The following is a 72089-nucleotide window of genomic DNA, read 5'->3' on the forward strand; positions in this document are numbered from 1 at the left end:
TCAGTTCGGCGGCCATTCTTTCCACTTTCTCTCTGTCAACACCTAGCCCGATAATGCTGCTTTTGTCAAAATTAACCGCGAGACCTGAGAGTAATTGGAAGATACCCAGCACATACCGCATTGCCGGAGCGTTGCTTTCACTGTCATCAAGAATGAAAATAGTATCGTCCGCGTACTGCAGATGTGAGATCCTAATCTTTTCTTTCCCGATGATGGCCGGATGAACTAAATTTTTCTCCACTGCCTTTGTCATGAGGGAATGGAGACCTTCGGCAACAACCAGGAAGAGAAATGGGGAAAGCGGATCTCCCTGTCTTAGTCCCCTTTCGAGTTGAAACTCCCCCGCCGGCGAACCGTTGACCAGAACATTCGCCGATGCCGACTGAAGACATCCTGAAATCCACTTCCTCCAAACAGGATCGAAGTTAAAGCGATCCAACATAGTGTCGAGAAAATCCCATTCGACGGAGTCGTAAGCCTTCGCGAAGTCGATTTTAAACACAATTCTGCCCTTTTTATTCCTTTTTGCTTCTCCCACCACTTCGTTGAGAATCACGGCGCTATCCAAGATAAGTCTATCTGAAATGAAGGCACTCTGATTTTCGGCAATGATGGAGTTCATGATCTTTCTCATTCTTCCCGCGAGGATCTTGGCGATGATTTTGTAGATGCTACCGATGAAGGATATCGGCCGGTAGTCCTCAAGCGCCCCTGAGTCCTCCTTCTTGGGAATGAGTACAATAAAGGATGAGTTACCTCCCTTTGGAATTTTTCCATACCTGTGAAATTCTTGCAGAACCTTAAGTAGATCGCTCTTAACAGTTTCCCAGGAGGATTTCCAGAAATTGATGTTAAATCCGTCTGGCCCCGGGCTTTTGCAACCGTCACAACTCCAGATGGCTGCTTTGATCTCTTCTTCACTGAAATCCCAGATCATCCATCTCTTATTCTCCTCCGTCAGCTTCTTTGCAACAAAATCGTGTGATATTATTATTATACCTGCTCAAGTAATAAGGGTAAAAACAACATTTATTGTTGTGTATTTATTTTGAGAGGGAATTATTGTTGTATGTTTATGCCACGGTACTGTCACTATTATGCTGTTATCAACTTATCACTGCTTAAAATTATTTGCTTATCCTCTATACATATCTTTAAGATGTGTGTACAACGGACTACAAACTAATTCACAATTAATCTTTTAAATTATTTTTGCGAATGAATTCTTCGTGCTTGAATTAGTTGCCACACAGAAGAATGAATACTTATCCTTCTCTTTTGGGCAGTTGAAAATCCCCAACTAAAAATAATTAAAACATATAGCGAAGGAATGGAAAAAATAAAACAAAACCAAAAATATCAGATATTGCTCAAATTTTGAGGGTGTGTGTTTTTTGGAGATACAAAGAAGAGATAAAATTTATTTATCAATTTAAATATCGTTTGTTTTTTGTTTTGATTTAATAAAAAATTTAAAATATCGTACTCCATCTGTTCTATTATTTATGGCTTATAATTTTTGTGCACAAAGATTAATTAAGGAGAATAAAATTAGAAAAAATGTGTATGTGTTCTACGTACTTAGTATTGTGTTTAAGAATTTTTTATTATTCTTATTTTGTCCAAATAAAATGACTTTTAATTTTTCCTTTACGCTCACGTATTCTTTATCATTTCAGATTAATTTACCTATATATTTATGACAATATTGAATGGTAAAACCTGAACACGAACTGAACATAAATGTTTAGAAATTATCATTGCAGATTTATTTTCCTTTACTCTCCTTGCACGGTTGTATTAAAGAAAAAATGATGGAAATTAAAATTGAAATTATACCCCATAAAAATTGAACATAAAAAACGTGCTCAAAGTATTGTGAAATTATCACTTCAAATGGCGCCATTTTCTAACCTGCCAAACACCAAAATATTGGCACCCACTTCAACATATTATGCCAAAACCCAAATTACATTTCAATCCATGAAAAAATTCAAAATTTCATAATTTTTACATGAACAACCACCTATAAATATAAATACATGAGACTTAGCTAAATCAATTTCATTCACTTTCAGAAGCCCTCCCCTTCACCACAAAACAAATTACACAGTTACAAAATGAGAAGAAAATGTCTTTCTTCTCTAGAAAGAGCTTCCATTTATTCAGTTTGAAGACAATAAGAATGAGAAACCAACTAGCCGCAAAATACAACAAGCAAATACCAAATGGTCCAGTTCAAGAAGAACCATCAGTCATATATGGGCTGCAACAAGAAAGCAACAACAAAATGGTGAGGTAATTCAACAAGTCGTAAAATCTTAAAGCCAAGAAAAAAAAATCCACATTGATTTAGAGTTAATTGCTAACTTAGACATATCCAAAAGATCAACTATTAGAAGGCTTCCATGTGGGATTCATGCAGCAAAAATACAGAGGGGAGATGGACATGATAGGGCTTATCACAGTGTTGGATTTGTATACTGTAAAGCAAGAACGTTTTATGCTTGTATACAATGTTTCCTGTTACCACTATCTAATCTCCTATCTGATTGTGTTCATAATTGCACATGTATGTTCCTTATCTCTTTATAAGTAGATTATATGGTGTGTTGTAGATCACAGAAGATCATATAATTGGAATAATCTTAAGAGATATAAAATGATCACAGCCGAAATGACTTTAGGACGAGTCATTGGTTTAGGCTGCGGTATAGATGGAAGTGGTTTGTCTTGACTACTTGTCTATACTGGTACGTCATAACGTATTGATAGGATCACAGTGAGATGTATTCTTCTGTTTAACATAAGTGAAGAATCAAGATCTCGGTGACTTAATAGAATCTTAATACTAATAAGATTTCGAATATATGTGTTGATTCGTGTATCACTTTGATTTACTATGGGTGAGAGTTATATAGTAACTTGAGTACTCTGTATCTTGGGTGATAGCGGTCAATATATGATATTTGATTATCTGTATTAGTACCCGTATCCGGTAAAGGATAATGACATCCCCTTAAGGAGCTCAATAAGGTTTATTGCGTTAAACCCTGCAGGTTGATTAAGTTCAGGCGCAATAATAAAGTTTGAGTGGTACTGCTTAAGGATTACAAAGAGATTAATTAATTTAAGCTGTCAGAGCTCTAATTAATTAATGGATGTCGGATATTTTAAATACAGAGATTTAATAAGTCTAAATACAAGCCCCGACTCATCACCGGCAATAAAAGGGTAAGTCAATATTGGTTCTCTAGATGAATGAACTAATATTTATAAATTAATTATGGTCTGGGCTGACCATGGAGAATTAATTTATTTGAGGCCCATCTTTATTCCTTATATCTGGTCCCTGGACTGGCCCAAAGTCTCCTTGCCCTAGCAGAGGGAGAAATCGCCTAGCACTAAGAAACTGGCGGCCCACACGTGTATTTTATTTTAAATACAGTTGTCTGCTCTCAGGAAAAATGCACACTAAAATATTAGGATTTTGAGAGCAGTAGGGAGGCGTCAGACGTGTGAAGCAGAGTTCTCTCTTGGGACTTTCATAGCTCGTTGTCCATCCAACGGTGAAAGCTGAGCGGGACACAGTTCAGAAGATCAGAACTGGAGTCGTTCAATTCAATCATTGACAGCCTCTGCATACAGTTTACAAGTAAGTAATTCTAACTCCAACGTGCAACAATTAAATTCATAGGAGCATGTTAGGATTAATCGTTGTATGGTAAATTAAGATATCCAAGAAATGATCCCGTTGGGGCTAATAATCCTTCACAAAGCTCACTCAAATGTAATAAAGCCCGATCTTACAGCACCTAACAAGTTGCTTAGGTTAAGGTTTTCATTAGAAACCCTAGAATATGATAGAATTTTTAGAACATTGAAATTCTAAAGTATATACAACACTGTCCACATAGATGAAAAATGGTTCTACATCACAAAAAGTTCACACATGTTTTACTTAACCCCTGGAGAGACGAAGCTTCACAAGACATGCAAAAGCAAAATTTCATCACCAATGTGATGTTTATTTGTGCAGTGTATAGGCCAATCTTTAGCTCTGATGGAGACTGCTATAAGATCCCTCATAAGAAGGATGCTCTAATTAGGCAGGATATACTCTCGTTGAATTTCGAGGTTCCATACTTGTTTTTATACTTGTGAGGGAATGCATACTATATCTGATTGACAAAGGCATCCATTCTAATGAAGATCTATTTGCACAACTAGGAATAAATGCAGACACGATGGATGGAATTTAAGATATGATGCAACAACTTGGACTTCAAGAAGATGCAGGTGTTTAATTGAAGAATATGTTTTTTTTTTTTGGAGTTCTCCCTTGTAAGCATGTACGGGACCTATGAACACCATGTTTAAGGTTAACGACTAGTCTGAAATGAATTTTATGTTTAGTTTAGTTTATTTTATACTCTTATTTACATAGTGTTCATGCTTTAGCCACAAATAAACAAGGTTTAGCTACAAACCAACCAGAGAACACCCCAACCAACAATATTCAAGGGCAACCCAAGTGGTTTAGCGACAAATAAATAGGGTTCAGTCACCAAACCAACTTGAAGATACATCAACCAACAATATTCAGGGGCAAACCAAGTGGTTTAGCCACAAATAAAAAAGATTCAACCACAAATCCTATTATAAAATAAACCAAATCAACAAACTTGTTAAATTGTAAATATCATAAATTTATTCATCTCATACAAAATAAACTGAATCATAGATGTCATTTTCCGACCAACACTTCATAAGTGAGCATGTTTTTACCATTTCAGATCCAATGAACCACTCCCACATAATGCAATCGCATATATCCCACATATCACACACAAACACAAAGAAGTAAAATGGAATATCACATCCAATAAAAGGCAAGCACCAAGAACCCCACGCGTTAGAATGAATGTGCATGAAAATTTTCACAAGCGATGGGTTGTTTTTGATATTTTTAATTAATTTAAAATGACAAAAGCCCGGATCTAGCAATCATCGACATACATGAAATGATAAATCTATTCCGAAAACTTGATTGATCAAACAACCAAGAACACAAAACTCTTAAAGCCGACACCAACCATCAGCCTGACAATCACTTGGAGGCGCATGGCCACAATGATATTTTAGATCTATGGCCATGGAACTATATTTCCAAATCCTTACTTTAGGAAAATATGTTCTACATATTGAAATCTACAAAATGACTAGTTCAATTTGAGATAAATGAAAAAGAGCAAGAAAGACGACAATCTAGAGGCGGCAGCTAGGCAATGACGATGGGTAGGTCCCTAACTGCTTTATCATAATTACTGCATACCCAGCAGTCGCTTGCTCGACTCGAAACTTCAATAATTCTTTAGAGCGATTTAAAATTTAAAATGAATATTAAATTCTTATGAGAAAGTCCCCTATTTATAATTTTTTCAGAAGCCTATTTGTGTAATCAATGACGCAAATAAATTGCATCATCGTCTACACAAGCAGTAGAGTGCGCAAGCGTTTTAAGAATATATCGAGATTTAACTCACATTGTTCATTGGAGATCCGTTCTAAAAAATTCAAGAGCCAGTAGGCTCGCATTTGAAAACTCTTCACAATGACTAGAAATATGGAGACGTTCGAAATCATAATAAATGAAATTTATTTATTTAACTAAAAATCACGGATTGTTCCCGATTTCAATCTAGTCCGTTCAAAGTCCAAATGAGTCCCAATTTTTCTCAAATTTCATCAAATATTCTAGAAAATAATCTAATATTATTTAATGAGAAAATCGAAGTGTTAGAATATCATATACTCCATCCGTCTCAATTTAATAGGCTATATTTTTTTTTATTTGGGCGTCTCATTTTAATAGGCTATCTCATAAAATGTAAAGTCAATACATACTAATAAATATCATCATATAACTCATTATTTACATCATATGTCATTGTAGTTCATACACAATTATCTCTCTTTTCATTAAAAAAAATATTTTCATTTATCTCTCCTACTTTTTGGACAAATATATCATCACGAAAAGTTAATTTATCTCTCCTATTTTTATTATAAATCATTTGTTTCGTTATATTTGTGCCCATCACTTGTGACCTATTAAATTGAGACGAAAGAAGTAATATAATTATAAAAACGATGTAAAGTAATTATAAATTGCGATGTAAATTGACTCCCATCGAATTTCGATGTATTTTCTCTTATTTGAACCTTTTTAAATAATTTACTTCCTACGTGCCACGAATCTTGACACGTTTGGTTTCGGCACGGGAATTAAGGAGTTATAGATTATCGTTTTAAGTGTGTAGTTAGTAGGAGAGAGAATGTAATAAAAGTGATAAAATAAGAGATATAAGATAATAATTATATCTTATTTGAAAATGTGTCAAGATTTTTGGGACATAGGGAGTATTTTCTAAAATGGAAGATCTAAACATAAATCACGATGTAAAATAACAAACACCTAAAATAAGCTAACATAATCCATTACTTAATTATATTATTTATACTAAATATTTGGGACGGAATGAGTACTTTCTAAAATGGAAGATCTAAACATAAATCACGATGTAAAATAACAAACACCTAAAATAAGCTAACATAATTCATTACTTAATTATATTATTTATACTAAATATTTGGGACGGAATGAGTACTTTCTAAAATGGAAGATCTAAACATAAATCACGATGTAAAATAACAAACACCTAAAATAAGCTAACATAATTCATTACTTAATTATATTATTTATACTAAATGACACTATCACTTACAAATAATCATCTTTCATCTTTCTTTTCTTACTTATAAAAAAGAATATACATATATATATTTTTTTGCTCAATTTTTTAAATAAATTTATTTTACAAAAAAATACTTTAACTCTTTTATTTTATTATAAACTATTCAATTTTTAGCATCCAATGCAATGCTTTATACCAATTTAAATTGTGAGGAAGGAAGTATAAATTTTTCAAGTGGTTGGGTCTTCAATATTCATATTGGTCACAAGAAGTTGAGCCCTCAACATTATTTAGCACTAATTTTTAAAAAAAGAAAGCAAATTGATGGTGATCACAAAAATTTAAACATTAACATAAATGTCAGGTCCCCTTTTCTCTGACATAGACCCCAAATTAGTGAAAAGGGGAAGGTGTCAAGTACAGAAGGGTACATAGGTAATTTTGACGCAACAGAGAGGCGGGAAATAAGGAAGCAAAGCATTCCCGCACATAAACGCTGGGCCCCACTTGTACCAACCGAGCCTGTCTTTATCTACCATCACTCTTGTCCTTTTCAATATCAGACTACGTGTCCCCGCCAACAACTATTATACGTATTTTTGGGTAAAGTCCATGCTAGATCACCCCTAATGAGGATCACCCCTCTGATTGCGACACGTGGCGAAGGAATAAAACCCATGAACCACCCCTTTCAAACCGGTTCACATGTAAATTAACCCAGCCTACACCAAATCCCTATTAACCCAGCCTACACCACTAATAATAAATAAATTGTCATATCTGCCATTATTTATGTTAAGTCAATATTGTAAATACTAATGTGCTATTATGATTTTCTCCTTACCAGTTATTATTAGTATTATTATTCTAGTAAAGCTATTTGATCGCAATTAATACTGGGACATTTTTATGTCTTACCTCTTCATATAAGGTCACAATAGAAATTAAATTAGGATTTTAGTTATATTCGTGAAATTCAAAATATAAGCTATAAACCATACTTTATATTGTGTACTTTATGATCATTTCAAACAAAAACTTTGAACTATATAAAAATCTATTTTGGTACCTAGTATATTTTTCAAAATATACTATCAAATATACTATATTTTTAAAATATTAATGCAAATCATATACTCTTTGATAATTATTAAACAACAACTTTGAACTATAAACAACAAGCTATAAACTATATACTATAAAATGTATAACTACTATAGAACCTAAATGTAAACAACAAACTACAAACTATTCTCAAATTTAAACTATACATTATAAACTATTAATATATTGTCTTAATATTTCATACCATTAATATTTTCCACTAATATGAATCATTTATTAACATTATAAATATAAGTTTAAAACTTATACTTATAATTTGATATTAATGAAATAACAAGTGAATCATTTACTAACATTATGAATATAAGTTTTAAATTTATATTTATAATTTGATATTTATGAAATAACAAGTGAAGCATTTACTTACATCTCAAATATAAGTTTTATAAAACTTATACTTATAAGTTTAGAACTTAGAATTATAATATGAGAATCATAATTTAACGTAAGAACGATCAACACTATTAGTGATACCATTAATATTTTTCACCATTTTTTTATTAGGATATTATCTGAAAATATTTTCCATTATCGTTCTTTAGTAATATATTTTCTTAATATATCATACCATTAATATTTTTCACTATTTTTTTATTAAAATATTATTCAAAAATATTTTGTATTAATATATTGTCTTAATATTTTTTTACCTTTAATATTTTCCAATAATATTTTTTTATTAATATATTATGCAAAAATATTTTTCGTCAATATTTTTAATTGATATATTATTTTAATATATCATACCATTAATATTCTTCACTTATATTTTTTATTAATAAATTATCCAATCTTTTTTTACTATTATTATTAATATTTTATCTCAATAATGAGTATTTTCGATTAATATTTTATTAATATTATTAATATGCCGTCGGAGAGTCTATCCTACATCTACATGTAATGTAATACTTGAAATTACTACCCTTTGCCATTAATTATCACATCCCATTTTTTAACTCACTTAATTAAAGAAGTAATTCTACTCCTAATTTAAATTCAATTTTCGTCAATTAATAAACAGAATTTTTTTTATAAATGTAAGACATAAAAATTTCGTCATTTTTCGTCCATTAATAATTTAAGAACTGATTATTATCACAATTTTCGTCCATTAATAAACAAAAAAAAGTAAGACAAAATTTAATTGTAAAATGAAGAACGAAAATAAGGAAAATCAATTACAAATGTCAATATCAAAAATTAAAAAAGTAAAAGCAATCTCCTAATCAAAGATTAGTAAAAATAATATACTATCTTAATCACTATCCTTTTATTTCACCCACAACACATTTTTCAGCTTTCTTAGTTTCCGCGCCAACATTCAAATGGACTTTAATTCGTGGACGGAGGGAGTATTTAATAATTAGTAATGCTAAATAGCCACATTGTGGCCATCCACAATTCACTTAAATAGAAAAAAAATTAATTTATTTAACTTATTTTTTTAAATAAAAATAAGATTTAGTTATTTTATTGTATTCTCTACATTGTTGTTATTTTTTAATAATTTTTTTGAAACTTTTTATTTTTATTAAAAAATAAATTAAAAATAAAAATTGCAAAAAAATTACAAAAAAATAACTATAATGTAGAGAATACAATAAAATAACTAAATTCTATTTTTATTTTAAAAAATAAATTAAACAAATTAAAATTTTCTCAATTAAACTAAATTGTGGGTGGCCACAATGTGGCTGTATAGGCTTATTGATAATTTATATTGTATATAAATTTGGCATTTATAGTGTATATTAATAATTGATACACGAATATAGAGTAAATTAATATACTGCAAATGATAATACTTTATAGTTTAGCTTAAATACTTTAAACCTCTGACTTATATATATTGTACTACAAAAACACACTTCATTTCATTATTATTATTGTTCAATTTTATTAGCTATTTTATTTAAATACTTACTATTTTACGCAAATACTTTAAACCTCTGACACATGAGACTAAATGAGAATGATTAACTCAAATAGCTATTCTAGGAACCGGGTTTGAAGAGGGGTTCAGCGGGTTTATATATAAATAAAGCTATGCCACGTGTTTTAATCCTAAGGGGTGATACTCACTACATGTATCCTAGCATGGACTTTTCCGTATTTTTGTATTGTAAATCAATGGGGCCCACCCTTATTATTTACCTTTACTTTAAACTAAAATCACCTTCGATATCAAAACTTAAAATTAATTAAAAGCGTTTGAAATGTATTATGTAAATAATCTTGTTGTGTTATTAATTTTATTGACAGATTTGCGTTTAAATAGTGGAGCTTACCATTTACCAATGGTTCAAATTGAAAATTTAGACGTCCGGTAATGAAATCAATGGCATGGGAAGAGAAGGCAATCCAAACTATGGGCTTGAAAATTCGTACTTCAATTTTGATATCGAATAAACATATAAATTTTAAATCCAACTTGATACAAAAAATTAAAAAACAAAATCGCTACAAAGAAAAAGGTTAAAATATTATTGCAAAAATACTGAATATTTTTAATTAACTTGCAAGCTATCCTGTTACTCCCTTCATCCCGCGAAACTTGAGCAATTTTTTTTGGCACAGATTTTATGGAGTTAGTATTTTATATGTAAAGTGTGGTAAGTGAAAAAATATTGTTTGTGTTAAGTGTGGTATGTGTAAAAGAGAAAAAAAGAATAAAATGAATTTTTTTTGTCATATAAGGAAAGCGCTCAAATTTTGGTGAACAATCCAAAAAGAAATATTGCTCAAGCTTCACGGAGAAGTATTTATTACCAATGCCGATTATATTAGTTCATTGCCTTTAAAAAACATATTTCCCGATATATTGTGCTAAATATATATGATAAATTATCATTTATTCAAATGTTATCCAACCACATGAAGTATTGTTCAAACTTCAATTAATTTCATAAAAGAATAAAATACATGTATTCTTCACATTCTTAATTCTAACTTTATTACATTCGCTCGTTATAGTTCCATTATCTTTAACTATTCTAATGCTTTAATTTTTCACATTATATCTATTACCGTCCGTTCTATTTCCTAAAAATCATGGTCTTATTACTATATCGATATGTTTCTGATAATTATGATTTTTTTAATTTAAAAATGATTCAACAAACATCTTCACTCACTATTTGTAAAAAGGTGTGAGACTCAATTTCAATTCAAATACAATTATCACATTTTTTTTTTCTTTAAAACTCATGTCATTTATTGCACCATAATTTTTTAGAAATGGAGAGAGTATTTTTACTTTGACCATATATTGTATACTTAATTTCTTTAAGGTTTCTTGCCTTCTTCTAAGCCGGGAAGAAAATATATGGGATGGAAAAACAATCATATTTAAAGAATAATAATGCAAGTCAAAAATTGAAACTACAAAGAATTATGCAATCTTTTCATAAATTATAACTGAATTTCAACTGGATTTCCTTAGGCCAAAGTTTACATATTCAAATTCAATATAAGTTTATCGCAATTAAATTTTTAAATGCTATTCCTTCCGTTTCATTTCAAATGTGTCAAAATTATAGAATAATACTATAGTTTTGAGATATTTAAAATGAAATAAATTGAGTATAATTTACTTGTTACATATGATTTCTAAATTATTGCACAATAAAGTGATTTATTGAATGGTCACCCAATATTAATATTTTGGGTGCGAATTCCTATAAATAAATAAATAAATAAAAAATGAAGGAAATTTTCCCGCCACGGCGGAGCACGGTGGGCCGTTGATGAAGTTATCGTGATTGTGAGGCGTAGGATCATTTCGGCGCTGTTTCATTGGATATTTTGGAAAAAGTCATAGCAGCATGCATTGAAAAAAAACCAGTCATGTTCACATAGCATGTGCAATGATCAAAAGTGTGGAAACTCAGTTTGGTGTGTATCTTTAATGCACCAACTTGGTATAGGAATATAATAAAGCAATTTGACCACAATATCCAAATTACTTCATTTATAAAACAAACACAAACAAAAAACTACCTCCTCCTCCACTTTACTTGGCTATAGTGTAAATTATTGTATATTATGAATGAAATCACTATCATGATTGGAAAGTCCGGCTGAAAATTCTCTATGGTATATCTTATAAAAATCGAGAAAAAGATTTAGGAATTTACGGCAAGATTCGTACACGATAATCCCACGAGCACAAATTGGTCACTAGTGTGTTCATTTTCATTTCACATTGATTCATATTCATATAGTCTAGTTTATAGAAGGTTGGACGGGGTAAAACAAATTAATGATGCCTAATGTTGTAAACGAGTCGAGTCGAATACAGCAAGTTCGAGCTTGATCATTTTAATATGAGGGTGTTCGAGTTCGATTCGAACTTCTGTCTTATTGTCGAATTGGGCTCATCACTCATTTATCGAGTTAGAGCTTGGTTCAAGATCGGCTTGTGTGATACCCGATAATGTCGAATTTGAGTTTGAGCTTGAGCTCAGCTCGTCAGATGTTTGCATAAAATGATATTTGAGCACGAATTCGTTGAAAATTCATGAAAGACTTGAACAATGTTTAAAATGTGTTGTTGATCTTAATCACTATTCGAGCTCGAGCTCAACTCGTTTAGGACTCGTGTACTAGCTCGATTAAAGGTTTGTGGACAAGTTCACAAACATGTTCACGAACAAATAAATTTGAATATGTTCGCGAGTTCATCGAGTCAAGCGTTGTTAGGCTCGAGTTCGACTCGGTTTAATTATCGAGCTCGAAGTCAAGTTCAAGCTCGAGTCGTTTACTATCGAGCTTCGAACAAGCTTTCTTTTAATTGAATTTCGAATAGCTCTGTTCATTTACAGATTGATGTCTTATGTTTACTTTTACATATTAAAATAAGGAAGTGAAACGTAATCCAAATTTAATAACTTCAAACCAAGTTAGCGAAGTACCTTGGTTTTCAACTATTTTAAGAAAGAGACACATGAGAAAAGCTTAGACAAAAAGGCCCAAAGGTCTCCTCAAAAAAAGAAAAGGCCCAAAGGTTAGAGACATAAAACAAACTAGGCCCAAATAAATATGATAATTAGCCCACAAACAATATTTGATTTCTCCTTCAAATTCTTTTGTCAAATATTAGGGCGATTTATTCACTATATCCCCAATTTACTTATTAGTATTTACTTATTAGTACGACCTCCCGTGTGATGCACAAATTACGATATATTTATTTTTAAAATTTTAAATTATAAAATTATATTAATTTAAATATTAGTATTTGATTTAAAATAGTGTATAATAACAATATTATCAACTTAATGAGTATAATATGAAATTTATTGAGTATTATATAACAATAATTAAATACGTATAATAATATTAAATTTATAGATTGTAAAGTAAATACTTTAAGTCGATCTCATTTTGAGCAAATAACATTAATCATCAATAAAAAAATTAATAGATGTCACTTAATACAACAATTTTGGGTTCTTAAAAGACAAAATTGTATTATTACTATTAAAAATTCATATTTAAATAATACAAAATTAATAAAAAAATTAAAAATACAAATAATATAAAAAATGAAATATAAAAGCAAAAAGTTAGAGACATGAAACAAACCAGGCCCAAATAAATCTTATACTTAGGCCACATACAATATTTCATTTCTCTTTCAAATTCTTTTGTCAAACACAATTTCTTTTAGGGCGATTCTCTATATCCCCATAGTCCATCACAATAAATAAGTCATTCTATACGTTACTTGTTTTCTTCACTATAGCCGTTCATTTAAAAACAATATTATAAATACTAATAAACGTACTATATTATACCTGTAGTTCCAATTTTAAGAAACAAAAGATTGCCTGTGTATAAAATGACCAATATATCAAGTAATAATTTGGGAGTCATGAGCTACAAGGTAAAATAATAAATTCATAATTATTTTAAATAAAAAGTTAACTTGAATAAAATGAAGGCCATGGCCTAGTAAAAGCCTTCTTTCAATTGCATGAGCTGTCAATATGTAGATGATCAATTTTAACATTTCGTCAACCCAAATTTAGGCCCAATTTGTGAATTTTTTTTTTACTTAGAATTTATATTCGGACAATAATTGTTTAAATTATATATGTACTAGTGATGAAGAAACGTGGTACATGCTACTACAGTCAAAACAATCACTAATATGTTAAATTTTTTACACTATCACAAACCCTATATGAATTACAGCTTCAAGCAGATATTAATAACTACATAGTAAGTGTTGGTGTTGGTCCCTCTCTATCCCTATGAGCAATAGGGTTAATGTTGTTACTCGTATTCTGAATTTTGTTGAAGTTTTGTAGCTCCAAGAAGAAGAATTGTGGGATTTAGAATGTTGCAAAACAGAAATAGGTCCTCAACTTGTTGAAACCAGCCTTCTTTTCTTCCCTCGTCGAGCTTCCTGCACTGGTGCTCGGGGTCTCGGCACCTTTTACAGAATCGCACAATACAGAAGAACCTACGAGCAAGCAATAAATGATCAGTGTTTATTAGTGATGTTATTTAGAAAATGGACTTGTTTTTCTTGACATACCGGAAACAGCAGCCTGCAAAACTACGTCGCTTTGCATGCTAAATCTGTAACCCAAACTTGAAAATTGCTCCTGTCTGTAACTCTTCTCCACTTCCTCCTCAAGATCCCGCAGAAAATCCGTGGAGCCAAAATATTCTTCTGATAACTTGCTCGGACAGCTTGAATTCTGTGAGCTTGAAGAATGTGATTCCGGATCTTCTAAATCATTCAATTCCAAGAAGTCGCCTCTCGAGAAGCATTCTAGTTCGGACAAGTCTTGGGGAGGAGAGTTTGGTTTCGTATCAGATACGACTTCACATTCTCTCTTTGCCTACAAATGATTTAACCACGTTCAAGCACAAACGGAATAGACAACACAAACGGAATAGACAACTTCAGCATCAAACTTGGACATAAACATTTTACTAAAACTAAGTGAAATGATTCTTTCACAAGAACAAAGATGGCAAATCACACAACGTAGGCTTATAAACACCCTAAATTTGGCACCAGAAGTTTCTATAGTGCAAAAAAACAAAACAATTCATTTTTTTTTCTCATTTTGGTACATTCAGCAGAATAAGGTTTATGGCATTGCTAATATATGTTTTAAGTAACATATGACAAAAGCTAGGGATAAAGTCATAAACCAATCCTAGGCAATACTATAGCAATCGAGCTCGAGAAGTGAATACGCCATATAGGAGGCATCTTTGTATCTTAGATGAACAGCTAGAAAAAAGATCTAAAAGAAACAAACAGAAAAGATCCAATGAAAATGGTTTCGTGTGAGCAAAAGAAGTAATGGACGAGGAATAATCAGTATTAGTAGTAGATATCAAGATTCACTACACTAAGGAAATCTATTCAAAAGATAAACGGGATATGAACCACAAAACCTAAAAATCAAGCCACTGACCCTACCTGAGATTCACGCTCAGTGTCTTGGTGAGTGGTTATATTTGTGTCAGAATTAATTGACTTCACTGGATTGATGTTCTTTGACTCGATCACGTTTTTGCAATTTTGGGGGTTCATCTTGCTTCTGGATATTTGGTCACTACAGAGGAAGACTCTGCATAGCAATCTGGTGGCCTGCACAATCTCCAACCAAACCGGCAAATTTACTGGTAGGTTGGCTTTGATATAAATAAAAGAATATAAAAGAACCAAAGAAAATGCTAAATTGTTCCTTTGTGTACCTTTGGCCTACATTTGTCACTTAATTCCTTGGGCGTAATCATGTACTCTTGCATAAGCCAATTAGTTAGTTTTCCATCAGGAGGTAAGCCTTCAAAGTATTCGAGAGTGGTTCTCCAACCATTTATCACATTGTTTGAATAAACCTCACAAGCTTCTCCTTTGGCTTTCCAGAACCCATGAGCCGATTCTTTTTCCTCATTCGAGTGGACCAAGTACCACATTCCTTCTGCGAGGAGGACAACATTTGTAAGATTGGGAGCAAGCTTTAAAACCTCATGGTGACATCTGGTTTTATATTGTCCTTATTATTATGTTTACCCAAATCGCCTCAAAGCAATTATATATATGACAATTCTCGAGTAAGGGTGTGGTTCAAACAAATGTGAGAACTTTTGCACTGAACCTATAAGTAAGTCATGACATTTGCTGAGTGTAGAGTTCAATGCACTTACTTTATAGGTTCAGTGTAAGAATTCTCACAGTTATCTCGTAATGAGAAGTTTTTATTTGAACCACTCCCTCTCAAGATATCATACTCTAAAATTGGCTGTTGACATCTGAATCATGTGTTTGAGTATTGATGATGAGGGCCTCTGCCATTAAATCTGGATCTTTAACTATAAGTTGTTCACATAAACACAACAACTAAATGGATTGAGTAAATTTTCAACAATAAAACAATAAATAACCACATTATCAATACAATAAAATTAGGAAACTGACCATAATAAGACAGATTCAATCAGAAAAATGCCAAACACTCTTTCTGCCGTTGCTGGAAATTAATTTACATTGTTGCATTACAGTAAGAAAAACAAAAGCTTCAGGTAGTTAGATATCAACTGCCAATTAGGATCAAACAAGAATTATGAAACCAATGACAACATAATCGACACCATGTGAAGATCCCTGACCAAATTGAATCAATGGTGATTTAACCCTCAACTTGTTCTACAAGAGATGTTAAACAAGAAGATCTACAGCCCAAACTGAAAATTAACTGTTACTGTAGTTTTGGACCAAGTCAAGAATAATTCAAAATTCAACTTCTATAAATCCTTAACAGCAAGAATTAGAAGACTAACCAGGTAAATTATAGGGTGGGTACAGGAAAGGGCTTGAATCTTCTAGCACGTTATCGGGGAGGTAGGATCCTGGTGAGTAATCTGCAAGTAACGAAATGATTTGCTCATCACTCCAGTAAAAACCAATCTCACAAGGAGGGGGCTGCGCCGGGGGACACATCTCAACCTAAGTGAGTGGAGAGCAGCAAAAACACGGTGCTTTATCTGATCGAGTAAGAGAGAAAAATGAATTGAAGCGCAAGAATTTCCATCTAGACTAAACAAAAAGAATATGAGAGGAAAGGAAATGAATCTAAAATGATAATAACCATTAACCAATAACCACAACCCAATTTTAAGTAGATCTGAATGACTGCAGAAAGTCTAGTGCTATATACATTGTTGGCCAATTATGCAATGGCTAATATTCAAATTACAATGCAGAAAGCTTTGAGCAAAAATAGTCCCCTTTCGCACAAACTATGGCAGAGTTCACTAAATCTAAACCAAAACTCTGGAAAAAAGAAATGAAAAGGTGAACCACAACTTTTGCAAGAAATCTAATAAATTTTACTTGAAGGTGAACATAAATTATTGCAATATCCCAGTAAAATGTTTGTGCAAAAGGTTTCACACACACACACAGTGTGTGCACAGTTAATGTATACATATAAACTGACGACTTTTACCTTAAATGATTCAAGTTGGAGAAACTGTTGAATCCTACTATCATTCAATCATTAAGTTTTTGAGTCAAGAAACAGGGAAGAAATAAATGAAACAAACAATCATAAATCGATCGACCGGGACAAACGTAATAATTGCAACCAAAATGTCTACGATTTGGCTCAATTGGGAAAAAAAAATGAAATTAGACAGCATACTGCACATACGCAAGAACACATGAAATTACAAAGCTCCGATACTTCAAGAAGAAGAAGAAGAAGAAGAAGAAGACAATACACGATGAAATTTCAAATGATTGACAGAAAAACTCTCATCACAACATGACGAACCAACCCACAAAAACCAAATGAAAATATCAATCAAAAGACCAAGAAACAAAGAATCAAACAACAAGAGCAGCAAGATATGATAAATAAATTAGCACAGCAAAGAACACAAAAAGAGTTGAAAAGAAGACAAAATTGATCGACGTTTCTGAAGTGCAAGATTGTACCTTGAGCTGCCAGCTTGAGTGAGTGAAACCCTCTCTTCCAAAGTAATCCAAATCAGGAACGAAATATGATGAGCGAGGTCGGTATTTATAGGGGCAGCGAGTGTGAGGGAGTGGGGGGTTTTGCTAAGCTGACCGTGGGTTGGTTACTACTCGATCTCACAGTAAACTGCACTACAGTGGCTGCGGTTGCTTAACGAGAGAAGCCAATTACGTGGCGGCGTGGCAGTGGCGGGATTACGCTGCTGAGTCTGAGTCACCACCACCTCAGCCTCTTTCGAGGAAGATTCATTTTTGTTCATCGCTGCTGACACCATCTACTCCTTCCTCGCTGACGCCACAATATACCTCGGCTTTACCATATACTCCCACAGTCCCACTCCACCAAAACTATTTCGCACTACTTTTAATAAAACAATTTCTAGGGTGCTTTTAATAAATAAAAAAATTCACCATGTAAAAATAGATGATTGAATAGATGTAATAAGGTGACTTTTTTAGTAAATAGTAAAAGATTTTTTAAAATTAAATTATTTATAATCTTCATATTGTAATAAGGTGATTTTTTCAGTAAATAAAAGATTTTTTTAAATTAAATTATAAAGATGAAGTATGGAGTTCATATTCTAAAAATAAAATTGATATATTTTCTTCGTCCATTAAAAATTTATCACATTATGAACGACACAAATTTTAATAAAATTATTGGTAATATTGTATTTATGAATTGAGTAATTCCTCCATTTCTTCTCTCATGAAACAGCTTGAGACTACTCAGGGGAAGATTTCTGCTTCTGGATACACGAACGATCTCTTTGATGAGGAGGTTAGTCTTCAGGCAAAGCTAAATGTATCTTTGACACATAAGAACTGTTTGCTTCAGCAAAAAAGTCGTGCAAACTGGCTTCGGGATGGAGACAGGAATACTGAGTTTTTTCACCGTTTGACCAAGTTCAAGAAACGGAATGCTCCTTTCACTCGCCTCAAGATTGATGGTAGAGAGACTTATGATGCCACTATTATTGAGAATCATATTATTGACCACTTTACGTCTCTTTTCACTGATGATGGTCGACCTTCTGGAGATCAGTTAGAGATTGATGCGCTTTTTGAGTCGGGGGTGTCTGATGATCAGAATGCGCGGTTGGTAAGTATACCCGATGAGAGTGAAATTGCGGCGACGGTTTTTAATATGGATGCTTTAAGTGCTCCTGGCCCTGATGGTTTCTCTGGTAACTTCTTTCAAAGTTGCTGGGATGTGATTAAAGCGGATGTCATTGCGGCTGTTCAGAATTTCTTTCGCCATTCTTATTTACCTTCTGGGTGTAATTCCAGTACGATGATTTTGATTCCCAAGAAGGATTCTGTCGACACTGTTGCCGATCTTCGCCCGATTGTCCTTTCGAATTTCTTATTCAAGATTATCTCGAAGATTCTTGCCTCTCGTCTTGGCGTGGTGGCTGCGTCTCATGTTTCTGACAATCAATTCGGCTTTATTAGCGGGCGTAATATTCATGATTGCATCATGCTCAGCTCGGAAGGTTTCAACTGTATGAAACGCACGGACAGGGGACGTAATATGGCTTGTAAAGTTGACATCCGAAAAGCCTTTGATACTATTCGATGGGATTTTATCTTGCAAGTTTTGCGAGCTAATCACTATCATGAGAAATTCATTTACTGGATTTCTATTATTTTCAGCTCGGCGAGGCTTTCTATTCTCTATAATGGTCAGCTGCGGGGATATTTTGCTTGTTCTCGCGGAGTGCGTCAGGGAGATCCCCTTTCTCCGATTCTCTTTGGAATTGCGGAGGATATCTTGAGTCGGCTTTTTAGCAGCTGCGTTGATTCTGGGCATCTTGAACCGATGCGCTATAGTCGAACTTTTCAATGCGGATGACGTTATGATCTTTTGTAAAGTTACGGTTCGGAATGCTAGAAAAATTCATAAGATCTTTTCTTACTATGACTCTATATCGGGTCAGCAGTGTAGTCTGGAGAAGTCTTGCATTTACTTTGGTTCGGGAGTTCTCAATGACAGGAAAAATGCTATTCATCGTGAGCTCAGTTTCACTACCGGGAACCTCCCTTTCAATTACTTGGGAGTTCCAATTTTCGTTGGGCGTCCGAGAGCTTCTTTCTTTCAGGCAATTCATGATAGGATTGTCCAGAAGTTTGCTCGATGGAAAGGTCGTCATCTTTCTATGGCTGGGAGGCTTTGTTTAGTCAAGTCGGTTATTCAGAGTTCGATTGTTCACTCCATGATGGTTTACAAATGGCCAAAATCGTTACTGCACTCCCTTGACAGGAAATGTCGTAATTTCGTTTGGTCGGGAAATATTGATAAACGGCCCAGCTGTGCTGTTAGTTGGGGTAGAGTCTGCTCCCCCTTGAAAGAAGGCGGCCTCGGCATTAGATCTTTTACGTTAATGAACAAATCTTATTTGATGAAGCTGGCTTGGAAGTTAATTCAGGGAACTGTTTGGGCGCATTCAATTCTGAGATCGAGATATCTAAACAATTTTGGGGTTGCAAAGGATTCGGTGTCGAACTCTTCTGTTTGGATTGGGATGAAAGAAGAAGTCAATCAGTTGGTGGATGATTCTTATGTTTGTATTGACCGTGGTGAGCATACTTACTTTTGGCGGGATGATTGGCTTGGGTACAAGCTTGTGGATAAACTTAAAATTCCGATATATATGCATGATTTTCTGAGCTTCTCGGTTAGTGATTATTTTTATGATGGTGTTTGGCATTTCACGACATCCTTTGTTTCTCGTTATCCTGATATTGTGGATGATATTCTGCGTATTCCGATGGGCAGCCAGAGGGATACGAGATATTGGAAACAGTCGGTTAAGGGTGAGGTTTCGGCCTCTTTGGCTTTTTCTAATATTTGCCATCGTTTTCCTGCTGTTAGCTGGGGCAAATGGATCTGGGAGGACTTTATTCCGATGAGGAGATCTATTCTCTGTTGGCGTGTCCTCCATGGGCGCTTGCCTACTATTGATGTTCTGATCCGGCAAGGTTTAATTGCGCCCAATGCTTGTTCTTTGTGTCTCCGAGATAGTGAGACGATTTCGCATGTGCTTTGGGAGTGCTCGTGTGTTCACCCTCTTTGGACTGATTTTTTAGGTTGGTTTGGTAAAGAGAATCTCTTGGGGTGCATGGATATTCATTCCTTCTTAGTTCTGGCTTGGAATCTATCTTGGAGTTCCCAAATTGGTTCTTTTTGGAAGGCGGGAATTATCACTCTGATGTGGCGTATCTGGTCGGGACGCAATGCGCTTATTTTTGAGGATTTGTGCTTTGATAGACGTGCGGTTTTGGCCTTTGTCAAGGCTTACTTTATGGAGATTGATGGGGTTTTCCGGAAGTTGGGTAATATTTCTAATTCTTGGGCTGACTATTCGATCACTCGTGCGATTGGGGTGAGGAGCCGTGCTGCTCCTCCCCCCTGTATGGTGGAGGTTCACTGGTGGCCTCCCGTTGGTCAATGGATTAAAGTTAATACAGATGGCTCGGCGGCGGGAGCTCCTGGAGTTATTGCTGCGGGTGGGGTTTTTCGAGACAAGTGGTCTCATGTCCGAGGTTGTTTTCATTTTAAAGGCGGCAACGGCTTTGCTTTTGTAGTAGCCCGTTCTTTTAATTATGATTAAAACTAGTAAATGCAAAAATTTTTATAAATGAATCCAGTTTATGGTCCTAATTTTTTTTATCAGAAACGGAGTTATTATTTTAGCTTTATACTTTTATAACGTATAAAAAAAAACGCGACGGATTATTGAGCCATTCAATAATTATTATTTCCAAGTTGTAACTGACTTAGCAAAGTCATGTTATTTATTAATCGAAAAACAGAAGCAGTTATATTTATTAGTGCATAGAAGTCGAGGAATTATTTCGACTGCAACGCAGATTAAATCTACGGATTTAATCTAAGTTAAATTACAGTTTATTAAGTTAGCAGGAAAGGAAAAAGATATCAAGCAAGATACAGAAATGAAATGATTGAAAATCGAAGCCAATATTTTATTACAGTATTAGCATCACCAAGGCATGAGGATATACTTCATTTATTCATCAATCTCATTCTCATACTTTACAAACTCTTACAACCAATTTTCGTTCATACCTTCCAATTACACCACAATAAATTGGCATTTGCATAAAGAAGAAAAGAGAAAGAAGAATAAGAAAAGGGAAAAGGAAAAGGTGTGTCCACCAAGCTTTGCTCTCCACCAAGCTTTGCACTCCACCAACTCCCTTCCCCACCACCACACGCAAGAATGCATTAACATTCCCTTATACCTGCAGCAATGTTATAACAGAGAATTTCTTGCATAGTCGAACACCATCACAAACATCAATTTACAGCAACTCACTCCCATCCATCATCTGGAGAAATCAACAACTCTTCCCATATAATCTCATTATCAGCTAGCAACTCCCTCATATTTTCTTTCCGCGTGCGCTGTCATTCAAATGGGAGGAATTGATTCAGCTGCTATCAAGCTGGAAGAGTATTTCCCCCACTGCATTCAACAACGCCAACCAAAAGAACAAAACATTTCAAGGTATTGCTTAGCCTATATATTGTTTTCCGTCACACATTACTGCATTCAAGCATGATAGGCGACATAACCAAAGCATAATCAATTCCAGATGATATAAGACTCTCATAAGCATGATAACATAACAGACGCAGGCTTTATCATGTAGAACACCAACCACTGTTGTGAACAAGTGTTAATAGAATTCGAGTTTGAACGAGCATAGTACGAGTCACATGCGAATGAGAGTTTAGATTGCATCTGTTTATATTCTGTCGTTGCGGACCGTTATAACGAAAAGAAAAGAGGCGAGGATTGAAACTTAGCTTTAAGAAATGAGGCCGGCTGCCTGATCGGTCGAGCCAAGACGACGACGACGGCGGCAGGTCTTGCTGCCTCGGCGAAAATCGTGCGACAACAGCAGTAGTGTCGCGAATAGAGCAACGACGCTGAATCGCCGGCCTTCCACAGACGGTGGAGATGACGGCAGAACCATGGTGGCGGAGATGGAACAGAATCAGGGCTCGACTCCCTGCCTACTTTGACGTCTGAATCGGGACCGGAACGACTCAGAGGAGGAGGCGAGACGACGCCGGCTTCGCCGATTGATGGCCAGGGAACCGCGGCGGCGGCGATAGTTATAGGCCGAGATTAGGGCTCAGATCTTGGGGCGACCTCCCCTGATTTTGAGAGACGACAACAGAGGCAATTTCGGATGCAACAGTGCAACGAGAGAGACCGGAATACGGCAGCGTCGCCGGCGATTTCAGGCGAGAAAAGGGGCTGACAGGTCGCGTCCTATTTTAGAGAATTAGGGCTCGATGACGCCGTTGGCTGATATGGTGAACTAAGGAGGAAGTGAGATGAGGGCAGAAGGTTCGTCTGACCGTCGACCTCGCCGAATTCCGAAGCCGCGCCGGTGAACCCTTCCGTGAAGAGAAACCGCAACTGATCATTGAGAAAAAGGGGCCGGCTGTTTTTCGGAGATAAGGAGAGAGAAGCGGGAGCGACCACGCCGGGCCTAGGCTCGGCGGCAGCCGACGCCGGTCGGAGCAGAGACGGCGTCTGGAGCCTGGACTGATGTTGAGGGAGGCCGACTGTTCTGGGGTAGGAGTTCTCGACTGATTGTTGAGAGAGATGAGGGCCGACTGTTCTTGAAAGAGAGAGAGAGAGTAATTCTTTTGGGCTTCCCCCATTTAACTCATAGTTGGGCCTAACTTTTTATTTTTCAATTGGGCCGATTGATTTGAAAATGAGAAAGAGAGGGCTGAAATGAGGCAGAGCTGGGCCTTGTTTTTATTTTTATTGGTTTGGGCCATTGCATTTAATTATTTTGGGCTTGAGTTATTGATTGGGCCGAATTTGAGCTTCTTTATTTTAAGGAAATTGGGCTTTCCCTTTTAATTTATTGTGGGCCGAATTATTTTAAACTGGGCTTGATTTTAATTTAATTTCTTGGGCTTTCACAGTTAAATTCGAATTGGGCCAGTATTTTATTTAATTGGCCCTTCTCATTAATTCTATTGGGCTCGATTTAATTAAGGAGTTGGGCTGATGCATATTTTATGATGGGCTATTATTCTAGTCCCATTTATATTTCGTTGGGCCAGTTTAATTCATCATTTTGGCCGATTAAATTACCTTTTTGGGCTAAGATTAATTCTTTTCAGTCCACATTAATTATTATTTGGACCCCTATTTTAATTGTTTTGGGTCGAAGACTTTTTAAGTTGGGCTTTAATTCTTTTAAAGCTTGAGCTGAAGTTACTCCTTTGAGCTAAGCCTAGCAATATCAATTTTTGATGGAGCCCAATTATTTATCAGTGGGTGAGCCGATTCGTATTCAGTAATGAGCCGCCCAGTTTATTAATTAATGTTTTTGGACTTCGGACTTTAAAACGAGCTATTATCATTTATTTCTTTAAAGCCACTGGTTTATTTAATTAATTGACTACTCTCTTTTGAGCCTATTAATTATTTGAGGTTACGCTAGTAATGATGTTTCTATCGAAAAGCCCGATAATTTCTACAAGGTCACACCTCGTTTAAAGCCGAGTTAGTCATTTTTCAATCGAGTACAAATGCGAGATCTATTTTACAATTTGAATATTCCGATGGGAAAGGAAGAATCACAGCTCTATTCGACCGCGTTGGACGGAAGTTAGTTAAATCTATTAACAAGGATTAATAGTAGAATTCCCGATTATCGCTCAGAAGATTAGTTCATGCATAGTTAATTATGCTTTCTCATTATTTGAGAATTTTCCTCGAGGCAATGTCTTATTTTACATTCTCGTGATTAAGGTCAAGCGCGAGAGTAAGAACTATTCAAGAAGTCACAGTACTTAGCAAAACTTTGCGATCAGGTGGGCAATTTCTTACGCGTAAATAAAATGCTATGCATGTGTTATGCTTTAAAATGCAAATTGGATCTTCAAGTGTGGTATGCTTTATTATGCTTTACGCTAAATGATTTACGCTTGATTACGCTTATTTACGCTTGAATGCTTTACGCTGATAAGTTTATGCCTATGTTTGATGCTTGCGTCTGTTGGGGGAGGCCTCCCTCAACAGTACGATGCCGTGTCCGCTGAGGAGAGCCTTCCTCACGGCGCGATGCCCGTGTCCGCTGAGAGAGGCCTCTCTCGCGGCGCGATGCCAGTATGCCAGTGTTACAGCGTCTATTGGGGGAGGCCTCCCTCAATAGTACGATGCCGTGACCGCTGAGGGAGGCTCCCCCTCACGGTGCGATGCCCGTGTTCGTTGGGGAAGGCCTTCTCCACGACACGATGTTTGTTAATGAAGATTGATGATGAAGAATGCCCTTATGCTATTTAAGAATTTGGAAATGTTTAATGAGAAAAGAATATGAAAGAAACTCATGCCTCTTATGCGATATTGTGAAATTGTTAATAATGTTATGTTATATGCTTGGCAACTGCCCACTAAGTACTCTTGTACTTAGCCCTTCGATGTTTATGTTTGTGCAGGTTGAGCTGTGATGGGCGATGAAGTGTTGTTGCTGAGTGGAGTTTTTGTCGAACTTAAAGTAGGCTCAGAAAGGATACATGTCTTCATACATGTATCTCAGTTATGCATTCCGCTGTAAACACTGATTATTTCAGTTACGCCTTCCGTTGCAAACTCTGATAATGTTTTAGCCAAGCCTCTAACGATGCCTTTTTCCTTTTAAGGAATATAACGCGTATACAAGTTCTTTGAGTACCCTTTTTATGTGAACTATGCCTTTTTCCTTTTTAAGGAATATTTCACGCGTATTCAAACTCTTTGAGTATTCTTTTATGCGCCCCTTTCTAAACCCGCTTCTTAATTTCCCTTCCCCAGTCATGGTTTTCCCGGATTAATTATCCTTAATTAAGGCCGGTCGTGACAGCTTTCGAGGCGGAATTGTTGGCTGTGATCTATGCTATTCACATTGCTCATACCCGAGGCTGGCGGCATTTGTGGGTTGAGGCTGACTCTATGTCACGACCGCTCCTAATTAAGGATAATTAAGCCGGGAAATCGTGACTAATGGAGGGAGATTAGAAGCGGGGTAGAAAGGGGATAATCAAACAAGGAAGGATCGCATTTCCTCATTAAACAAAGGGATATTTATAATATAACAGAAGTTTAGTCGTATAGACTCAAATAACTAGTAAGTTCAGATATCTCTGACTTAGCCAAATAAACATAAAACTTCTGAGTACGCAGCGGAATATGATTCTAATTACATGTATGAAGACATGTAACCCTAGAGTTCATTAATACATAATAAGATAAAAGAATCCCGCTCGTCACTTCATCACCATCTGCAGCTGCTCAACCTGCACATTTAGAAATATATGCAGGGCTTGAGTACAAAAGTACTCAGTGGGCACGTATGCCTAAGTATAAAAAAAATACATGCTTTAAAACTGTAAATTGTCATGCCATCATAAACAGTATAGCAAGGGAGTTTTTCGCTAAAAGGCCCAAGCTTACTAAATTCATTTGTGATTCTTAAAGTTTGACTGCAGTCTAAGTTCTCTTGTAATCTATCATATCTGGAACTTTGTGCCGGAGAGGTGGCCACCTCTCACGGTCACTTGACCGGCCAACCCGCTAGATGACTCACGGTCACTGGTGTACACTAGTCCTGGCAGGATAGCTATCAACTGCTCAGGACCCGAATTCGATTGCATAATAAAAGTCACATCAGATAGATATCATACTGAAATTTAAACATTTTATGGCAAGACAATATTTGAAATAACTTCAATTAATTTAGTCATGAAATAACTTGCTTGAACGTAACATTTAAACTCATTTGGTATATATGAAAGTAATGCCCACCTGTTAGAAACTTTTTGTGGTACAGTAGCTCCTTGACTGATTATTAATCTCGTGCTTGACCTTTATTACGAGAATATAAATAAGATATTGCTCTAATAAAATCATCAAATGAGAATGTGTATTTAACTATGCATGATCCTTATGCATGATTTATTACTCCGAGATGATATTAGAGAATTACTACTATTAATCCTCACTATCGGATCAAATAAATACCAACTAGGTTTCATCTTGCGTGGTTGAGTAATTAACTAAAATAATCTGTTCGCTTCAGGTGTTCTAATCCGCCAATTAAATAAACCCCATTCCTCGTAGTCAATAGAAAATAAATAATACTTCAACTTATTCGCTTTATAACTTCATAATTAATCGGGCTTAATAAATAGGAACAAGTAATGTTATAAGATTAAATAATTAAAAGGCTCAACATAAGGTAGCTCAATAATTAATTAAGCAGAAATGGGCCTGGATAGCTAAAATGAAAGGTCCAATTAAAAATAATTCATTGGGCTTAGTAATTAAATCATTCTTGGCCCAAATGATTAAATAATAAATAGTTGGGCTCAAATAAATAAATCATGTAAGGTCCAACTAAATAAAATTTCAGTCCATAATTTAAAATTAGCCCAAGAATAGAATGAATTATTCTGAGCTTAAAATTAAATAAAACTCAGCCCAGCTGAAATATAAATGAGATTAGAATAATAGCCCATCGTAAAATAAGCATCAGCCCAATCTTTAAAATAATTCAAGCCCAATAGAAATAATGGGAATGGCCATTTAAATAAAAGACTGGCCCAATTCGAATTTAAGTGAAAGCCCAATCAATTAAATTGGAAGCTCATTTCCTTTAGAATAAAACAAACCCAAGCTCAAATAATTCGGCCCAAATAATATAGATAAAGGCCCAATTTATGAATTATAAGGGGAGCCCAAAACAATTAAAAGATGAGGCCCAAAACAATTAAATAAATAGAGTCCAACTCAATTAAATAAAGCCCATACAAATCAAAACAACAATTAAATCAAAGCCCATATAAATAAAATCAGAGGCCCAATCAGTAATTAAAATCGGTCCATATAAATAAATTCTGAAGCCCAATTCCTAATTTAAAATCGGCCCAAAATTAATAAATAACTCAGCCCAACTCAAGCCCACTGAAAATAAATAACAAAGCCCAAAAATAAATAGGAGGCCCAAATTTTTCGGCCCAACTAAATAAAAAATCGGCCCATCACTTGGCCCAAACTCAAATCCACTCCCCAATCCCTAGCCCTTTTCTTCCTTTCCTCCCTCAAATCTGCGCCTCTCACGCACACACACATAGCTTCAGCCCTCACTCTCCCTCTCTGCCTCTCGGCTCTCTCTTCACCTCTCTCACTCAGCCATCAGTCCCGCCGCCGCGGCTTCCTCCGGCGAGACAGCCGTCGACCGGCCTCCTTCCTTGGCAACGATGATAGGTATCGCCGCCGTCTCCCTCCATCTCTCTCTCTCTCTCAAAGCTTCGCCGCTGCGGAAGCTCGCCGGGGAGCAGCTGCGATAAGCCGTCGTCACCCACTGCTCTCCCTTCTCCGTCCGTTTCCGGCGACAGCAACGACAAAAGCCGCCGCCGACCAGTGAATCCGACTCCTTGACAGACGAACAGTAGCAGCCATCGGCCACCACAATCGTCGATCTCACCATCTCTGGACCACCGTCGATCCCTCCGCCGCTGTAACTGGAAGGCCGGGAGATTCGCCGCCTCTTGCTCCCATAAAATCAGTCGCGCCTCCGCTGCCCTGAAATTTCGGCGAGATATCGCCGCCTGGGAGCGGCGCCGTTCATCTCCCTCGTCCTCAGAATCTCCCTCCGTCGTCGAGCCCTAAGTTTTAGAAAAGGCAGAACGCCGTTGCCGAGCGTCCGCTGCTGCTGCGCTCGAGACTTCCGCCACTGTCGTCGCCACTGGACCGACGTGGTTCGTGTGTTGCCGTTTTGGGGAAGCCGCTGCTATCGTTTCGATCCACCACCGGCACTGTGCAGTCGGCGAGTAGCGCTGTCGTTGACGACTAGGGGCGTCGCTGCCGGCGTCTGCTTGATTCGTCGCACCGTTGCCGCTGTTCTTGAGGTCCAGCGGCCCGCAGTGCAGCCCAACGTTCTTCTCTTCTAAAGTTAAGTCTATTTCATTCTACTATTGTATCTTGATTCATTTGCTTATGAAGTTAAGAAATCTCATTGTGTTTATAAAGTATAGTGAAGTATGCCTACAATTCGTTCCATCTCCTTAAGCACTTCATAGATGATCGATTATGCTATGATATGATGACAATATATGTGGCTTGAATGAGTTGAGAAAATGAACTGAAACAGTAGTATATACCTAGAAAATGATTAGAGGTTTGCCGTTGTTGCTGAGTTAAATAAGTTGATTGGATCTTGTTGAAGTTTGGCAAAATTTGAACTGCTCTATCTCTCACTCTTTCAAGTGTTAACTGGTATCAAATGATTGAATCTGAAAATGGTAGTACTGGTTGTTGTTTAATGAATACAGGTAAAATCATGGAAGAAGATGGAAAAAAAAAAATGTAGCCAAAGTTTACCTAGAAGTGGCAGAGCACCGGATGAATGAAAGCCAAATCTCACCTTGGAGTTTCTGGCAGCATCTTAGACTAATTACTTCCCTTGGTTTGCTAGTGATTAAGGGAGTGTTTTGGCTGAACTTGTAGGCTAGGAAGGCAAAGGGGCGATGGAGTGCACTTGAGTGTTGAGTGGTGGTGTTGTATGAATGGGGAGAAAAGCATGGTGGAGCAAAAAGAAAATTTGTGTAATGATACTGATGACTTTGTATGTTATTATGAGTTGTGGACATCAATGTATCAATGTGATTGGAATATTGTATATTTACATAAATCTCGATTTCGACATGTGATAACTCGCTAAAATCGATAAGTTGTAAAATGAATCTAAATTAAATCCGTAGATTTAATTTGTTCGTTGTCTTGATATATAAATTAAATCCGCAGATTTAATTAACTCACGAGTCGGAAATAATCCACGACTTGAGTAAAAATAAATTCTAATTCCATCTCGCTTAAATAAATAACGTGACTTTGCTAAGTCAGTTATAACTCTGAAATAATATCATTGACTGCTTAAACAATATAAATTCAGGATCATAAGCTGAATTCATATCAGAATAATAACCGTTTTCATTCACTGATGAACATAAATAAACACTCATTACTGGATTTAATATTTATAAAAGAGCGGGTCACTACATACTACCCCTCTTAACAAAAATTTCGTCCCGAAATTTGCATATTTCTTCTAAAACAGTTCGGGGTATTTATCCTTCATTTTGTCTTCAAGCTCCCACGTGGCTTCCTCTTGTCCGTGGTGTTTCCATAAGACTTTCACTGATGTGATTGCCTTATTCCTGAGTTGTTGTACTTTTCGATCTAGAATGGCCTCTGGTCTCTCTTCATAACTCAAGTCTGGGCAAAGGATCATCTCTTCTTGGTGGATTATGTGCTTTGGATCGAAAACGTATTTTCTGAGTTGTGATACGTGGAAAACATTGTGAACGTTTCCAAAACTTGGCGGTAATGCCAACCTATAGGCTACTGGGCCTATTCTTTCCAAAATCTCATAAGGTCCTACGAATCGGGGCCTAAGTTTTCCCTTGACACCAAACCTAGTTATTCCCTTGGTAGGAGATACCTTTAGGAAGACCTTGTCTCCTATTTCAAACTGTAATTCGGTTCGGCGTGCATCAGCGTAAGATTTCTGTCTATCTTGCGCCTCCTTTATTCGCCCTCTGATTTGGCGGACTATCTCAACCATCTCATTGACCAAGTCTGGTCCTAAAACTTTTCTCTCACCCACTTCATCCCAATAAAGCGGTGATCTACATTTTCTTCCATATAATGCCTCATATGGTGCCATATCGATAGTTGCCTGGTAACTGTTATTATAGGCAAATTCAATCAACGGCAGCACTACTTCCCAACTTCCACCTCTATCTAACACCACTGTTCTCAACATATCTTCGAGGGTCTGAATTGTCCTTTCAGACTGCCCATCTGTCTGCGGGTGGAAGGCGGTGCTGAAATTTAACCTCGTGCCTAACTCCTTTTGTAAGCTCATCCAAAATCTAGAAGTAAATTTTGAGTCTCGGTCTGAAGTGATCGACACTGGTACACCGTGTAAGCGTACAATCTCTCGAACATACAACTGAGCTAGCTTGTCTGATCCATGTGTGATCGGTATTGGTATAAAATGAGCACATTTTGTGAGTCGATCCACTATTACCCAAATGGCAGTGTTTCCTTTCTTTGTTTTGGGCAAACTGGTCACAAAATCCATTGCTATGTGCTCCCACTTCCATTCTGGAATTTCCAACGGTTGTAATTTTCCATATGGCCTTTGATGTAAGGCCTTCACCTGTTGGCATGCTAGGCATTTTTCCACAAATGACGCTATGTCTCTTTTCATTCCTTCCCACCAAAAGTGTTTCTTTAGGTCCTGATACATCTTAGTACTGCCTGGGTGGGCAGTATAAGGGGTATCGTGAGCCTCACTCATGATTTTATCCTTAAGCTCATCATCGTGGGGGATGCATATTCTTCCTTCAAAGAGGATAACATTATCTGATGCTTCTTGATAATTCTTGACGTCTCCTTTTCTTACTGCTTCCCGTAGTTTTTCCATCTTCCCGTCTTTTCTTTGTGCTTCTACGATCATCTTCCTCAAGTTAGGTACTGTTGCCACAACGCTTGCTATCGTCCCTGGTGGTTTAACCACTTCTATGCTCATTTTGCTAAATTCCCTTATGAGCACCGTCTCTCGAGTGATGAGAGCTCCCAATTTAGATTGGGTCTTACGACTCAATGCATCAGCCACTACGTTGGCCTTGCCTGGGTGGTAGTTAATACCGCAGTCATAGTCTTTCACTAGTTCGAGCCATCTCCTCTGTCTCATGTTGAGGTCCTTTTGCTCGAAAAAGTATTTCAGGCTTTTATGATCTGTGAATATTTCACACCTAACTCCATATAGGTGGTGCCTCCAAATTTTCAGCGCATGCACCACTGCAGCTAACTCCAGATCATGAGTCGGGTAATTCAGTTCATGTGGCCTAAGCTGTCGTGACGCATATGCTATCACTCTTCCTTCTTGCATCAGCACGCAACCAAGTCCATTTTTGGACGCGTCTGTGTAGATCATGTATTCCTTATCAGCTGTTGGGACGGCTAATACTGGTGCCGTAGTCAACTTCTCCTTAAGTTCTTGGAAGCTCTTCTCGCACTCCTCTGTCCAAGAAAATTTTATTCCCTTCCTGAGTAGTTGCGTCATTGGCCTTGCAATTTTGGAAAATCCTTCCATAAACCTCCTATAGTAACCTGCCAATCCTAAGAAACTTCTTATCTCATTAGGGTTAGTAGGCGATTTCCATTCGCGCACTGCTTGCACTTTTTCGGGGTCCACTTTAATCCCTTCTGATGATACAATATGTCCTAAAAACGTGACTTCGCTGAGCCAAAACTCACACTTGCTGAATTTGGCATAAAGGCGCTCTGTCCTCAACGTTTCTAGAACAATTCTCAGATGTTCCTCATGGTCTTTATCGTTCTTCGAGTAGATTAGGATGTCATCTATGAATACCAAGACAAATTTGTCTAAATACGGATGGAACACTCGATTCATGAGGTCCATGAACACGGCTGGCGCATTAGTTAGCCCGAATGGTACAACTACAAATTCGTAGTGGCCATACCTAGTTCGAAATGCCGTCTTAGGTACGTCTTCTGGTCGAATCTTCAGCTGGTGATAACCAGACCGCAAATCAATCTTCGAGAACACGCTTGCTCCCTTGAGCTGGTCGAAGAGGTCATCTATCCTTGGTAAAGGATATTTGTTCTTCAGTGTCACTTTGTTCAGTTCCCTATAGTCTATGCACATTCTCAATGTGCCATCCTTTTTCTTCACAAAAAGTACAGGTGCACCCCAAGGTGATACACTTGGCCTAATGAATCCAAGTTCCAAAAGTTCTTGCAGTTGTATTTTGAGTTCTTCCAACTCTTTAGGAGCCATCCGGTATGGTGCCTTCGAAATGGGAGCTGCCCCGGGCTCCAAATCAATGGTAAACTCAATTGGTCTGTCCGGTGGTGGCCCTGGCAGAATCTCTGGAAATACATCTGAAAAGTCCCGTACAATTGCTACATCTTCTATACTCTTTTCAGTACCCAGTTCTCCGTGCAAGTATACGAGGTAAGCTGGGTATCCCTTCTTCATCATTTTCGTTGCTTGTAGGGCGGAGATGATCATCTTTCTTCTTCCCATACTAATTCCGTGGAAATGTGACGGCTCCCTTCCTGGGGGTCGAAACGATATCCGTCTTTCGTTACAAAGGATGGTGGCATAGTTCTCGGCTAGCCAGTCCATTCCTAGGATTATGTCCACATCTCCCATCGGTATAACATAGGAGTTGTTCACTACAATCTTGTGTGACCCTATGTTCAGTTCTAAGTTCAAGCACACATGATCTACTGTCGTCATTCCTCCTATAGGTGATGATATACTCAACTCCTGGTCAGCTCTTTCCATTTTAAGTTTTAATGTATCAACACATGTACTTGATATGAAAGTATGCGATGCGCCCGTATCAAATAGAAGTACAACAGGAGTATTGAGTAGCATGCCCATACCTGCCAGGTTTCCCTGGTTGTTCTCGGGCTGCTTCTGCCTCATAGCATAGGCTCTAGCATGACGAGGTTTTTCATGTTGTTTCTGTTGTCGCTGCTGTTGTTGGCGGGCCTGTTGCTGATACTGTTGTTGAGGTTGTGGTTGGTACTGTAGCTGTTGGTGCTGCTGTGGCTGCTGATACTGTGGTTGCTGCCTTGGGTATGGTTGCGGCAAAGCTTGAATTGCTCGAATATGCGGAGCCTGGATAGGTGGGTTTGGCCTTGAACTCGTTCCATGTTGCTTATTCGGGCACCGGTTTGCATAGTGCCCCTTCTGGTTACAGATATAGCAACTATCACTGCCGGCCTTACAGATTCCCACATGATTTTTGTTACATTTGGGGCAATGTGGGGCCCTCTGTTGGTTATTTTCCATCTGTTTCGGTGCACTCTGACCTCCATAGCCCTGTGACTGGAAGACCCGTCCCTGCCATGGCCTCTTCTCGCTTTGGTTCGGGTTACTGTTGTCCCATCTCCTCTTCCCTTTGAAATTCTGATTATGATTTTGATCATGTAGAGGTGCTGGAGCAGGTACAGTTGCAAGTCTTTCTCCTGGCATGGCTGCCTCAATGTCTAACGCTCGGCTGAGCGACTCAGTATAAGATAATCCTCCATGGCTTGCCAAGGCCATCCTAATCTCGTGCCTCAGACCGGCACAAAACTTTTCAGCCATCTTCTCATCTGTGTCCACTTGTTCCGGCGCATATCTAGACATATCGCAGAACATCCTGTCATATTGAGTTACCGACATCTTCCCTTGCTTTAGATTGTAAAATTCAGCTTCCTTCTTCTTGCGGTAGCTCTTGGGTATATACTTGTCATATATACCAGCTTTGAATTGTTCCCAGGTCAGGTTTTCTAACTGCTCTGCTGTCATCGTTTTCATCCGTGCTTCCCACCAGAAATCAGCTGACCCAGTCAACTGAAAGGACATACAAGTCAGACGTTCTTGGTCGGTGCAACGCAGAAAGTTGAAAATGCGTTCAATAGCGCGAACCCAAGTTTCAGCTTCTGCCGGGTCTCCTGTCCCGTTGAAGGTAGGTGGGTTCTGTCGCAAGAATAATTCTTCAATCCGTCGTTCTGGCTGAACAGGTGGTTGAACTATTTCGGGTTCTGGTTCTGGCACTGTTTCTGGGTCTCTTCTTTCATTTCGGGGAATCCTGCCCCCTCCTCTTGGTCGTCCTCGTTTTGGCGGCATTCTATTAGGTCAAAACATAAGTTGTCAGCGCATTAAAATGCAATAAGGACATACTATCATTTCTATAGTTACTCTTTAACTCATCGAGTTCTGCTCCTGTTAAAACTTAAGCGAACATATAAATAAAACATAGCGGAATGACTTGCCACGAAAGACCAATAAGGTCACCATATATAACATAGGGAAAATTGCCTCAATGAGGACTTTACATCATCATAAAAAAATCTAGGTTCAAAGATCTATGTAAGTACCACACATGATGAACTGGCTATCCAGCGAAGCCATTACAAAAAGTACTCAATCACAGAACGTCCCAAGGTTTCGCGTCTCCGTCCTAATATTAGTCAAAAGTCTATGCCGACACATGGCATACAAAAGCATCAGATCAATCTATGTTTCTGGGATATTTAAATATCATCCTATTAGATATATATATATAAACCGGTCTAAGAAGATCGGGTACAAGATCCCTGGGTCGGGGCATGGCTGTCTTCCTCTGGATCCTCTTCCGGATCTTCCTCTGGGTCCTCATCTGTTTCTCCGCCAGATGGGTGCGACTCACCCCCTTCCTTCACCTGCTGCCTGGCCAATGATGGCTGAGCGAATCATCTTCAAGGTGACTCGAAGAGTTGGGCGGTCGTCCATGGCCGGGGCTTTGCCCTTTTTGAGGAAATCCATGGTATCGGCTAAGACTCTGTCCACGTCGGCCATAGCGGCTGCTATCTCTGCCTTGCTCAACTGCCTCGATGACAATGGTGGCTCACAGACTAATGGCACTGAACCCGTGCCGGGTGGAAAATCTCTGTAGGCTTGAGGCCTAGAGGGGCCTGCCTCAGCGTCGTGCCTCCTGGGTTGCCCTAAGATAGGGGCTGCTGGTGGAGTCGGCTCCGGAAGTGGGTCCAGTAGTTCGTCGGGCGAAGGTACTCCGACTCGAGCAAGGTCTCCCGGACGTGTATACGGCCCTCGAGGAGCATTTCCCCAACGAGTGAATTGTGCCTGGATCTCAGCAGTAAATCCAGAGAAGTCATAATGCAAATCATAGGACCTGCCAGAACGAGTGATGTAGTGAGCGGAAATCATCCTCGCCCATCCCTGCCATTCTGATGGCAGCAAATCCATTAGCCGCTCCATTCCGTCATAGTCCGATATCCCATGGTCTCTTGCAGCGACCCAGTGTCGATGGAAGCCGGCCAAGAATTGGCCTAAGTCATCACCGTGGCATTGGCGATAAGTAAAATATGAGTTCCTGATAGCATCCGGACTAGCATCTCGACGCAACGGCCGTCGTCTGGTAAAGCGCATCCTTGCCATCTATACATGAAGGTCGCATAATCAAACTCACGAATATCAAAATGGGTGGCAAAAACAATAGGGTTCAAACATATCTACAACAGTAAGGTAATAATTCTACTTGAGGTCTCGAAATTCAAACCACGGTATTATAATCATAATAGCCTAACACTAGACTCGAATATAATTCGTGAAGTCTTAAATATGCTGCAACTAGTACTAACTAGGTTTTTGAAAAGAGATAACTCCGCTATGTTGCAGTTTCCAAACTATGTAGGGTATTCTTATTACTATGAAAAGTGTTCCCACTATACTCTGATTAAGGCGATAGTTGATTCGGTATCCGCCTCGCGTGAATAATCCGAACGAAGATCTATTCCCGTGTCACTATCTCGTGTGTGACACTTTTCGTTACTCCCCTTTGTATTTTGTTTGTTGATTTCTCGTCTGGTTCACTAACTTTGTAACTTACTCATCGCCTCAATTTACAGAGAAAAGCAAAAATGTTCTTGCTAAATTCCTTCTATTGTTGTGTTCATAACAGTGATCATGCATCCTTAGCGCATCTAAGTTCATTGAGTAACATCTCCATAAAAAGGCATAAATAAAATCAACATTTGCATCAAGGCGAAATATAAACTTCAACATTCAAAACTTTCTGTTGCATTCCTTTCTGTTGAGCATAGCGATGTGATGAAGTGCTGAGCTTTTGCCGACTGACTCTTTCATACTAGTGATCATACTAGAAAAATTTATTAACTCTAGGGTTCAGAGCAAATGAACTGCTCTGATACCACTCTGTCACGACCGCTCCTAATTAAGGATAATTAAGCCGGGAAATCGTGACTAATGGAGGGAGATTAGAAGCGGGGTAGAAAGGGGATAATCAAACAAGGAAGGATCGCATTTCCTCATTAAACAAAGGGATATTTATAATATAACAGAAGTTTAGTCGTATAGACTCAAATAACTAGTAAGTTCAGATATCTCTGACTTAGCCAAATAAACATAAAACTTCTGAGTACGCAGCGGAATATGATTCTAATTACATGTATGAAGACATGTAACCCTAGAGTTCATTAATACATAATAAGATAAAAGAATCCCGCTCGTCACTTCATCACCATCTGCAGCTGCTCAACCTGCACATTTAGAAATATATGCAGGGCTTGAGTACAAAAGTACTCAGTGGGCACGTATGCCTAAGTATAAAAAAAATACATGCTTTAAAACTGTAAATTGTCATGCCATCATAAACAGTATAGCAAGGGAGTTTTTCGCTAAAAGGCCCAAGCTTACTAAATTCATTTGTGATTCTTAAAGTTTGACTGCAGTCTAAGTTCTCTTGTAATCTATCATATCTGGAACTTTGTGCCGGAGAGGTGGCCACCTCTCACGGTCACTTGACCGGCCAACCCGCTAGATGACTCACGGTCACTGGTGTACACTAGTCCTGGCAGGATAGCTATCAACTGCTCAGGACCCGAATTCGATTGCATAATAAAAGTCACATCAGATAGATATCATACTGAAATTTAAACATTTTATGGCAAGACAATATTTGAAATAACTTCAATTAATTTAGTCATGAAATAACTTGCTTGAACGTAACATTTAAACTCATTTGGTATATATGAAAGTAATGCCCACCTGTTAGAAACTTTTTGTGGTACAGTAGCTCCTTGACTGATTATTAATCTCGTGCTTGACCTTTATTACGAGAATATAAATAAGATATTGCTCTAATAAAATCATCAAATGAGAATGTGTATTTAACTATGCATGATCCTTATGCATGATTTATTACTCCGAGATGATATTAGAGAATTACTACTATTAATCCTCACTATCGGATCAAATAAATACCAACTAGGTTTCATCTTGCGTGGTTGAGTAATTAACTAAAATAATCTGTTCGCTTCAGGTGTTCTAATCCGCCAATTAAATAAACCCCATTCCTCGTAGTCAATAGAAAATAAATAATACTTCAACTTATTCGCTTTATAACTTCATAATTAATCGGGCTTAATAAATAGGAACAAGTAATGTTATAAGATTAAATAATTAAAAGGCTCAACATAAGGTAGCTCAATAATTAATTAAGCAGAAATGGGCCTGGATAGCTAAAATGAAAGGTCCAATTAAAAATAATTCATTGGGCTTAGTAATTAAATCATTCTTGGCCCAAATGATTAAATAATAAATAGTTGGGCTCAAATAAATAAATCATGTAAGGTCCAACTAAATAAAATTTCAGTCCATAATTTAAAATTAGCCCAAGAATAGAATGAATTATTCTGAGCTTAAAATTAAATAAAACTCAGCCCAGCTGAAATATAAATGAGATTAGAATAATAGCCCATCGTAAAATAAGCATCAGCCCAATCTTTAAAATAATTCAAGCCCAATAGAAATAATGGGAATGGCCATTTAAATAAAAGACTGGCCCAATTCGAATTTAAGTGAAAGCCCAATCAATTAAATTGGAAGCTCATTTCCTTTAGAATAAAACAAACCCAAGCTCAAATAATTCGGCCCAAATAATATAGATAAAGGCCCAATTTATGAATTATAAGGGGAGCCCAAAACAATTAAAAGATGAGGCCCAAAACAATTAAATAAATAGAGTCCAACTCAATTAAATAAAGCCCATACAAATCAAAACAACAATTAAATCAAAGCCCATATAAATAAAATCAGAGGCCCAATCAGTAATTAAAATCGGTCCATATAAATAAATTCTGAAGCCCAATTCCTAATTTAAAATCGGCCCAAAATTAATAAATAACTCAGCCCAACTCAAGCCCACTGAAAATAAATAACAAAGCCCAAAAATAAATAGGAGGCCCAAATTTTTCGGCCCAACTAAATAAAAAATCGGCCCATCACTTGGCCCAAACTCAAATCCACTCCCCAATCCCTAGCCCTTTTCTTCCTTTCCTCCCTCAAATCTGCGCCTCTCACGCACACACACATAGCTTCAGCCCTCACTCTCCCTCTCTGCCTCTCGGCTCTCTCTTCACCTCTCTCACTCAGCCATCAGTCCCGCCGCCGCGGCTTCCTCCGGCGAGACAGCCGTCGACCGGCCTCCTTCCTTGGCAACGATGATAGGTATCGCCGCCGTCTCCCTCCATCTCTCTCTCTCTCTCAAAGCTTCGCCGCTGCGGAAGCTCGCCGGGGAGCAGCTGCGATAAGCCGTCGTCACCCACTGCTCTCCCTTCTCCGTCCGTTTCCGGCGACAGCAACGACAAAAGCCGCCGCCGACCAGTGAATCCGACTCCTTGACAGACGAACAGTAGCAGCCATCGGCCACCACAATCGTCGATCTCACCATCTCTGGACCACCGTCGATCCCTCCGCCGCTGTAACTGGAAGGCCGGGAGATTCGCCGCCTCTTGCTCCCATAAAATCAGTCGCGCCTCCGCTGCCCTGAAATTTCGGCGAGATATCGCCGCCTGGGAGCGGCGCCGTTCATCTCCCTCGTCCTCAGAATCTCCCTCCGTCGTCGAGCCCTAAGTTTTAGAAAAGGCAGAACGCCGTTGCCGAGCGTCCGCTGCTGCTGCGCTCGAGACTTCCGCCACTGTCGTCGCCACTGGACCGACGTGGTTCGTGTGTTGCCGTTTTGGGGAAGCCGCTGCTATCGTTTCGATCCACCACCGGCACTGTGCAGTCGGCGAGTAGCGCTGTCGTTGACGACTAGGGGCGTCGCTGCCGGCGTCTGCTTGATTCGTCGCACCGTTGCCGCTGTTCTTGAGGTCCAGCGGCCCGCAGTGCAGCCCAACGTTCTTCTCTTCTAAAGTTAAGTCTATTTCATTCTACTATTGTATCTTGATTCATTTGCTTATGAAGTTAAGAAATCTCATTGTGTTTATAAAGTATAGTGAAGTATGCCTACAATTCGTTCCATCTCCTTAAGCACTTCATAGATGATCGATTATGCTATGATATGATGACAATATATGTGGCTTGAATGAGTTGAGAAAATGAACTGAAACAGTAGTATATACCTAGAAAATGATTAGAGGTTTGCCGTTGTTGCTGAGTTAAATAAGTTGATTGGATCTTGTTGAAGTTTGGCAAAATTTGAACTGCTCTATCTCTCACTCTTTCAAGTGTTAACTGGTATCAAATGATTGAATCTGAAAATGGTAGTACTGGTTGTTGTTTAATGAATACAGGTAAAATCATGGAAGAAGATGGAAAAAAAAAAATGTAGCCAAAGTTTACCTAGAAGTGGCAGAGCACCGGATGAATGAAAGCCAAATCTCACCTTGGAGTTTCTGGCAGCATCTTAGACTAATTACTTCCCTTGGTTTGCTAGTGATTAAGGGAGTGTTTTGGCTGAACTTGTAGGCTAGGAAGGCAAAGGGGCGATGGAGTGCACTTGAGTGTTGAGTGGTGGTGTTGTATGAATGGGGAGAAAAGCATGGTGGAGCAAAAAGAAAATTTGTGTAATGATACTGATGACTTTGTATGTTATTATGAGTTGTGGACATCAATGTATCAATGTGATTGGAATATTGTATATTTACATAAATCTCGATTTCGACATGTGATAACTCGCTAAAATCGATAAGTTGTAAAATGAATCTAAATTAAATCCGTAGATTTAATTTGTTCGTTGTCTTGATATATAAATTAAATCCGCAGATTTAATTAACTCACGAGTCGGAAATAATCCACGACTTGAGTAAAAATAAATTCTAATTCCATCTCGCTTAAATAAATAACGTGACTTTGCTAAGTCAGTTATAACTCTGAAATAATATCATTGACTGCTTAAACAATATAAATTCAGGATCATAAGCTGAATTCATATCAGAATAATAACCGTTTTCATTCACTGATGAACATAAATAAACACTCATTACTGGATTTAATATTTATAAAAGAGCGGGTCACTACACTCTATGTATGTGGTTCACCTTTTGTACTCTCGCTCGAGTGATGTTCCTTGGAGATTTAGGGCGTTTTGGCAGCATACTCTTCGCCTGCTTCGGAATTTTTCTTTGATGGTCTCGCATATTTACCGTGAGGGTAATCAACCGGCAGATATTATGGCCAATGATGATCGGCAGGAAGGCTGGTGGCCTTTTGCGATTGAGGAGATTCGGATTGCGGTTGCAAGGGATATGTCGACGCATAGTCATATCCGTATGGTTATTTAAGCAGGTTCGTTGGTTCCCTTGGGCTTTGGTTGGGTTGTTTTCTTTTGTTGTTGGTCTCCTGTTTTCTTTCTTGGTTCTTCTTCTTCCGGTTTTCTTGAGCCGAGCTTCTTAGGGGTGATGGTTAGGCCGGAACTCCTGAAGTTGTCTCTTCCCGCTCCTGAACCGGATGTGAGTCTTTCACGAGTACTCTTTTTCCTTCTAAGGTCTCTTCTTCTTAGAAGGTTTTAATGAGGCTCGGTTTTTTGTTTGCTCTCTTTTGCGCTTTCTTGAATGTTTTGTACTCTTTTTCTTTTCCTTTAATACAAACCTTATTCTCATCATAAATGGAGTAAGAGCATCCACATCCGTTGAGTAAGGGGCTTACTCAACGGAGTAGGGGACCACTTATGAGTAAGAAGCCTGCATTGGGGAGACTCATCCACTTACTCATATTCATTAGTTTTGTTTTTTGTATTTTTCATTTAATTTAAATTTCACCAACTTAAAACAAATTTACTTGAAATTAAAATTGCATTAATTTGAAAAACTTATAAATTACATAAAAAAAACTAAAGACATAATTAAAAATTACATAAATTTAAAACTAGCTAATTGCCACCCCTTTGTCGTTCTAGAATCTTCACCACCCGTTGAGCATGGATTTCTCGCTGCTCCAACGTCATGTTGGCGGTATTCAAGAACAAGATCCGATTGTCGTGGATCTCCCTCTTGAGGGCATTCTTCGTGGCGTACTCATCGATCATTCTATCGAGCTTGGCTTCGGTATTCGCCATGTATTCTTTGCATTCGGGTGGAGCCTCCGAGCCTTGCGACGCCGAGTCTTTCGCCTTTCCCTTCCCCTTCTCTGCTCTCGCCGCCGCCTTCGCCGCTTTGTTTCCAATTGGACGAGAAGACGAGATTTCCTCGCCCGAAGCCGAGGTGGTGAAGCCACCGCTCTCACTCGTCTTTATCCTCTTGGAGGAATACACGTTTCCATCGAGGTACAAGCTCTTTAACTTTCCGTTCGTCCGGAGTATTTTCCATGCGTTTCACCATTTGAAGGCACCGCCTTTGCTCCGCAAGGCATAGAGAGTTTGGACCTTCTCCCGAATCATGTCGTCGAAATACCCGGAAGACCACTTTGCGTTGGTTTTGACTCAAATAGTCTCCCACAGCTTAACCTCCAAACTTACATGGGCCTAGTGAGATTTTATTTGGTGGTGGTTGAGGTTGACACCAATGATGGCGTTCACTCGGTCGAGGACGCGTTGCCAATATGCCTCGCCCTTTTGATCGACACCATGGATGACGTCCTTTGTCTACTCCACCCAAATTCAAGCGATGAGGTATGTCTCCTCAAGGGTGTAAGTATGATGAAGCTTGCCCTCCGCCGACGGCGCATTTTCCTTGAAGGCCATCGCCTTCCGCCGCCTCACTATGGGCTGCTGACGCGCCGCCCTCCTCCGCCGCCTCCTCAGCCGTTGGGGGCTCCTCCCCTAAGTTGAATCCCAATAAATTGGGATGGTAGTCGCCGGTAAGATCAGGGGTCCAATTTGGAGAGTAGTAGTCGGGATTATTCGGATTCATTTTGGTAATTGAAATTGAAAGAGTTTGAGAGATAACGGATGAAGAGAATTGAGTTTCGGGTGTATGATTTTGGTGGAGGAAGAGGGTTTAAATAGATGAAAATTTATTAAAAAAAATTAAAGAGAAAACCGTTGGAATAATAATGAAAAAAAAACGGTCGAATAGCCGTTAAAAAATAAATAAAAGAAAAAAAATTGAAAATGGTCAAATTATTCAATTTCAAAATCAAATTTTTTTCTTAATAGGCGCGTCATTGCACGTGCCTTAAATAACGCCCGTCGAGCCTTACTCATCCGTTCGAGTAAGGCTCGAGTAAGGCCCCTCCCACATCAGCTTACTCATCGCCGAGCTTACTCGAGTAAGCCCCTTCGAGTAAGCCGATGTGGGTGCTCTAAGGATCATATCAATAACAAATTTTGTAAATAATAAGAAATTGAATGTTAATAAGATGGTGAGTTGTATGGACTCTACTATTATAAATGGATGACATAAATTTTTCGTGGATAAATTAGAAAAGAAAATAACGTGGATGGAAATAGTATTTTTATGAACGCCAAATAAGAATTATAGAAATGCAAATGAGGCGATGCATGGTCAAGTATTGCTTTTCCACCCTTATATGGTCCAAAACTTCATGCTCGGAGTGAACTTCATACCTGTTTAAATCAGAACAAGGGGCAGGGCGATGATTATCCGATGGAGAAAGGGTACATGTTGGATATCAATCAAATATTATTTTTTTATAAATGTTATTTAAAAAAAATTAAGACTAACTTTAACATATTGATCCATCAATATTCACAATAGACATAAAATTTACGAAATATTTAAAATAAATAATACTACTTCTATGATATTATTGTCACTTTGTTGATGGGCGAGTTTAAAAAAAGTGGTGGATAGTAGTTGATAGTGGTGGGTATTGCTGTGAGTGAAGTTTTGATTCCACTATTGTTGTGAGTGGAGTTTGTTGATCCTATTACTATAAATGAAAGTTGAAATGATATTGTGAATGAACCAAAATAGTAGAAGTGGAAACGATATCATGGACAGAGAGTAGTAGTATATATAAGTTATTCAATATCATATAAATAATCATAAATATCATATATAAAACTCAATTACATTAAGTTTATAATTTATCGAGGCGGTTTTGGGGCGGAGATTTATACCACTTCACACGACGCGAACCAGATACGAGTATGAAAATATAAACCCAACCCTAACCCTAACCCAATGTTTTACACCCGCCCCTGCCTCATCATGGGGCTGGGGTTGGGGGTACCCGCGAATAAATTTTCGTCTTTGAGCAATTATGGTAAAGTTTTTTGTAGACAAATAGAATATATCATATATTCATATATATATTCCCTTCGTCCCGTGAATAATAGCTCATTCCAAAAAAGGAAACTACTCCTTCTCATAAAAAGTGATGAGCTTCACCACTATTTATCACTTTTATCCTTTAATCATTCTTCTTTTTAATAATTGTGTCCAAAAGTAGGGAGTCATACTTAGTTAGACAGAGGGAATATATTTTAAGTATAATGACTGAATAAAAAAAATTCACTTGTGAACTTGGATTTTTTTTTTAAATGATCAATAATGGTTCCCCATTTCTTTAACTAGCAATAAATTATCTTCTTAAGATTTATGATTATTATAAAATCAATATTATGATAACAATTGTTACTTCTCCCGTTCACCAAAAAAATGTTCATTTCGTAATGACACAAGTTTTAATAAATTGGTTGAGTGTGTTGTGAAAGGAATAAGTGTCTTACTTTTATTGTAGTTTTAAATTGATTAATTTAGTTGAGTGTTGGGTCCATAATGCCAATATTTATAAATAATGCTTGCAAATACCCTTTTTTTATATAAAAATTACTCTTAGTTTAATCTCAATCACGCATTTCATGGTGAAACCTTTTCTCTACTATATAAATATAACCACTCATTTTACTAAATGCCCAAAAAAAGTGTCATACTTTTGATGGACGAAAAAAATAGTAGATATTTTCCACCTTTTCCCCCCTTCATTTCTTATTATAAATTTGCAACTAAATAGAACACATTGACGTGACTCTGTGACAAGGTGTTTCTTCGTGGAATTGTCTAATTGTCCAAAAAAATATTGTGGTGAAAGAAAAGTTAATGCTAGAAGTTTTTAGCGAAGAGTTGGTCTCCTGTGAGACTGAGTGTATGAGTGAGGCCGATTCTTATCCGACCCAACAGAGGGCGCAGCGCGGGGCTGGCAAAGCAGCAAGGGCATGGAGTTGAGGGCACGGGTGGCTGGCAGAGTTGAGCAGGGTACATGCGCTGAGCGAAGGGCGCGACGACAGTGTACTTTTTTGGTCAAGTAATTATCGTTGTAAGAAAAAGTAATTATTGATATAAGAAAGGTAATGTTTCAAAAACATTACATTTCTTCATGTCGATTATTACTATTCATCACGATAATAATTACTTCAAATAATTCATATTTTTGAACCAATCCTGACTAATAGAGCAGCGGAGGGCGTGGGCGCGGAGTGAAGGGCGTGGTGTACTTATTTTGGTCAAGTAATTATTTTGAACTATTCATTTCTTAACTTTCGTTTCTTAACATTTGTGACCAAGCCTTACAGCCTATTGAATTGGGATAGATGGAATATTAATTTCTAAAAATAGAATAAGTAGTTTTAAATTATTAATCTAATTTTCACAATTATTTTCTAAATATGAAAATAATATTATAAATATAATAAAATGTCAAATAATAGGAATAGCTCAAACTATAAAATTAATAAGAATGCCAATTTAATTAGCTTAAAACTGTTGGACCAATCTGAATAGATCGAGAAATAAAAGGACATGGCCAAAAATTTATTGCCCGACAAAATTTAATCCGATCTCGTTGAAAAATCGAGTAGGATGGCTTGATTAATCGAAGTTTTCTTATTGATTAGTTGTCTGGTGTTGTTACTTCACTTTTATATTAACTAGTATTTGCACTTCGTGCAATGCACGGATTTTATTTATTTATTTTATATTTATATAAAATTGATATCAACTAAATTATTATATTATAAATATAATAAAAATAATAATTTTAATTAAATATATTTGAATTAAATATTTAAAAAAATCACAATAATAAAAATTGATAATTATTAAAAGGCAAAAGAGATATCGGTTAAAACAATGAAAATAAAAAAATAAAATGGTTGAAAAATAGATTTATTCAAAAATATATGAGAGAGGTGAGAGAATGTTTTAAAATTATAATATTTAAATAAATATAAAATTTATATTTCAAATCAAATATTTACAAAAAATATACCAAATTAAAGTTTTATCGTGATCTTTAATTTAATATGCACACTAAATATTTTATAATTAGTCAAATTTCATAATTGTAGAAAGAAATAAAACAAAAAAAAATAAGAAGATGAAGAAAAAGATAATAATATAGTTTACAAATATACCTTCACTTTTATTATAATTACAAAATTGCCACTCAAATTTTGAAATTGATTTCCAATCGAAAGTTGCATTTTTAATATATAACTAGCATTTGCATCACGTGCAATGCATGGAAAAATATTTTAAATTTTTATATTTATATAAAATTAATACTAATTCAATTATCATACTTATAAATATAATAAAGAATTAATTTTAACTGAATATATTTGAATTGAATATTGAAAAAATAAAAAAAAATAAAGAAGAATTCACAATTATAAAATTTAGTATTATGAAAAGTAAAAAAAAAAAAACTAATAAAAAGTTTTAAAATACAGATTTATTCAAAAAAAATGAGAGAGGAGAGAGAATTTTTTTAAATTTTAATATTTAAACAAATATATTTTTTACATTTTAAATAAAATATAGTATCAAATTAAAGCTCTTATCTTGATCTTTAAATTGGTATACATATTAAATATTTTATAATTAATTGAATTTCATAATTTTGAAAAAAGTAAAACAAAAAATAGGAAGTTAAAGAAAAATATAAAAAGAAAAAATTTAGTATATAAATAAATATTCAATTTTATTATAATTATAAAATTGCCACTTAATTTTTAAATTGATTTTCAAATTAAAACTTACCTTTTTATTATATTATAGAATATGGATTATAGATTGGTAGATAATAAGGTATTGGTTCTTGTGATACATATTTTGGTTTTATTCAGTGTTTAACAATTTTTAGTTATAAGTATTAAAAAAAATTAACTATTTAGGTTAATTGTGTGTCTAATTGTTAATTCTCACTAAATTACTTATGAATTATTTTATGAAACAATACATTTGCGTGGCCATTTTGAAGAAGGAAATACAAATTTTGGCAGCTAATTTGAAAAATATAAAATCTCGCTATATTTTATGCGTTCTGCCCAAACTACCCTTTTACCCATCGATCACACATATTTGTGTTGCACGAATGATACTAGTGACCATATTAGTGCCAATAGTGTCATATACATATTACTATTTTGAAACTTTCTCGTAGGATTTAGATTCTCCATTTAGTGTTTAGATTCCACATTGAGAGTTTAGATTCTCTATTTAAGATTTACATTATCCATTTAGGATTTAAATTATCCATTTAGAGTTTAATCATCGAATGATACTTTTGGCACTAATATTACCATTTGTGCCAAAAGTACTAACTTACTGGTTTTTTTTTTTTTTTTTTATAAATTCTTATTGGTACTTTTGGCACTAATAGTGCTAAGTATACCTAATTTGCGCATAAATCCAAATCCGTTCCACCCTAATTAAGGCCAAAACAGCCTTAAAACGTTAAAAATTTGTTAAAATTTGTATTTTTTAGTTGGGTGACCAAATATTGAGTTTCATTGTTCAATACAGCTATCTCACAAGTTGACTATTATTTTATTATGTAAGATGATATTGAAATGATATTTACTTATAAATATAAACTGAGTCTCTTAGTTGAGAAAATCATTATTTTTTGTTATAAAGAATAAAATTATCAACAATATTCATAAATGTTATATTTTGTACATGAACTTATTTTGTCCAACGAGTTTGCCCGAAAATTAAAATTTAGGATTAGCAAATCGAAAATAATTTAAAATTGAATAAGCTGCTCGTCGAAATCAAGTGAATTGATCCAATTTACATCCATAAAAATAATAATAATAGTCATTTCTTCATCTATAGTACGAATGGTGATTTTATTTTAAATCATACCAATAAATAACTACAAATATATATATATATATATATATACTATATATATATATATATAATTTTTTTTTCAATCCCATTCCACTTATTTAGATTTAATTGATAAAAATGAAGTCGAAAAATAGACTAGCCCGAGTGGGTACCAAAGATCTTTTATTTTTTTATTTATTGAAAATTAGTTCAATTCTCAATTACGTATCAATTGTAGCTTAATTTAATTTAAATATATAATATAATTTCTAATAATTTGTTTAAAAATTCTTTATAAATTATCAATATAGAATTCATAATATAATCTTAAAAAAATAAGGGTAATTGGTGTATAAATACATGAACTTTATTCACTTTTTGGTATTTAACATGAATTTTAAAATCTAGTTATAAATACATGAACTTTAAACTTATTTAATTTTTCACCCATTTTTTTTATCTGATGAAATTAATGCTGACATGTCAAAATTAAAACTTAGTTGACAAAATTAATCTTCTAGCTGACATCTGACTAAGAAATTTCCTCCTCTCCATTCAATTTATGCAAAAAATCCATTTCACTTTTACTTATTTGTAGACCCGCCCTCCATTCAATTTATGCAAGAAACACGAATTTTCTTGACGAGAAAGCATAAAAATCCCATCTTTCTCAGATTTTCTGCACCATCTACATTACCACTACCTCTAAAGTCACTGTCTAGACATCCTAACTCGCATAATGTTGAAAGCGAAGACATTAAATCAAGAGCAAGAGAAGCATTACCACAACTCATTTCACACTCTTCTATCTTATAATCTCCAAATCACTTCCCCGATCCTCGCGGAGGCCTCACTAGGCAAAGGCGTTTCATTTACTCTCTATATCTTTTGTTAGAAGCACGAAATATATGCCGCCGCCGTTTCTAACAACCGGCGAGATCATCTCAGATATGGAGATTTTGCGATACACCCCGACCTAGAAGGAGTAGCTCCCTCGCTCTGGAAAATGGCACAGCCTCAAATGGTGGTTCGCCGCAGCCCCTACTTTCAAAAACCGATGAGGACGACGTCTTGTCTACACCATCGCCGCCAATGAATAGCCCCTCACTCAACACAATAGTAAGCTTCGATTTGGTGAGGCGGCGTAGGGCGGGTCTAAAGATAAGTAAAAGTGAAAGAGATTTTTTGCATAAATTGAATGGATGAGAGGAAATTTCTTAGTCAGATGTCAGCTAGAGGATTAATTTTGGCAACTAAGTTTTAATTTTGACATGTCATCATTAATTTCATCAAATATAAAAAATGAGTCAAAAATTAAATAAATTTAAAGTTCATGTATTTATAACTAGATTTTAAAGCTCATGTTAAATACCAAAAAAATGAGTAAAGTTCATGTATTTATACATAAATTACCCAAAAAATAATACTAATCCCAAAACAGACTAGCAAATGGGCCTTGTATTTGCAGTTGTGGAGCAGAAAACAAGTAACGATTTTGGGCCGGATTCACCTATCCAAATACCCCTCATTGCAACTCGTCGTCGCCGGTAATGGCTGCCTCCGAGCCGGACGGACGGTTAGCTGCCTTCCTAAAATCGGGCACCTACAGGTTTGATGAGTCCACCATATACTTCATCGATCCGGTTCGGGTCCTGAACCGGTCCTACACCCGGATTAGGGTTTCTCCGTCGGCTTACTACTCCCGCTTCTTCGCCTCTTCTAATTCTTCAATCGATAATCCCGATGCTTCGCCCAATAATCCCAGGAAGCGCAAATGCCGCGGAAAGGAGAAGAAGAAATATCGGGCGCTCAACTCGCGGGAGCAATTGGCCGATCGTCGGCATCAGGTGATTGAGCAAACAAGCGCGCGAAAATTTATGTTTTATTTATTCTCTTTTTCGAAAAAAAAAAAATTTACTAAAAGAAGATTGTTTGTGTTTTTGGTTTCGGCTGTAGGAGGTGAGAGCGGGTTTATTGAAGGCGCATGAAGCATTGCTTGGTGCTAGCGAGCTGCTAGGAGTTTTGAGGAATTTGAGGAGTGATGGACAGGGAAATTGCGGGGAATTGACTTTTGCGGAGCGTGAGCTAGATTTTGTGGAATTAGGGAGCGTTTGGCAAGCTCCATTTTACGAGATTGTTCTTAAGATTGGAGATGATGGCAGTGCAGTTGAAAATGCAGGTCAGGATTTATCAATTATCACATCAGATTTATATTAATGCATGATATCTATTGGTGTGGCATTATGACCGACTTCTTCCATTGCAGAAAATGTAGTCATTTTAGATTTTGAGTGGAAAAATCAATGTCCCATGAATCTATTTGATAATTTAATTCATTAGATTACGTATGCACTGCTAATAGCATGATACTCTGGGTTTATTACTTTATGATTGGATGCAATAATACTGCGGACCTGGAATTTTTTTTATGACCAGATTTATCTTATTTATTAAGGGGAACCTGAGTTTTTTTTTTTTTTTTTTTCCTCCCTGAAAATTTAAGTTTATGAATTATGATGTTAAAATCGATGTATGGTTAATTCCGTAAAGGTATTTCTGTGATGCTAATCTCAGTTATGGGAAACTGTTTGAAAGAAGTACCTGTGCTGCATGTAAGGCCTTAGCTTATGTGCGACTCTCTTTGTTGAAGCCATAAGAGTTGTTAGCATCTCATGATTCAACTTACTCATTTCAATATGAGTTCTTGAAATGTCTAAAGCTCTGTTAATTCAGGAGTGCATTTGTTGTTCATATATGTGAGCTGGATTATGGAATGATTTTATTTTCATAGCCAATTGAGCTTGATAAAAATAATAATTGGATGCATTATGTTGTTTTGGCTGCCCATGGGCATGAATGTCCCTTCAAATTTTCAGGTTTTGGGTCCTCGAATCAAATAGAGGTTCCAGTGTTTGACAACTTAATCGCCAATGAGTGGAGTACTGACATAGAGGCTGAATTACTGGAACACAAATACATATTGCCGAAAAAAAGTTGTGTCTATATGGTATGTATTCGAACACTTTCTAAGAGTTCGCTTGTATTGATGTTCAATGGTTTAATATACAAATACTCCTTTAGTTGCTTAATATGCTCTCAGTGTTATGATTTTTTAAAAGATTATGCCGTGGTGATGTTGGTACCATTTTTTGCTGGTAACTTAGATTTTTGTTTAGATGTGGCTACTATGTGAGCAAACTAACGTTTCAAATGCTTTGTTTTCCTTGTTGACAAGGAAGTCTGATCTGAGGCAGATTCACAAGTTGATTCCTGGTAAGGAGCTTATATCCTTGTTATTAATATTCAATAAGTCGTCCAAAAATATGCAAAAATCGCTTTAGCAGTCAGGGACCTTGTAAGTTAGGGAAGTGTTATTGGTGGATAAAAGTTATTCATTACAACACCAATTTGTAGTGCACTAAAATTGTCAGTGTTTCAGTCCACTCTTTTGTTTTATGAATAGTTCCTTTAAAAGTCATTAGCTCATGTGCTTTGCATGGTTCCGAGACTTAACATCCTATGCTTTTTACAAAGTGAATTAAGATTTCATGTTGATCTCTGGCAGCTGAATCTGATCGTGGCTTCAATCTAATAGTGATTGATCCTCCATGGGAGAACAGCAGTGCTCATCAGAAACAAAAGTATGCTCATGCAGTTCTTAGTATTTTATTAAACCAGATGCAGAAAAAACTCAAAAAATATCATCTATTTTTGGCTGTTTGAACAATTTTATTTGTATGCTCATACAGTTCATTTGCTTTGTCTATTCTTGGGTTTTCCACCTGCAGGTACCGGACTTTACCTAATAACTACTTTTTATCTCTTCCTGTAAAGCAACTTACCCATAGTCGTGGAGCTTTGGTAGCCTTATGGGTAACCAATCGGGAGAAACTGCGAACCTTTGTGGAGAATGAACTGTTTCCCAAATGGGGCGTCAAGTATGCTGCTACGTTTTACTGGTTGAAGGTATTGTCTTCTCACAGCATTAGCAAGCATTGTAGGTTTCTCTGTTTTTCACAAATCCAGTGATAGGTGAAGGCGAACGGCTTCTTGATTAGTGAACTGGATCTCTTCCATCACAGGCCATACGAGTGTCTTCTCCTAGGTCTCAGTGATGGAAAGGTGAGGCTGAGTGATCCAGGTTTCAATCTGCTGTCTTTCTGTTCCAAATGTGGATGATCCAGTCCATGCAGGGAATGGATTCTGAAGAGCTGCAGAGACTGATACGGATTTCGGACAATCAAGTATTCATCAGTGTTCCAGGAGATTATTCAAGGAAACCCCCAATTGGAGGTAGTATTCTTGTCCCAATCTTTTCATTTACTTGAATTGTTGTGTGTCGTTCCTTTGTCCTTATTTATCTTCTCTCATCAGAGTTGCTACTGGACTACGTCCCCGGACCCAAACCTGCGCGTTGCATCGAACTGTTTGCTAGAGAGATGATCGAAGGGTGGACTTCATGGGGTAATGATCCTCTACATTTTCAAGATTCGAGGTACTTCCTTCCTACTACAGATAAGTAAATTCAGCGAGTCTGGAAATTTTGAATTCAATTTATTAAGCTGCATCTTCGGATATCTCTTATTTGCAAATTTAAATTCAGCTTTTCGGTTGTTCGTCCGGCTAGTTCCCCTCGAAAAATATAAATGAGTTTCAAAATAGAAAAGGAAAATATTATAGGTAACGCTTCAAATGTAACAAATTTGTAACTCAATGTTTTATAATTGTAGCAAAAATGTTCCAACCACATTTTCCGACACTAGAATGTCTACCTGTCACGCCGGAGGTTGACATTGGAGTTGTTCAGTTGCCAACTCGGTTAACACAGACATTGTTTCAACTGATTCTGAAAAAAAAAATAAAAAACCCTAAAATAAGTAATTTTCGAGCGAAAAAGAAAAATGTTTGAATGCTCTACAAAGGGCGAGATTTCCACAATTTGACACACAGATATTCTAGTATTGGAAAATGTGGTTGGGACATTTTTGTTATAATTATAAAATGTTGGGTTGAAGATTCTTATTTTTGAAATGTAGGGTATTTTTGGTATCTATTCTAACGTTAGAGATTATGTGATACTTTCACAAAAAGAAGCTCACATAATTAACAATCTCACTTCTCGTAATCACTTGTTATCTACTTCCATTGTTGCAGTATTTATAATTATGGAAGGATTATTATTGTATCTGCAGCTTGACTGTACTGCTATTATAGTCAAATTCGTACCGCACTAACAAATTTTAGAGTCAGAGGAGGAGTTTAAAAAAATTCGACTATTGACTTAATTGTCATGCATGTTGCAATATCCATAATTATGGCCGCCATAACGGGTTAATTAGTAATTGTATTTGTTATAATTATATATTTAATTATTTTTAGTTATTGATTTGTTATCTTACGATCTTACCCCTACATATATTCTCTTTCCTAAATGGTTAAAGATTATTTCCTTATATTAAATTAGCTACACTTACCATTTTACCTTCACATAAAAAACTTAAGAATTGTCAACTAATTTTTTAGTTATGAATTCGAGTTTTTGAGCTATAATCCACAAAGTCGTGAATTTTGAGTTTTGAAGCTTGAATTCAATGCTAGAAGTAGTGTTGGTTGTAAATTCGAATTTTAAAGTTCGAATTCACGAGTAGCACTAATTCTAGTTGTGACTTATAGCTTTAAAACTTGAATTCACAACCAAGATTATTTCTAGTCGTGAATTCTTGGTTTTAAAACTCGAATTAACAATCTAGACTATTTCGAGTTGTAAATTTTAGTTTTAAAACTCAAATTCATTACCAAGATCATTCATAGTTGTGAATTGTAGTTTTAAAACTCGAATTCACAATCAAGATTATTCATAATTGTGAATCTAGTTTTAAAACTTGAATTCACAACTAGTTTATTCGAAATGTGAATTCTAGTTTTAAAATTCAAATTCACAACTAACCGAGTTGTGAATTCATCACTATTTTAAAACTAGTTGTGAATTCAAGAACATTAACAATAAAAACATGATATAACTCTCAGTTCAAACAAAAATAATTTTCCAACTTACCTTCGCTTTGTTGAAAGTTACCAACACATTGATAATTTTTGCAAGGATCGCTTTTCTATGTTTTCAATTAGCATGAGAAGAAGAAAACGCAAAAATCGAAAACAGAGGGTTCAAAGCAAAATTTCGACGCTGGCGCAAGTTGCTTCATTCTTGGCCCGTCCATCTCTGATAATCAGACCACCCGCGGTCGCGCCACCTTCCCCTGCACTCTCATAATCTTCTATCTCTTATAAATAATCATGATCCATAATTAATTGATTCGATCATTATAAAAACTCTCGAATGCGTTAAATCATCTTCATTGGGGATACAAACCACAATTATAAAATAATTTCGTGCGATTCACATAATATCAAAAGCAATCATGTCAATAAAAATGAATTACACAATAAATCCAGCTGGATAGAAAAACGAAGATTGACACTCAGAAATCAATCGGCGCCATCAACAACTCAGAGGATCGACTTAATAGAGCTTGAAAAACAATGGTGTGGATGCGTAGGTTCCGTGTGAAATGCGAAGTCATGACTAGCGCGACAACTTAAAAGATGGATGACGTTTCTCAATGTGCCTCACACAAAGTTAGTTAAATCCAAAAATAATTAGAGGGCAATATTGTAATATTAAACAAAAATTGATTAATTTTTATATTTTTCTTTTTATCTATGTCGATATTTTTTTATTTTCTTTATATGAGAATGGATAGTATTACATACTGACTCTTAAACTAATTATGCTCTCTCTGTTCATGATAAGTGTGATCTTTTTGCTATTGCCGTCTGTCCACAATAATTGTGGTCTTTCTATTTTAGGATATATAACCTTATATTTTATCTTATTTACACACAATATTTACAAAAAATTCATCTTACAAACCATTTACTCTCTCCGTCCCCCATACTTATGCATACTTTTCATTTTTGGTACGTCATCCAAATTTATGCACACTACCCCACACACAATTTTCACAATTTTATTCTTATAACTTATATTTACCCACAATCTACTTAACAATACTGTCAATATAGGATTCTCTCTCCACTATCAATACTTCAAACAACTTTTTATTAAAATTCATGTCATGGTCAACTATGCATATTTATGGGGGACGGTGGGAAATTTATTATCTTACGAATCAATGCTATGGGACATTTTCTTTATTTTATACACAACTACTAATATTTTTTTTTCTTAAAATCCGTGTCCGTCCTTCCATCCACATCATATTTATTGTGGAGGGATGAAGTACCATATTTGACTAATTAATTATTAGAGAATATGCATTGATTTATTTTTGGATAGTTAACTTAATTTTATTTAAATTAGTCATCACCTTAGTAAATTGGAGGGCGGAGTTGCTGCAAAGTGCAAACTCGAACAAACATTTAAAACTAAAATAATCTAAAACCAAAGACTCACCATCCCAAGTTAGAAGAAGCAGAGGCGCCCAAAAAAAAATTAAGGGTATTATTGCAGCCATAATTGCCCATATAATTTTCCATCCTATAATTAGTATTCAAATTCCAATATTGATGACAAATGCCTCGTGTTAGGACCATTGACTATGGAAATAAATGGAAATTTGTGAGACTCTTACTTGCAGAAAATTTTCATTGATTAAGTTGTCGTCTATTGTACTATGGTTAGTCGGTCTATTTCGGCTGTGTTAAAAACATGGATTCCAAGTCAAAAATATAAAATAAAATAAAGTAAAGAAAACTAGGATTCATTCAACTTATACTTATATACCATTGACTTAATACTATTTTTCATGCTAATATATTTTGTTGTTCAATTTTGATGACTGCCGATTATTTTTGTTACATATATTAATCGTTTGATGACTAAATTATTTATCTTATCTTATGGAGTAGTATATATTAAAATCGTTACGGTCATACCACGGAAACAAGAGGTTGATTTCAAAATTAACGATTACTTGTAGACGCAGCTAGCTCAATACACATGTCCTGGCTGACTTTGAATTAATTAAAAACATGGGAGAAAATTTACCGAACACTACGGAAAATTAGGTTACTATCGAAAAAGTTGGTTGTTTGAGAATTTTGTTGGATTTACAGCATTGGCGTAATTGAGCTGAGCCACTAAGTAGAAAACTATTTTAAATTTGGTTCAATTAATGTTCAACACGTTCACTGTATTAAAATTATATTTTATCTATTATCAATTGAATTATTTTTATTTATATATTCTAAGTCGAGTAATCATTAAGTTAAGTAATATTTTAAGTATATTTTAACTCTATTTAGTCAGTATTTTAACTCCGCTGAGCTCGCTTAAGTTAATGAGTCAACCTTGGATTTTTTTTTTTTTGCCTCCACAATTATATTATCTTTTTGAGTGAGAAACGAAGGGTAGAAGATCAAATAAAATATTTCGTTTTCACAGTATGCAAAATCTAAAAATCATGAATCATTATATAATCCATGATTATCATCTAAAAATTTGTATTATTGCATATTTGCCTACAAAAAATATTACAAAATAATCAATAATAAGTATTGAAATGTATATATAGTGAAAGTAAAGATTTTTAACCTGATTATATTTTAGTAGGTGATATGAGGGATTGAACCGAAAATCTCTTTATTTTATACAAGGAATGAGCCATCGATTTAGTTGAAGGAACACTGTGAGAAATATACTCCATCCTCCCTACTAAAAGTGATTTGTATTCGATTTTAGATTATCACATTATAAGTGATTTGTTTTTACAAATGAAATTTTTTAACTCATATAAAAAAGTGTAAGTCTTATCATTTTTAATCACTTTACATATATTTTATGTAATAAAGGGAGGAGGGAGTATAATCTAAACCAATTAAATCTTACCACATTTTACCATAACAAAAAAGCAATATTTTAATTTTAAAGAAAAAATGTTGATTATATTTTTAGTAAAATCCAAAAGTGGTTTCTTAGTAGGTGCATTTTGACTGCCCCTCATCCAAAACCCTATCTCTTCCACTATCCCCCAACTTATGCTCCCTCTCTCTCTCACACACACTATATATGCGTGCGGATTTCTCTGCTCCTTTAAACAAACTCCATCAACAGACTTACCCGAACTCTTAGCTCAAAAACCAACTAGAAAAAGAAAAAGAAAAAAAATTAGAAAATTATGAGATCTATGAATCTGGTGGATGCGTGGGTCCAAAACCTCTCAATCTTCAAGCAGCCATGCCCCTCCAAATCCCTGGTCGGATTCATCCACCACCCGAGATTCGAACCCGTTTTCCTGAAATCACGGAGGCGCATTTCCTCCCACGGCGTCTCCGCCGTGCTCACCGGCGAGGAGGCCAGAGTGTCCACGCAGAGAGACGATGCGCCCTTCAATTTCAACGCCTACGTCGTCGAGAAGGCGAATCACGTGAACAAGGCGCTTGACGACGCCGTGGCGGTCAGGAATCCGCCGATGATCCACGACGCGATGCGCTACTCCCTCCTCGCCGGAGGCAAGCGCGTCCGCCCCATGCTCTGTATCGCCGCCTGCGAGATCGTCGGCGGCCCCCAGTCGGCGGCGATCCCCGCCGCCTGCGCCGTCGAGATGATCCACACCATGTCTCTCATCCACGACGATCTACCCTGTATGGACAATGATGACCTCCGCCGCGGCAAGCCCACCAATCACAAGGTCTTCGGCGAAGACGTTGCTGTGCTCGCAGGTGCAAATCTCCCCCAAAATAATTTACTTCAGATTTACTCACAACTCCATTTGTTTTTTTTGGAATGAATTTTATGGAGGTTTGAAACGTGGTAATAATATAACTATCTTTCAATTTGTTTCCAAAATAAAAAATTTTGATCCGTGCAATCGCAATTTGGCGACTCCGACTTTGAAGAAGCATGCCCCATCAACTTTCCGGTAAAAATTAATTTCGGATGTTAAATTGCAAAGGTGGTGGCATTTTTGCAATGTTTCAAAATTACAAAATCGGTGAAAGTAAAGGCATTAATTAGCAATTAACCCTATTAATTTTGTTTTGATTATTCAAATTTGTATACGTGTTTGAAATGTTGGAATCCTTTGCTAAATACTCTTGAATGATTTATCTGTTTCAGGGGATGCTCTGTTGGCTTTCGCGTTTGAATTCATGGCCACGGCAACGACGGGGGTGGCGCCGGAAAGGATACTGGCGGCGGTGGGGGAGCTGGCGAAGGCGATCGGGACAGAGGGGCTGGTGGCGGGGCAAGTGGTGGACCTGAACTGCACCGGCGATGCAAACGTAGGGTTAGACACATTGGAATTCATACACATACACAAAACTGCTGCATTGTTAGAGGCCTCTGTAGTTTTGGGGGCTATTTTGGGAGGTGGAAGCAGCGATCAAATTGAGAAATTAAGAACTTTCGCTAGGAAAATTGGTCTGCTTTTCCAAGTTGTGGATGACATTTTGGATGTGACCAAGTCTTCGGAGGAGTTGGGAAAGACGGCTGGGAAGGACTTGGCCGTCGACAAGACCACGTATCCCAAGCTGCTGGGGCTGGACAAGGCCGTGGAGTTTGCCGAGAAGCTCAACGAGGAGGCCAAGGCGCAGCTCGCAGGGTTCGACCCGAGCAAGGCGGCTCCACTGACCGCGCTGGCCGATTACATTGCACATAGGCAGAACTAACTTAAGCTAGTTAGTTTTGCTGCTAATGAAAAGTTTGGTGTTTGTTGTAGAAAAAAAAAAAGAAAAAAAGAGAGAGAGAGATATTCTGCTATGCCATGAAATAGCATAGCAATTCAACTTATATGATTTCTTGTTTCTTGATCATATCATAATCCTACTTGGTGTTTACGCATCTCATCTCTGCTTTTCATTATTATTATATTGATTCTGTACATTGTGAATTTGAATGTGATAGTGGTAAAAACTCAAGTTGAAGAGTATTACTAATAGCTTTGGTTGTGGAGTTCTTGAATGTGGGAAGCAGTAATTTCTGTTTATTTCGTTTGCTTGTTATTTTGGCAATTTTCTTTGGTGTGTTCGATCAGATTTTTGAGGTTTAGATTTACTATATTATTACAAAGTTGGGTATTGTTTACTCTGTTTCATACAAGTTCATTGCTAGAAAATTATGTATAACACAGACGAAGTGATTGTTTGAAATTTAAGTGACTAATTGGATGGTATGAATCCGATTGGAAAAGGTAGAGACAATTATATTTTGCATATGTTATTAGATCACTGATTTCAGAATTTAAACTTTGCGTCCATTTTGAATTTTACCCAAACATTATAGCTCAGTAATATTCCTCTTTTTTTTTTAAAGGGTTAAGGTGCAGATAGGCCCCTTAAGTAGAGGCCCTTATAGCGTTTCACTCCTCTTACTCACTGTGTGTGCAATTTAGCCCCTAAAGTACCAAAAATCGAACATTTAACCCCCTCCGCCCTAACTCCGTCAGTCCACCGTTAGTCAAACGTTTTTTTTTTTAATAGAAATTTATTTTAATTTCAAAAATGGGGCTGACGGTGAGCTTAGCTCTGGATTCGATGAATTCGACCATGGAGTCGGCCAGTCTCGAGTAATCGGCGGCGTCCATTTGAACGGAATCCGTCTTGGCGTCGGATGCGGACAACGGGATGAGGCGGATGTGGGGAAGGGAGATGACGCCGAATAGGGCGAAGGAAGATTGGGATTCCTGGAAATCGATTTCGAAGAAGAAGAGTTTGGATTTGAAATCAGGGTTATTAGATTGGAAAGGGCGAATTCAGATTTGATTGTGGGGAAGGAGAGCTCGGGTTTGGAGTAGAGCTGGTGCACGTCGAAGAAGATTAAGGCGTGGAATGGGCGCGGGGTGGGGAGGGAGAGGATGCGGCGGAGGAGGGCGTCGGAGAGGCAGATGACGCCAATGGGGGACTGGGACTAAGATCCAATCTGCCCTCTCGAGATTCAAGAACTGGTGAGCAAGAATCTCCAAACCAGTCCGCTCCAAATCCAAATGAGAAAACGAAGGCAGATGGAGGGGAGGGTGAGGAGAGAGAGGTTGGATTGTATGTTGGCATGTTGTTGTTGGTTTGGGAGTCAGAGTAGCTGCTGCTCCTGGTGTCGCGGCTTCGACGGTCGAATTTTGGCAGCGCGGCTTCGGCGGTCGGTTTGGGAGATGGAGGAGAGGGTGAGGAGAGAGAGGTTGGATTGTATGTTGCTGTTGGTTTGGGAGTCAGAGTAGCTGCTGCTCCTGGTGTCGCGGCTTCGACGGCCGAATTTTGGCAGGGCGGCTTCGACGACCGGTTCCGCTGCTTGGCCGTTCTCGAGGGGCATCGGACGCCGGAGGAAGGGCCTTGCCGGAAGAAGGGGTTTGAATTAAAAAGGGAAAAGGTGCAGATTGGCCCCCGAAGTAGTAGCCCCTATAGCGTATAACCCCTCTTACTCACTGTGTGTGCAACTAAACCCCTGAACTCCGAGAAAAGGGTGCAAATTCCCCCCTCTGACTAACGGCTGTTAACGACGAGAAAAGGGTGCAGATTGGCCCCCGAAGTAGTAACCCCTATAGCGTAAAACCCCCTTTAGTCACTGTGTGTGCAACTAAACCCCTGAACTCCGAGAAAATGGTGCAAATTCCCCCCTCTAACCTAACGTCGTTAACAGCCGTTAGTCAGAGGGGGGAATTTGCACCCTTTTCTCGGAGTTCAGGGGTTTAGTTGCACACACAGTGAGTAAGAGGAGTTATACGCTATAGGGGCTACTACTTCGGGGGCCAATTTGCACATTTTCCCAATTAAAAAAAAAAAGTTTGACTAACGGTGGACTGACGGAGTTAGGGCGGAGGGGGTTAAATGTTCGATTTTTGGTACTTTAGGGGCTAAATTGCACACACAGTGAGTAAAAGGAGTGAAACGCTATAAGGGCCTCTACTTAAGGGGCCTATCTGCACCTTAACCCTTTTTTAAATAAAGATGAGTGACCAAGTACGAATCTAAATCCTCCATCTCCAACTAAAAAAAAGATAAATTAAAGCATTATATTGGAAAAAGAGTTGTATAACTAACTTCTCATACTATACCTATTTAATGCGGCTTGGAACATACAATAGTACTCCATATTATAGTGTGTTGACTTCTAAGACAATCAATGTCGTTTTTGTAAATAACTATATAAACTAGTACTATTAAATACAATTAGATAAATAACTAGTCCTTTTTTTTAAGTGTTGGAAAGATACATACGGCATACGCTAGGTAGGACGTAGGAGTATTACCTTTATGCCTATATGTATTATTTTTATTTTTAAAGTGTAATAAATTCATTCTTCAATTAAATTTCTGAGCATTTGATTAATTCGTGAGCCGCTCACCTTTTAGAATTGTTTTCTTCGAGATAACCTTTTAGAATTGTTAAAAGAGTAGTGCTATTTGAACAAAATTTGTCCGGATAAAAATTAAGTTAAAAAATTTTAAAAAATAAATTATTTATAAATTTTGATTCAAGTTTTAAAAAGATTTAGTAAGTTTTGTTATTTTTTCCATATTGTAGTTTTTTCGTAATTTTTTAACAATTTTTATTATTTTTTATTATTTTTTTTGTAGTTTGTGTACTTTAAAAATAATAATAATTAAAAGGGTTATTAAAAAATTAAAATATAAAGAAATCAATAAAAGTAGTTAAATTCTATTTTATTTTGAACCAAATTTTTTAAATAAATTTATTTTATAAAATATTTAATCATATTTTGTCCGGACAAATTTTGTCCAAATAGCATTATTATTGTTAAAATACAAACATGTTACTATTTCATTAAGATTGTTAAAGTCCTACACGTATGGCAATCTTCCCATCTTTTTTAAAAAATTCAAATGCCGCTAATAATTTTGTCCAACGTCAAAATTATAAAAGTTTGTTTGGATTCATTTTTTTTTTTTTTTGTGATGATATAAAATAGAGTAATTAATCAATAGTGGAAACCTTCTCATGATTTAAATTAAAAATTGTCAGCAAAATGATTACAAACTCTTACCATCCCTCACACTCGCAAGAAATTGATTTGAATTCTACAATTGATTATAAGAAATGACAACCACCATAGTTTTGATCTCTAACACCAATTGTACATGACGTTTTACCTAAGTAAATATTTGATTTAATTTTAACGAGAAGTAAAGATTTGAAGTTAGCTGACGGTGCAACGAATGAAGTGACATAATTATTTTCAGTGCATCTAAGAACTGTGAGACATAAGGGAAGGACTGTTTTTGCGTAATGAGACAATTAATGTTTGCAGTGGAAAATCCAAAAATTGATTCAGATAGCATCATGGATACCTCTACCAAAAAGAACAACAACCAAGGATTTACATGCCGTTGACCAACTTTTGAAATCGGGGGAAATTACAAGGCATTCAAATTGCATAAAGCTTATGTTAATTGAACAAAACAAGAAAACGATGTTAGAAAGAATGGTGCTTATCGATGCTTGATCCAAGAATTGTTTAATTTTTAAAGGCATGTTTGATTTTGTTTTTATAGATGAGAAGTGGTTTAACATGACAAAAGGGACATAGAATTATTATCTGAACCATTACGGACATGTAAGAGCACAAATTTTATTGGTAAAACAATGCTTTTGGCTGTAATTACTCGTTCAAGGATGGATGAAAACGACAATTTCAAAGCTAGGGGCTCTAATCACTATAAAATTCCTCACTTGAAGAAAGGGCAATTTGAAAAAGAAAAACATATTCCCTTGAATTTAAAATGTGATCGTGAGTTAGTTAATGAAGTCTTCAGGGAGATTAATACATGAGAATAATATGGTTCGGGCATTTTTTGTTTTAAATCCTTACTCATTAAGGAAGTCTTAGGGAGAATTGTTGTTATTTTACGTATTTTGATCACTAATAAAAAAATTCATTTTATCTTCGTTGGTGAATTTTCAGTTGTTAGGAGATTCAATTTCTTGAAAAAAATGAAGCAAAATGAAAACTATAAATAAATTTCCCCTTTCTCTTGTTAGGATTGCAAGTGTTAAATGGATAAATAATTAGAGTTATTTCTTTTGCCGAAGAAAAAATCATTTGACGAAAGAATTTGTAACGTTACAAAAATACATGAACTAATTCATTGTTTTAGTTACATGTACACAATTATTACTTATCATGAAGAATTTGGAATGGTTCTCGCACAAAAATAATTGTGAACTTATGATATTAAAGAGCAAAGGTAAAGTAGAAACTTTGTCATTCTTTTATTTTTAAATTTTGAAATAAGACACTTAAAAAGGAACAATAAACTTTTCTTAATAGAACACTTAGAAAAAAAACTATATTAATGCGTAACTTGCAACAAATATTAATAAAATATGAGGAAATCAGGGGTGTTATGGTGGTTGGTGGCGTTGGATGATCATCGAATAATGAAGAAGAAGAATAAGAACATGCTTTATGCATGCATGCCTGTGTTTGTTGGGGGGAGAGAGAGAGAGAGGGGTATTGAGTGAAAAAATGGTGAGTGAATAAATGGTTTCTTACTTTTCGGCATGCATTTAAAGAGATCTTGATTTATGAATAAATGGTCATTAAGTTCTTAGCAACAAAAATACCGCAACTAATACGGTGCAGTTGTAGCAAATAATCAGTAATCGAGTATCGTATCCACAGGGATTGATAAACGAAATTACTGTAAGAAATCCTATCAAGGACTCTAACAATATTCAAGCAACCCCCAAGATCAATGAATTAATTAAAACTAAACTTTGGAACAAAGCAAATAAAATGCAGGTAGAAAATCAAATAATAAAACGACTGATCCTAGGAAAGTAAATTCATTAACCAAATTCACATAATCAATATATTAATCCTATTTACTAGTTTAATCCAGCTATGATGAGATATCACTAATTTAATCAATTACTCTCGTTAGAGCAGCAATGACAGTAGATTAGTAAATTATCTATCTCCGTTAGGTCTCAAGAAAATCTACTAACTCGCAAAAGCTCCTAGGAATAGCTCCCTATGATCCACCTATCTCCGCTAGGTCTCAAGGTTAAGATCATATCATACATTCTTGAATCCGCAAAAGGTATTAACAAATTAATTACATAAATCTAATTAACTATTTACAAACCCTAGAATCAGATAAAAAATCTAACTAGACACCAGAAAATAAATCAAAAGCATAATAAATAAGAAAGCAATAAAAATAAATGAAACTAATAAAACCCGAAAAGCATAATAAATAAGAAAGCAATAAAAATAAATGAAACTAATAAAACCCGGAAAGAAATTCTGAAGTAACAACTTGAATCTTGCAAGAAAATAAATCTAATCTATGAAAACAATAAAATTCTAAGTCTAAAACTGAAAAATATGAAAAGAGGTGAAAAAGAGGTAAAGATATGTCTAATATGTCAGGAAAATGACCTATATATAGGCACAGGGGATAAATACAATGTAGAACTCGAAATGCATGAAAATACCCTACTTTATACCAAAATCTGGTATTTTGACAATTTTTTATTGTTGCAAAAATTTCAACTACCTTTCAATTTGTTGTAATGCCCGGCCCGTTAAATTTTCCGGCCAAATTAAATCTTAGTTGGCAGCCGGAATGCCAACGTGGCATTAAAAATGCCAAATCACACCCACCCTCCCCTCCCACGTCACCCCCCTCTCTCTCCCTCTTTTTCTCTCTCTCCACACCCTGTTTCCGCCGCCCTCCAAATTCTCCTATCATCTCTCCCGCTCCATTCTTTTCTCAAATCGCCGGTTCTCATCGTCTCTCTCGTTCCCTTATTTTCTCAAATCGTCGGTTCCTATCGTCTCTCCCGCTCCCTCCTTTTCTCAAATCGCCGGTCGTCGTTCTATTGAGAACGAAACAGGTAGTGGTGCCCAAATGGAAACCAGAGTCGCCGCCTGAGAAAAGGGGGTTAACCCTAATTCGCTCGCTCGCCACTCTTCGGCTTGAGAAAACGTCGGTCCTCAAGCCGGAGGACCCGAGAATTTGGGCGCTGGAAAACGGGGAGTCGAAAATGGTGATGTGGGGAGACTCGAGAATCTGGGCAGATCTGGGCGGAGAAGGAAGTGGCGCGACGGGGTTGATGGGTATTTGGGCCGCCGCCGCCCCTCTGTAAACCCTAACCAAGCAGCGCTGCCCCTCGATTTTTCTTGAAATCCTCTCCGGGAAAAAGGTCGATGATGATAACATCTCTGAGACCACCCCTGAAATTCTCGATTTTCCTTGATTTAGGAGAGATTTTTTGAAGTTTTTTTTTCTAGAATTGGAAGTTTTTCTCCATTCTTCAATTTCTGATTTGGGCAGCGGGGTTGTTGGGTATCTGGGGCGGTGGAGGGAGGAAGTCCGGCGAGTTGTTGGGAATTTGGGGGCGGCGGCCGTTGCTGCGGAGGTCCCAGAAAATGTGAAGGAAGTGGAGGCGATGGAGGAAGTGAGACAGTGGGTGAGAGCCGTCGAGGGAGAGAGGGAAGGGGGAAAGGGGAAGAGAGAGAGGGGGTGACGTGGGAGGGGAGGGTGGGTGTGATTTGGCATTTTTAATGCCACGTTGGCATTCCGGCTGCCAACTAAGATTTAATTTGGCCGAAAAATTTAACGGGCCGGACATTGCAACAAATTGAAAGGTAGTTGAAATTTTTGCAACAAAAAAAAAGATTGTCAAAAAACCAGATTTTGGTATAAAGTGGGGTATTTTCATGCAATTTGTCCAATCTAAAAATCCCGCAAAATCCCGAATATTCAAAAATTCCCGTCGGACACTATCTCTCTCGTCCGAACTCTGATTTACAATCCGTTTGCGCCTACGAACTCGTATCGTGATGATCTACAACTTTCATTAATCATCAAATAATTTCTGTAAAAATTGAACTCCATATTTCTGTAAAAATCATCAAAGTACGAGCAAGTATCATATTTCACAAGATAAAATAATTTAAGTACAAAACAATCATCAAACATTCAATTTCTCATAAAAGTATGAGGCGCGGAGAGCGTCATGCAGCGGCGATGGCCGTAAGAAATGCTAAAATTTGTTCCAAAGTCCAAAAATCTGCCAAAATGCACCAAAACACCCTGCAAGACTGTAAAACATGCAAAAGCTACCAAAACAAGCATAAGACGAGAAAATATGAGCAATGTATGCTCTAAATTATGTCCCCAAGCCTAAGAAAATCAACTAAAAACGAGATAAACAACAATATATCTAAATAAACAAAGAATTAATCTTACTCTTTTTATCTATCAAGCCTTATATTCCTCAAAAGTAAATACTCCTAAAGCCAATCTCTAAAATAAAGGCTTTTAACAATAAAAAAAAAAAATGGCTTGTTTATTGTGGCCTCACTCATATTTCATATCACGTCTTAGGCCATACAACCTAAAACTCAATTTTGTAATGTACTATTGTCTAAGGGGATATTTACTTTACATAATTAATAAGATGTATGATTGAATGTTTTTATTCTTATGATTAGGATTTGTCCATTCTGACCTTTTCAGTGGAACATGAATTAAAAAAAAATTAGCTCAAATAACAAAAATTATTAAGAGCTTTGGAATATTTTTAAAAAAATTAATTTATCTTAATAAATAATGGATTAACTTTATTATTTTTATCTATTTAGACTCATCCTCAAAAGTAAATATCCCTAAAGTATTGATTTTTATACTCTATTTCAAAGGTATTCTCCAACCATATAATTTAGAACTATTGGTGCATAAATACACCAATTTTGGACCAATTCTGGTTTTCAACATGAACTTTAAAAAATACAAAAAATACACCAACTTACTGATTGTAGTAATTTTAACACGAATTCTATTTACTTTCATAGATACAATTCGAGACGACCCAAAATAAATGTCTTACAATTTAATATAATCTAGCAATTCGAATTCGTGTTAAAACTACTACAATTCGATTTGTCTACATCAGTATTCCGGCATGCTAAGTAAGCTTTAATTTAACCGAAAAATAGAATTCGTGTTAAAATTACTACAATCAATAAGTTAGTGTATTTTTTGATACTTTCTAAAGTTCATGTTAAAAATAAAAATTGGTTCAAAATTTTTGTATTTATAAACCAATAATCCAATGATTTATTAGCCTGTATGGTTGGCAGAGTTGTGAGGAAAATATCAAGAAAATCCTCATAATTTTGAGAATAACGTAACAAATGAAATGTAAGAAATGCAACAATGAAGTTATCGTTAACATGTACCAAAAATTTATCATTTCTCTCATATCAACAGTGTTAATTTTTGTGAAGTATATTTCTTCAATTTGCACATAGAATATACTATTGGGAAATTGAGTAATAATAATAATAATAATAATAATAATAATGCGGCATTTTGAGGAAAGCCATTATTTCATTCTTTTATAAATTAAATAATAATAATAATAATAATAATTATTATTATTATTATTATTATTATTATTATTGCTTTTTTATAAAATAAATAAATAAATATAAAAACCGCACGACAAAGAACTCAAACTCAGAATTCCAAGGATTCAAACTGAGGACATCAGATTAGGTCATGAGCATTAACCTCCTACCACTATTTCAACATATTATTATTACCACGGCATTTTTTAGGAAGGCTAAGAATAAGATGATTGGAAGCACTATTAATCCTGAGGAGTAGCACTGTGTGTATAGTCAATGCGGCGGCTACTAGTCTATGGGGTTAGGAAGGCCTAAGGTAAGATTTCAAGTTTCTTAACTAGTAGTCTAGTACAACACCAATTTCTTCTTCAAGTACTAAATTATTCATAAGTCTCATCATATGTGTAATATAGCTTATTTTTTTATTGTTTTTCCGGCCTAACTATAGTCTCTTTAGAGCACACTCCCAGCAGATCACCTAAATGCATCACTAACTCTAAATTTAGGCTAAAACAATTGAAAATGAGATAAAAAATGCATCCAGCAGATCCCCTAAATTGGATGGGGCCCACAAAAAAATTTACATCTACCTAAATTCAATCTTAAATTTACACCCACCCTAAATTTATTTTAAGCTTATAATTAGTAGGGCCCACACATAATTATTTTTATGTAGAAAATAGGAGATCTGGTGTATGCATTTATAAAATCAAGATCCTAAAATTAAATAGGGAAGCTTTAGGGAGGAATATAGGAGTATAATTTTGGGATTTCTGTTGGGAGTGCTCTTAGAGTATCTATAGTAGATCTGTTAAAAATAATCATAACTTTAAATTTGAGCTAAAATATTAAAAAAATGAGATAAAATGATCATCCAACAGATCACCTATATTAAGTTGGGCCCACAAAAAAATTTACACCCCCTCAAATTTAATCCTAAATACACCCCCTTAAATCTAATCCTAAATTTATAAAATAGATAATGAAAAATAGGAGAGCTGTTGTGTGCAATTGTAAAATAGAGATTAAAAATAATTTAGGAAAAACTTTAGGAGTATTTTCAGGAGTAAAATTTTGAGAGATCTGCTGTGAATGCTAAAAGGGTGAAGATCTTTTTTGTGTTAATAGGGAGATCTAAATTTCCACGGTCATCCTTTCTTCAATTAACAAAAAAAAAATTGTTTTCTATCTAATATATCTAATTGAATGGTTAAAATATCGATCAAAATATTCATTATAGGTCCTATATTCATTTAAATCAAACATTTAATTGAATTAAATTGTTTTAGTAATGATATATTATCACTTAAACCTAGCGCCTTTATACAATATACAAATCCAATGAAATATATTTCTAGAAAGATTTAAATATATATGTCAATAATGAACTCAACCGGTAAAAATGAACTTTACTTTGCAAAAGGTTTTGGGTACAATTTTGTCTGCGTCCAATATAGTATTTTTTCCACCTATGTGTGATGTAGAGGTCCTACTTGCATGCAGTGTAATATTTTTTCATCTTTGTATCGTGTAGAGGTCTAGCCTGCGTGCAATATAGTATTTTTTTCACTTTTATGTGGTGTATGGTGTATCTGAATGCGATATAATGACTTATTTAGCGATATATATAAATATATAGGGAGAGGTTCAAGAAAGAACCACTAAACAAAATAATAACGGAGAACCATTTTCAGCCATTCGATCATCAAGATCTACGGTAGATGCATCATCTTGTTGAATGATGCAGATTCTGAGTTCGAATCCTGAAGGGAGCAATTTTTTTTATTTTTTTGAGTGCATTAATTTTAACAGCGAATGCATTAATTTTTATAGTGAATGCATTAGATTTGATGGTTCTCACGTTCTCACAAATAATGTAGTTCTCTCTAAAACCACACCCCTATATATATATATATATATATATATATATATATATAGGGAGAGGTTCAAATAAGAACAACTAAATAAAATTAGAACGGAGAACCATTTTAAGCCATTCGATCATCAAGATCTACGGTGGATGCATCATCTTGGTGGATGAATGCAGATCCTGGGTTCGAATCCTGAAGGGAGCAAAAAATTTATTATTTTCGGATGCATTAAATTTAATAGCGAATGCATTAATTTATATAGCAGATGCATTGATTTTAATGGTTCTTATGTTCTCACGATAAGTGTGGTTCTCATTATAACCACACCCTATATATATATATATATATATAGAAAAGTTAAACAGAGAATGCTAAATATATATAAGGGTGGGTTAACATAGAAACCCTTCTTAAGATAAGAACTAAGAACCTAAATTTTATAAAGAGCTAAGCCTAATTTTTTATAACTTGAAATAAAAAATGGGCCAAATCGATTGGGTGAAGAGTCTTGCTAGTCTGATCGATTTAAGGGATGGCCCGACGGACTAGTAATGAGAGAATAAAGCAACATTTCATTTTGATAACATCTCATATTCTTTTGATTATGGGCTTTTTGAAAATATAACATCTCATATTCTCATATACACAAACACAAAGCAATAAATATATATAGTAGTATTATATTTACATGTATTATGTATTATGTGTGCGTATGTTGGCCCTAGCAGTAGAAAGTTAATGTCCAAGACCTGAGATCTTGGGTTCGAGTCCTCTGTCGCATGGTCATTAAATTTCTTTATTTATTTATATAATTTATTGAAGAAATCTATATATTTACATGTATTATATATACGCCTATAATTACCTATACATTTTAAATTGGTTTGCCTAAATTAGACGCAATTTATAATTAGACACTTATTATAGTTAAAAACTATATCCATTATAGAAGATAAATATATTATACCTTTAATATATATAAAATGAATAACATACATTAAATTTTTTAGATAAGAAAGTAGTAAACCTGAATAAATTTCTACCTGGATTAATTATAAGGTTATAACTTATGAGATTATTTAATCATAAGAGCATCCATAGCGGGGCTTGCCGTGGTTGGCGCGTGCCTGCCCACGTGAGACCCGCCCCATTGTTGCACCCCCGAGCTCGATCACTGCCTGTAATATCGTATCCAGAGAGAGAGAGAGAGAGAGAGTCTACATATTGTAGAGAAACATACATTTTTTGATGTGGAATTCAATACAAAATAAACTTAATGTAGCTTCTAAATAGTTTTAATTCTAGATTTCCATTTCATTTTTAAATCATTATTTTTTTATTATTATTTGTTGTTAAAATTCAATATTTATTTTAATTTACAAATGCATTTAAAACAAGGATAAATAGAAATGAAAATTATTGTAATATTTTTTTAATTATTGTATTCTTTTTAATTAATGTAATATTAAATTTTAATTTTAATAAAATTTATGTTATTTATATTAATTGAAAAGTACATTAAAAATAAAGATAAAATGAAAAAGAAAATTTAAGATCCAGGTGCAGAGAGCCCCACTGTAGGAAATGATCTCAGAAATGGTGAAGACCATTTAAGAGCCCTTCTTCTTCAAGGGGCTCTCGGCTGCGGATGCTCCAATATAATAATACAAAATGACCAACAAAACAATAATATTTGTTTCTCACCTTTATAAAATTATTATACATATAACTATATAAAAAATTATATATATTACTCTCTCCGTCCCATTTCAAGGGTCTTATTTCTTTTGGATCCAGTTATTTAAGAGAATATTAATTAGATTATGAAGTGGTGTTATGTAAAGTTGTTATATACAAGCAAATATTGGTCCTAATTTTTTTTAAAAATTGAATAGAACACTTGAAGTAGGACCGTCCAAAAAGAAAAACAAAACACTTGAAATATGATGGATGTAGTATATAATAAAATTTTGAATTTATAAATACATGTTCACTTTATTTGATATTTAAATATTCACATATTAATTTTCAATACAATATTAGTAGTAAAAATATTATTCTATCAACTGAAAATTTATTAGACAGTGATAATGAAAAATTCATTGGACAATTATGAATTTTTTTTAAGGAAAAATGGTATTATTACAAATATTACTAAGATTTAAGTTTTAGACACGTAATAAATACTCCCTCCGTCCCGCTTATAACGTCCTAAAAAAATGAGGCGCGCAAATTAAAAAAAATGTAGATAAAGTATATGACGAGAGGGATAGCTAGGAAGAGCGGTGAAAAAGTAAATAAAGATAAAACAAATGGGAATAGAGATAGAGAGAATAGATAAAGTTCTTTTTTCTTTTTCTGTGTTGAACATTATAAATGAGACGTCTAAAAAAAACTGAGACATTATAAGTTGGACGAAGAGAGTAATAGATATACATGCCAATTATCACACAAGGCCATTTTAAAATCTTACTTCTCGAACTAGTTGAAGCGTATTGTTATTTTTATTAGTATAGAGTGTGTTTTATTTGATTGATAAATTTATAATGGGAAAAATAAGGATAACGAAAAATTCTCCCTTAAAATAAAATTTAACCATTTTTCCATTCCTCATTTTCACTTTTTTTTTTTTTGATCAGTAAAGTAAAACTTTTATTGAAAGAAAATGTATCAAGGCATCAGGAATGCCAATCAAAACAACACAACAAGTTTGAAGTCTTTGGAACACCAAGAAGTAAAAGGAATTCCTAACTCCACGATTTTGTAGGCCTCGTTCCAACTCCAAAGTCTCCCCTTAATCTGTAATACAAGTCTATCAATATCCCAAGCCTTGTCCTGAAAACGACTACCATTCCTGCTTTCCCAGAGCAACCACACTGTTCCAGCCCACAAAGCTTTAAGCAATCTTCTTTCTCTCTTCTTTTTTCCAGCCGCAATGAAAGAAATGAAGTGTTGAAATATACCTCTCGGAT

General features: G+C 36.0%; 3 protein-coding genes and 4 long non-coding RNA genes across 17 annotated transcripts; 4 read left to right on the forward strand and 3 right to left on the reverse strand.

Moving 5' to 3' along the window:
• Positions 1–14012: 14012 nt before the first annotated feature.
• On the reverse strand, positions 14013–18227 carry LOC130986575 (NAC domain-containing protein 41-like). Of its 4 annotated transcripts, none has more exons than XM_057910013.1 (6): positions 17857–18227; positions 16698–16901; positions 15612–15838; positions 15334–15504; positions 14431–14740; positions 14013–14355 (listed from the first exon to the last, which is right to left on the reverse strand). In XM_057910013.1, the coding sequence occupies exons 2-6, from the start codon at positions 16855–16857 to the stop codon at positions 14225–14227; spliced, it is 999 nt and encodes a 332-aa protein (XP_057765996.1). In that variant the 5' UTR covers positions 16858–16901; positions 17857–18227; the 3' UTR covers positions 14013–14224. The 4 variants fall into 4 exon arrangements, with proteins under 4 accessions (XP_057765996.1, XP_057765995.1, XP_057765997.1 ...); XM_057910012.1 differs by having other exon boundaries at positions 16698–16863; positions 17857–18178; XM_057910014.1 differs by having other exon boundaries at positions 16698–16778; positions 17857–17926.
• Positions 18228–26008: 7781 nt separating this feature from the next.
• Positions 26009–29440, reverse strand: LOC130986589 (uncharacterized). Of its 2 annotated transcripts, XR_009089318.1 has the most exons (3): positions 29319–29440; positions 26742–29230; positions 26009–26233 (listed from the first exon to the last, which is right to left on the reverse strand). It is a non-coding gene; the product is annotated as an uncharacterized LOC130986589 (long non-coding RNA). The 2 variants fall into 2 exon arrangements; XR_009089317.1 differs by having other exon boundaries at positions 26009–29230; positions 29319–29410.
• Positions 28039–29642, forward strand: LOC130986586 (uncharacterized). The gene is made up of 2 exons (XR_009089312.1): positions 28039–28889; positions 29270–29642. It is a non-coding gene; the product is annotated as an uncharacterized LOC130986586 (long non-coding RNA).
• A 7221-nt stretch (positions 29643–36863) lies between these two features.
• Positions 36864–40265, reverse strand: LOC130986588 (uncharacterized). 2 transcript variants are annotated; one of them, XR_009089316.1, is made up of 3 exons: positions 40174–40265; positions 37597–40085; positions 36864–37088 (listed from the first exon to the last, which is right to left on the reverse strand). It is a non-coding gene; the product is annotated as an uncharacterized LOC130986588 (long non-coding RNA). The 2 variants fall into 2 exon arrangements; XR_009089315.1 differs by having other exon boundaries at positions 36864–40085.
• Positions 38894–40497, forward strand: LOC130986587 (uncharacterized). Its single transcript, XR_009089314.1, has 2 exons — positions 38894–39744; positions 40125–40497. It is a non-coding gene; the product is annotated as an uncharacterized LOC130986587 (long non-coding RNA).
• Positions 40498–49296: 8799 nt separating this feature from the next.
• Positions 49297–53242, forward strand: LOC130986578 (methyltransferase-like protein 2). Of its 6 annotated transcripts, XM_057910025.1 has the most exons (11): positions 49297–49461; positions 49618–49699; positions 49809–50031; positions 50729–50859; positions 51092–51125; positions 51418–51493; positions 51641–51818; positions 51885–51974; positions 52046–52145; positions 52227–52347; positions 53007–53242. In XM_057910025.1, exons 1-11 carry the CDS (start codon positions 49403–49405, stop codon positions 53047–53049), a joined length of 1137 nt encoding a protein of 378 aa, XP_057766008.1. In that variant the 5' UTR covers positions 49297–49402; the 3' UTR covers positions 53050–53242. The 6 variants fall into 6 exon arrangements, 5 of the variants coding, with proteins under 5 accessions (XP_057766008.1, XP_057766004.1, XP_057766007.1 ...); XM_057910021.1 differs by having other exon boundaries at positions 49297–49699; XM_057910024.1 differs by having other exon boundaries at positions 49297–49699; positions 53045–53242.
• Positions 53243–56233: 2991 nt separating this feature from the next.
• Positions 56234–58718, forward strand: LOC130986581 (geranylgeranyl pyrophosphate synthase, chloroplastic-like). The gene is made up of 2 exons (XM_057910029.1): positions 56234–57593; positions 57991–58718. The coding sequence occupies exons 1-2, from the start codon at positions 57050–57052 to the stop codon at positions 58539–58541; spliced, it is 1095 nt and encodes a 364-aa protein (XP_057766012.1). The 5' UTR covers positions 56234–57049; the 3' UTR covers positions 58542–58718.
• The last annotated feature ends 13371 nt before the right edge of the window (positions 58719–72089 follow it).

This window comes from Salvia miltiorrhiza, chromosome 5, assembly GCF_028751815.1.
Source record: "Salvia miltiorrhiza cultivar Shanhuang (shh) chromosome 5, IMPLAD_Smil_shh, whole genome shotgun sequence".
NCBI lineage: Eukaryota > Viridiplantae > Streptophyta > Magnoliopsida > Lamiales > Lamiaceae > Salvia > Salvia miltiorrhiza.

Bases quoted from the DNA above. Each gene is read 5' to 3' on its own strand.
- LOC130986575 (XM_057910013.1), bottom strand. From the start codon at position 16,857: ATGTGTCCCCCGGCGCAGCCCCCTCCTTGTGAGATTGGTTTTTACTGG. The intron at 14,741-15,333 runs GTAGGGTCAGTG...AATCATTTGTAG, and splicing joins ACACTGAGCGTGAATCTCAG to GCAAAGAGAGAATGTGAAGT. The intron at 14,356-14,430 runs GTATGTCAAGAA...GCTTGCTCGTAG, and splicing joins TTTGCAGGCTGCTGTTTCCG to GTTCTTCTGTATTGTGCGAT.
- LOC130986581 (XM_057910029.1), top strand. From the start codon at position 57,050: ATGAGATCTATGAATCTGGTGGATGCGTGGGTCCAAAACCTCTCAATC. The intron at 57,594-57,990 runs GTGCAAATCTCC...TATCTGTTTCAG, and splicing joins AGACGTTGCTGTGCTCGCAG to GGGATGCTCTGTTGGCTTTC.
- LOC130986578 (XM_057910021.1), top strand. From the start codon at position 49,403: ATGGCTGCCTCCGAGCCGGACGGACGGTTAGCTGCCTTCCTAAAATCG. The intron at 49,700-49,808 runs GTGATTGAGCAA...TTTCGGCTGTAG, and splicing joins TGGCCGATCGTCGGCATCAG to GAGGTGAGAGCGGGTTTATT. The intron at 51,494-51,640 runs GTATGCTCATGC...TTCCACCTGCAG, and splicing joins AGTGCTCATCAGAAACAAAA to GTACCGGACTTTACCTAATA.